This window comes from Mycena indigotica, assembly GCF_014461135.1.
Source record: "Mycena indigotica strain 171206Taipei chromosome Unknown Mind.scaff0008, whole genome shotgun sequence".
NCBI classification, from domain to species: Eukaryota; Fungi; Basidiomycota; class Agaricomycetes; order Agaricales; family Mycenaceae; genus Mycena; species Mycena indigotica.
This window is the reverse complement of record NW_023503007.1, coordinates 2094181-2157244: the sequence shown is the minus strand read 5'-3', so window position 1 is coordinate 2157244 and position 63064 is coordinate 2094181. Positions and strand designations below refer to the sequence as shown.

Below are 63064 nucleotides of genomic sequence, written 5' to 3'. Positions count from 1 at the left end.
AAACGCACCAAGAAATGCCAAATGAGAGCCACGATTGAGACTATAAATGACATGGAAACCTTCGAGAGTGGAGAAATCGCAGGTGTCGTCGCGATTCAGACCACAGGGGATGCAAGGAAGACCAGCCATGAGGTGGACACAGTCGCGATTGAGGACTTTGCAACAGTTACATGGGCCGATGAGCTGTTTCCCGTCAAGAAATTGCAAGATTTCGAGTGGGAAAAGTGACATACTTCAAGACTCGCACACATTTTGAAGATGGATCGATAGACTTCGTCCCACGAAGATGCCGCTATAGAGGATAGGGATCATGGGCTCGTTGACGTACTTCGGAATACCGTTGTCGGTCATGGTGGAGGGTCAAGACAGACTTTTCTTAGAGATGGAAAAGCTTTTATTCAACGAAACCATTACAAATTCGACCACACAACATCAAGGACGTTATCTAGGCGACCGATCGGAGTTGCTACTGGTGGATTGCTGAGAAGAAGACATGTGGGGAGTTGTGGATTGATGGGAAATCGGCAGATCTTGAACAAAGATTGTCGAGTTGATGAATTGGGAGGGAACTCAAGTCCAGGATCGAGCCAAAATACTCAGGATTTTGCATTGGGGACTTTTCTCAGATGAATTTTACTTAAGTTCGGACGAGAAAGGAAGTCAATGTAAAAATTCTGATTATTTTGCCGGTCGTAAAGTACAAGCAAAGTACTTTACGCCGGCCGCGCACTGTGAAATATACAAAAATTTTATAGTCTGTAGACTTTCGAACCGCCGACGAGCTCCCAACCATCGAGACGCAACCGGAAAACCAGACCAAGGGGATCTCACCCAGATGTGGATGGACCCGCCTCGTTGGAAACGGGTGGAGCGATGGGCATCTCCGTATCGCCCAGCAACTCGTCGTTCTCCTCCGTTTCCTCGTCCTTCTTGTCCTTCTCGTCCTTGGGACCGTTGGGATAATTGGGTCCTACAGGGAGAAAGAGCGTTAGTGGTGAAGGATCTAAGGGAAGAAAGGTGGAAGTACCTTTGCGAGCGTTGGCAAGGAGCAGCTGGTTGAGGACTGCGGTCGCGGACTCGTCGCCAGTCTCGAGAAGGAAGCGTCGCTCGAGGCCTTCGGAAGAATGGACCTCGACAACCGACTCCAGGTGCCCCTGGAAGGATTCGAGTGCCCGTTTGACCGAGGACATCGCCAGGCGATGGGCTTCACGAGTCTGCGCTGCCAGCTCGAAGACCTCCTTGAGGTGGATCAACTCCAGATGAGTCTCGCGGTTAGAAGACGCGATGAGAGGCGTGAGATGCTCGATGACCTTGAGCATCTCGTCCGAGGAGCATTGGTGGTCGCAGAGGTGACCCTTTTTGCTGTCGTGGTTGCAGTTGTCGCAAGGAACACCGTATCCCAAAGGGGTGCAGTCTCGGCGGAACATCATGCACATCAGGCATGGCCAAGCGGGAAGAGGAGGCTGGTCCGGAAACGCTCTCTTGAGGAAAGCAATTGGGACGGGTGCGGATTCGACGTAGTAGGGCTCGAAACCCTTCGACTGAATAGTCGATTTGCCTGGGTTAGTTGAGACGGGCGAGTCGAAGGTCTTCACGAGGGCCGTCCAAGAGAGAGGCAACGCTTGGGTAATGCGGGACAAGACCAGCCGGACGCGATTGTTGGGGGTGAAGGAAAGGATGTCGCGCATGAAGCCGCGCGCGGTTGGAAGAGACGAACCAAAAGCTGGTTGAGCTTATGGGTGTGTGCGGGGTCAGCTGCGTCGAAGGGGGCGTTCTCGTCTGCCGGACGATAGCGGAAATACCCATTGGTGCCTGGCACCAGCTCATCGTTTAGCTCCTCGGCATCGTCAAACTCCAGCACCGTGCCCTTCTCCTTGGCATATTTTGACTTTTTGGCGGGTGGCTTGCCTGAAGAACGAAGAGTTAGTGGAAGCAGAAAGGGAAGGAAGGCTTGAGAATGTACGGGTGGACTTGGAGACTTTCTCTGGAGAGACAGTCTCTTCTCCAGAAGAAGCTTCGCGAACACGCTTGCGGACGGGAGCCTTGCCCTTCTCTTTCTTGACAACAACAACGGACTCTGAAGAAAGAGAGTGTCAGTACAATCCAGTTTGGGGGAAAGGGAGATGAATAAGACGTACCATTGTCGTCATCTTCACCGTTCTCTTCCTCGGACTCGACTGGAATGACAATCGGGGAGGGTTGCTTGGCCTTGGGTTTGGGCCGAGGTTTTGGCTTCTTATCGTCGGCTTGGTGTTTGGCCAACGAAGCGTGGAGGCTGGGCAGCTCGAAGTCCTTGAGCTTCATGGTGGTCGGCATACTCTCAGGGAAGCCTTCGTCAGAGAGGTCCAAGTAATACGAACCCAGGTCCTGAAAACCAAGTCAGAATAACCGAAGGAAGATGAAGAAAAAGAAGGCACGCACGGTGAAAAGGGCAAACTTGCAAGTCAGGAACGCCCAGTCCTTGTCCAAATTTTCAGCAGGGAGGAGGTCTCGCAATTGGATGGTCAGGTTGACGAGAAGCACGATGTCAAGTGAGGCATGCGTGGTGGCGGCTTTCGAGAGGCACTCGGTATACTGGAAGATGTAGCGCTGGAGGGGATGAGTCAGCAAGGGAAACGTAGAAGAGAATGACGAAGAAGACTCACGAAGCACGGGAGTACCCCGTTGAGGTGCGATACGAGGAGGGGTACTTTCCAGTTGGGTTTGAGCACAGGGGTAGACGGGTCGTCGGCGGTGACACGGCGAAGGGTGCTGAAGAATGACTGGCCGGCCTTGTTGACGAAGCAAGACCAGCAGGAGTTGGAAATCAAAGGGGCGATAGGGGTAGGAGAGTCGTCCGACAGAGAGGGAGAAGCTGTGCGGGGTTGTTTCGACGAGGAGGACTTCTTGGGGGACATGGTGGCAGAAGGAAAGAAAGAATGAGACGAAAAGGAGAGGCGCCAGGCTTAAATATCGAGAGGAAGAAGCCGTGAAGAAGCGTGAAGAACAAAACGTGACAGCGATGAAGCTTCTGAAGCTTAAACTGTATACACCGGCTCAGGGAAATTAAACGTCTTTGTGCGCAGTCGCCGGAACCGCTCGAAATGGTTAGCAGCTCAAGGGTCTGGGTGATGTGGAAACCCGCGGTGGAATTAAGGAAGCTTGCGAGACGGAAAGGGCCGACCAGGCGCCTGAACGGAAGCATTTCTTTGTCCGAGGGCAAATCAGTGATCATGGCAACGCCTTTGCTTGGCAGAACCAAAGATCCGACAGAGAATGTCAAAAATTTGAGTCCGAAGTGTCGATCCATGATCTTCGCTGACGGCAAAAAGTGAAAGATGGAGAGAATTCATTGATGTTGTTGAATTCGAGTATTGCCAAAGACGACTGGGGACAGTCGGGATTTAAAAATGGGGGAGATGATAAGCCGCAGTCTGGGACAGACCAGGAAACGACTATTTTTGTCGATTTTGTTGCTTAGCGCACGTCTCAGAGTTGACATGAGTCCCGAATGGTCAACTAGGGAGTTACCTGCACAAGAACCTATCAAAATCCAGTCAAATCCTATCAAATCGCTCATGGTGATTCCAAAATCTTGACTAGGAAAAGTTCGCAGAGCCCGTTTCTCGCTAGAATCCATCCAATTCTATGCAAAATACCCAAAGGGAGTGTATTCTAAAAGGCATATTCGGTTTGGCGCTCAGTGGAGACTCGAGATCGACAACTCCTAGACTAGGGCCACCCCTATCTCTGTTGGTATCGATGACTGACATCATTGGAACGTGGTTTCGGATCATGCTGGAGGATCGGGAGTGCCAAGGGACGGTTGAACGGCGAAAACCTACTCAATTGATTGGGGCCTGGACCTGTGATCAACGGCGACTCTAAAACACTGTCGAGGAACTGATCATCTGAACATTGGAAATGCGCCAGGAGAGTTGGGACAACTACCGCTGAGGCCATACGCACAAGATACGAGTTATGGGTGTCAATCGAAAGCTGGGAAGCAGAGCTATCCACTTATCCTACTCAAGATCGAGGGATTCTTCACAAGCAAAACTAGATGGTCGCGAACACGGAAGATTTACACAGGTCATTGACTCCAATACACGCGATACCAGTCATCTGGACCTGGATTTTCGACTCTAGGCCGTATGGCGAAAACGATACCTATACAATTATGCACATGGACGACTTTTCTTACTCGAGATTTTCCTTGATTCTATCAATTTCGTTTTAGTATTTATATCACTGTCTTGTATTTGGGGGATTCACGGATTGCCCCGCTCTACTAGGTGCATCTGGGGATCTAGCTCGTCAAATCTATCTTGCTAGCTCTTTCAAAATAGTATTATCGCGTCGGAAGGATTATTGGTTGAGGGTTTCGGTTGCTGAATACAAGAGTTCCGGTTGCTGTTTATTGGGTTTCGGTTGCTGGTCGAGAGTTTAAGGCAGTTAGTTCCTGACTCGAGACAACTCAGAGGGTTTAAGGCAGTTAGTCCTGATCCAACGAGTATAAACTCTCCGGGCATCGTATTGGCGCTTCTCTATTGCTGAGTTTCGTCGATAGTACGCTTTGGGGCACAACAAATCAACGTTTTTCGCAAGAAACTCGTATCAACCCTACAACCTTACACATTTGTGCCAAGGCTCTGTTCACAGGGGTCTGTTCTCGCACAAGGAGTCGACGATATTTTGGGTTTTGTGACTTTTCCTACTCGACATTATACAACTTTCTCTCTATCTCAAGTGGAGTTTTGGTTGTTTTTGTTGGTTTGGTTAGTTAGAGGCTCATTTGCTTTGTCCCCACTCCGCACTCATCAGCGCGAGAATAGTGAAGGTGCGAGCGACGCGTGGAAGTGGGTCCGGACGAAGACACGCGAAAGGTCGACCCCATGCATGGGGAGGCGGGAGACCTGACGGGCGGGAAGGTCTGCCAAATCGACAAGGCCCGACTGTTGGACAGGGAACGAAGAATGTTGGGGATCGCTGGTCGGGGCAAACGACGGGAAGGCCAGAGCGTCAAGAAAGAGGAAGTGTTCTAGGAGAAGGCCAGGCGTTACCCGTAACGGTGGGACAGCACTAGAGTACGGTGGCAGCGTTTCGTCGACGAAAGAATAGTGGGGGGGGCCATGACGGGGAGACGACGAGGAACGAAGGGAAAAGGAGAATCGACGCAGCCTATATATGGCCTGAAACAGGGAATATTCCATATGGAAACCCTCGCGAAAAGGAGAGCCAAGTGAGACGGCCCGAGGGCGCCCGAAATAGCAAGGAAAGGACAAAGGACGCAAAATGAATTGGAAACACGAAACGCAGCACTGCACGTGACCGCGGTGAAACACTTGATGGACAGGAAGAATCGATCTGCGCATGCCACGAGGCGTTAGAAGCCGCGGGAGATTAAAACGCCGCAGCCGAAGCTTAGCTCAAGCTTATGGGCTGGATGGAAAGTGTGATTGGAAGGACGAGCTAAAGTCAAGATTAACCCGAGAAACCGGGGCGACCGAGCCACGCCGACTCGAGACGAGTCGTTCCTAGGGAGGGGGTGATGTCACGGATAAGACCCGGCCTGTCCGCTCCGGCGCTGGTATCAGGCCATCGCGGGCCCATAGCACGCAGCACGTGATGACGGGGAACATGCACCCCAGTAGAAGGAACGCACACGTGGGAAGCACGTGACCGAGAACGACGCGTCGAGCCATCGCCGAGCCCAACTCGACACAAGGGGACTGGGGAGGAGTGCTAGGAGGTTAGGAGTAGCGCCTGGCCCGCAAGGGATGTACGATCGTCCCCTCTGCGGCCAGGAATGGGAGCGAGGAGGAGGAGGAGAGGCCAGGGTGTCCGATCACCCCCTTACCCTAGTGTACCCTGTACTCTATCGCTTAGATCGTCTGAAGAACTACCTTACTCCGTGCAAGGAGACGTTATCGACTCATCGGGCCCGACACGACCTGATTCGAACCTTCGACCACCGACCACGGCAAGGGACTGAGTTCACGGGCCCTTTCGGTTTCGATCTACCCCGCCCGCCGTACCTGCGGGCCCGACTATCCGTCTGTTCTGTTCCGGGCGCGTGTTCTTAGGAGAGGTCCTTGCACGGCCTGACCCACAGTCTGACAACACCCGGGCTTCTCCTGCTCCTCCTTACCCCCCGTTCCTGGCCGCAGAGGGGACGATCATACATCCCTTGCGGGCCAGGCGCTACTCCTAACCTCCTAGCACTCCTCCCCAGTCCCCTGGTGTCGAGTTGGGCTCGGCAACGGCTCGACGCGACGTTCTCGGTCACGTGCTTCCCACGTGTGCGTTCCTCCTACTGGGGTGCATGTTCCCCGTCGTCACATGCTGCGTGCTACGGGCCCGTGATGGCCCGACACCAGCGCCGGAGTGGACGGGCCGGGTCTTATCCGTGACAGTGACAGTGACAGTCGCCTAAGTCACACAGTGTGACTTAGGCCAACGTCTACCTCCACACAGCCAGGCCGGGTCAGGCGGCAGTGCCAAGTGCCTGCCTGGAGTGCTGGGTGGCTTGAAAGACCAGCCAGGCTGTGTTTGACCACTAACAGCAGCTGGGCCCTAGCAATGGGTGTCCGATACCCAACAGATCAACAATCTCTGGATTAATCAGGGTTAAAAAGGGAGATTCCCCTGACACATTCCCAAACTGAAGCTGGGTTTTGGTTCTACTGAGTTTAGCTATTTTTATCCAGATAAGGACACTTCATAACTATTGACCTGGAGTTCAGTGTTTCAGGCTTACCAAATCTGGGTTTTGGACTGAACCACTGATTTAGTATTCAGCCAAAATGGGCCAGGAACTATACCTAAAATTTCTTTAACTATTGTAATGATATTGCTTACTATGTTACACATGTAACAGTTGGTTGATCTTAATTTTTTACTATTATATATATGTTTCTGATTTTCTTTTTGCCTCCCCCTTAAGTAGTATATAATTGCATTCTGCAGTGACTCAGTGGCATTATATAAAATTTGATACATAAGTGTAAGCTTATCTAATCTTTTAGTCTATATTTTTCTTTGTCATTAGTTTATATAAATATGTGGATTTGTTTGCCTTCAGGAACTTCAGGTGCTTGCCTTATATAGTAGGAGTAATCAAAGGCCTTGATATCTCTCAATTTTGGATGCTAAAACTTAAAAGGCTATCTTTTATATATACAATGAACATATTGTCCAATGTCAAGATACACCAAGAGTTGCTGTGTCTAGTGTCCTTCCCACAGAATTACAAATAAAACATTGTTTCCATACCCAATTTGCTATAAGTACATACCTATTTAAGAGCCATTTGCAGACTTAGACACCACACCTTCAAACATATTTGTGGGGGCTCATTTTTGAGTAAGGCTCAATGGCCCAAGTCTTGAGGCTCCCACTTGAAACCATTACACACTCTAGAGTTAGTCCGATATAATAGTGTTTAACTCATTACTAGTAGTAGGTACACCACTAGGTACACTACAAGGACAATAATGGAGATACAGAAATACATAATTGGATGCAAATGATGATGGCTAGTAGTACAACAAATGGTATTGTCAATGCGATGCAGATAGAGGATAAGAGCAAGACAGCGACGGATAAGTGTCAATCATGTCATCTCGATAAACCGATAAGAGAGAAGCAACGAAGTGTCGCTGGGAATATGCCATGGTATCGTGGAAGGGCGATGAATGCGAGGAGTACGGAGTTCGGAACGGGAATTCCGGTAGGTGTGTGATCGGAATATGCTAAGAGCTCAGAGATTATACTGCTGGATATGGCGCATGATGATGAATGACACAAGAAGCTCTACAGCACTTATCAGAAAGAGCCAAAAAGAGACTGCAATGGAACATACCCAGCGTAAGGTGTGTGAAGCCATCATAGATCGTGAATGAGTTGCCCGAAACATCGTATGTCCGTACATCGGCAGGCTTCAGGTCGTATTGGGCGACAACGAAGTTGTCTGTGGTTGTGCACTGTGGTAACAACAGAGTGAGCTCAGTCACTAAGAAAAACGCGAAACCCACGCACACTCCACTCGGGTCCAGTTGTTCCTTGCGTCCACTTGTACTCTCGTCCATCTGAGCAGACGAACTTTCTCGTTAAGGACCGGCCAAACAATCCGGTCTTGCGTAAGTATTGCACCATAGGGAGTACTCTCGGTCGAGCTCCAGGCACAGTAGCAAAGCTAATGTTGCCAAGCCCGCCATCGGCCGCGAACTCAAGAACGGCGGCGGGAAGATGGAGGTGGGCTTGCCAGTGGGCGTCTCGATGGCGAGAGGTCCGTCGAGTCATAGGATATACCATGACAGAGCGTTGGGCGGAGCAGACAACATGAAAGAACGCGCGATCGTAGATGTCGTCAAAGTCCGTGGTGGTGTAGGCACCAGTGCGGTCTTCCAGAATGAGAGGGAGGGAACGGGTTGGGGACTGCATGGGTGAAGAGTGGGGGCAGTAGTACAGTGCTCGGTCTACACTTATATATAAATGGGTCACTTGTAAGCCGAAGCTTCTTTCTTTCATGGAATCACATACCCACGACGTGATTCGCAGCCACGCTAAGTCATTTTCGGCACGGATTACCACTGCTCAGGCCCGATTTGAGATGGCGATTGGATGCGTTTGGGACCAGTCCCGATTAAGAGGTCGTGATAGTTGTGTCTCGACAAAGAGAGCGAAGCTTCTCGTGGGTGCGCTCCCTTCTCTTTGTAGGTAGGCATATGCTAGTATGCAACGTGAGTCAACCCATACGAAATGAGACCCGGAGAACTCACCTCGACAGCTGGCGGATACCTGGTGTTGCCCCTAACCCGTACTGGAGGTCTACACTGGACACGTCAGCGCACAAGTGAAAGTCCAAAGATAGCGGAATCCGGGCGGTTACGTCACGCCGCCGCTTTGATAGCTGATCGGTTATTCGCTGCCGGATGCCGAATTGCTTCGCCTCCGAAGCTAAGCTAAAGATCAATGCACTGGCACGGAACGAGAAGAGAGACCTTCAAAGGTGTGGTTTCCAGTGTGAACAAACTCCTGCACTAAGAGCTGCGCCTCATGGAGTAGAGATAGGCAAGTAAGCTGTAAGTAGTAACCGACAAGGTGCCTGATTCCTGTGATGCACTGGCAAAGGGACCAACATGTTTATTAAGTAAATGTGTCGCTTGGCAACGTTAACCTCTTGAGTTGCCGTTTTCCAAACAATTTGACATCGTACTTTCCGTAGTTTCCGGTCGCGCGCTTGGACGACATCATCATCCTTGCATCATTTAAGCCTGAGCATCCACGGAACCAAATCACTGCCAGTGTAACAGCAACTACGCTAGTGTAGTCTGTGAACTCTTTCGAGGTGATAAGTATTGTTTGGGCCGTTTCTACCAAAAATCAGTCCATCACTGCATGCACAAGCAAGTTTCAAGCAGTCGGCGTTGGCCAGCTGCAGGCGTCAAGTGAGAGAAAGTCGTACAAACTCTGGATCGGAGTTCAGCTGACGACTCAATCTGCCAGTGTCTAGAAATTCCGAGCCTGAGTAATAATTCCTCGCCTGTGAGAAATACTACGGTAATGGGTTTGATAGCAACGTTCTAAAATTGTCAGCTGAGCCAGTCAAGTGATCAGTACTCGATCATTGCCTTCCCGCCCTTGAAAAGTTTGTGAAAAGTTGTCAGTCAAATCGGACTCGCATGTTGAAGACGTTGGGCAACGAGCAAAATCCTCTACGTACAGAAGAACCCCCAGTATTATTCATAATATGTCTGACAGTTAATTCTCGAGACAAGAATTCAAGTTGAAATTAGGTGCCAGCCTGAGAGTCACGGTGAAGATAAAACTTGAAAAGGTCCACGGAAATCTTGAGTTTGTCGTACGACTCGCGGGTAACCACTTGAACACTTTCCCGTCCATAGAAGTCGACAGGCACTGACATGATAGGCAACGTGCCAGTTGGTCGGCACAAAGAACGCCACCGTGGGGTTTTATTGGCAGGCTGCAGAAAGCCAAATCCAATATTAGAGCAAGGGCACGCGGAGGCCACCTCTAACTAGGAACGGTCAATGCGGGCCCAGAGGAGCCTGGTGTTCTGAACAACGCACTGTAAACATGAACCGCCAACTGGTCCGGTTCAGCACAGCAAGACGCACTCAGCGATCTCCGATTCCGAGTCCGAGCTGCCAGACTCGGAGACCGGAGTTGAGCCTGTTCTCAGGCCCCCTTAGCTGCGGCGAGAATAGACTGCCGTTTCCGAACCGATAAGCTAGGCTGCGTCTTACTCGTAGAGTTGCGCCGGCCCGACGGAGGAGAGAAGCAGCCGCAGAAGTCAAGCTATTCGTGGCGTCGCGCTCTGACCTTGTGAACAGCTCCAAAATTTGATAAATAGTGGTCCGATGGAGAAATTCTGCCACTGCCAAACTAGTCCGGTGAGAGGGAGCAGTGGGTTGACAAACTGAACGGTCTTGAGCGCGGGTACTAATTCGTGTCGTTGGCCTGAGAGCCTTCCTGGAGGAGTAACGAAAATAGTAGGAGTGGGGCTCCCAAAGTAGGACTGAGTCCCACTTTGATGTCCCCGAGTCCTACATTTCATCGCTAACCATGTGAAGTGAGTGCAACGGCGTCGTGAAGGTGTCAGCTGACACGACAGCGGAATTTGCCGTGCAACGACTCGGACGATGCATATTGGTGGATGACGGGGCCGAGTCTGAGGTATCCCTGCGGCTGAAAGGAACGAATGACTTTCGAAGGGTCGAACGAATTATGCACCATGGAGGCAACACTATTGGAAAGCTGAGATCCGAGAGTGGATTTGCTTTCGTCTGGAGGGAGTACTTTGAGATTTGGGCAAAGCTCCCTCTCGTTGTGTTGGAGGAAGAGAAGAATGGAACGCGTATCGTCACAACCACATGATATCGCATCAAGCCATCAGTCGCATCGATCCATGAAGAAAAATGTTCCTTTGGGTTCATACATAGCGGAGACATAAGAGATTGGCTTCTTCTTCGAGTTGTCCTAAGCGAGGGTCCACCAATGATCCACGCAAACATTTTCGTTAATATACATATCGGAAGTCCCGATTTTGCTTATCGGTCAGGTCAAGGTATTCCTGTTGTCCATATGTTGCATTAGATTCAACTGCAAGACTGAGAGGGAGTATTTGACCTTATCCAACTTGACCCGTTCCACCTTTCCATCCGTCCCAACCCGTTCCACGTAAACATTATCGTACGGATCGTCTGCAGGCGGCTCGGCGTCCCGGCGTCTGTTCTCTGCAATAAGGAGCTGGCGGATGCCGAGGACAAGCAGCATGCAGCAGCCATAGCAGACTCCGATGACCGTCCATGGAACGTGATTACGCGGCTTGTATTTCTGCTGCCACATGAACGGCCCCGCAGAGTTGCCAATGCACTTTAACCAACAGTCAGTAAGGGATGTGATGAAGCAACAAAACAAACATAGGCGCTGAGCATGATCGCGTTCGTAGTCACACGCTTCGTGTGGCCGGCCGTTACAGAAGATAGCCAAGATAGAGAAAGAACTGCGATGGAAAGGTTTTTGTAAGTTCGCATATTCGATGCATAGAAGCCGACACACCGAATCCTGTTGTCCCGACGCCTGTCAACCACACACCAAACAGCAGCCCGACCTTGTTACTCCACGGAAGCGTGTTTATCAGGATGACGCCCAATACGTTCGGCAGGAAATACACAAATGCGACCCACGCGCGGCTATCCAATCTCGCTGAAATCCGCACGCCCGTGAAGATGGTGACAATTTCGACAATACCATCGACACAGCCCAACAAAGTTGTCTGCAGAACCGTGAATCCAAAGGACGAGACTATGATCTGGCGCTGGTTTGTCAGCGAGTTCGGGATGTTGTCTAACGCGGAGAAGAGCGCGAAGAGCCACGTTTTGGGGTCCAACAGGGCCTCGATCATTCTACATACATAGCTGTTAGGGAAGGTAGAAAAGAGAGCAAATACGTACTGTTCCTTCTTGAAGCGTTTGTTCTCGACGCCAGTTTGATTGACTTTGATTCGCAAGACAGCCACCGCCCGCTCTTGAGGGGTTAAAAACCACGCAGAGGTGGGAGAGTCCGGGAAGAAGAACCTGTTTTGCATCAGTGATATCCACATAACTGCACGCAACCCATACCAGAACAAAAGACTTGTTATAAATGTCAATATGCCGGTTATGATCATTAACCACTGCCATGGCTTGAAATTGGCCGTATGGATGTGAAGCGAGCCGAAGGAGATGAAACCGGAGATAATTTGGGCCGTCCCGTTCATAAGAACTAAGAGTTAATTTTGTCAATCAGCGAATGGTACAATTGCTGTCGGGAATGGACCTACACCAGTAACCAACTCGTAGCGTCTGCTCCTTTCTCGTGTAGAACATGGACGAAACCAGCATGAAGCCCGCGGTGATACTGCCCTCGCACATTCCAAGAACGAGCCGAGCAGCAAAGAGACCGCCGAAGCTTTTACAAGCTGCGTGTGAGCACAACGCGACAGCCCATACGAAGATGTTGATGCTGTCGAAGCCGTCAGCAAAGAAGAGATGCCAATGGAAGCGAAAAAGCGGGAACCTCATCCACTTGGCAACAGGAAAGCGCTGGAGAGCAAGGTTCTGCGGGAATTCGAATACGAGGTAGGAAAGGTAGAAAATCGTGCCGAGCCAGTTGTATCTGAGCTGTGTTAGATGAGGGAGATTGTGCGACGAGAAGAGCGCACTGGTTGGTCGTGAGATGGGTTGATTTCCTGGGACAAAATCAGACGGGGCTTTCGGCCAAGAATCATGAACCACGCACTGAATACCCAGAATCGCAGAGCTTCCGAGTGTCGTCTTGTCTGTGAGAATGTTAGGCTGGGAAGGATTGCAGTGTTTGGGACAGACCCATGAACTGTATCCAATACAAAACTAGGTGCTTCGGTTGAGAGTTGGACGAAACAGACAACTAGGTGGTGGTACTCACTGCACATTAACGGGAGAATGTGCCAATCGATTTTGCGACTGGTAAACGGTTAGAAGCGGTGCCAGGGAGGAAGAAGAACTACGGACAGGACACGATCCGCCTCCACGGGGTCGAGCTCCCCGTGGTCACCCGCAACAAGGGCCGCACCTGTATCAACCTCTTCCGCTGTAACCGCGACAAGATGTCCCTGCTTCTCCCCGCCCTCATCGCTGCTGCCCTTTTCAACACTCGACCGGACGTGTTTCTCGTCGTCGCCCATCGAATTCGTGACCGGTGTCGGGGTGGAGGCGGGAAGGAAGGGGGCGATAAGGCACTCTCCACGTCACGTAACCCGCGTGCGAGAATGCGAGAGCTTTATAAAACCACCAGCTTCGATTCATTCAGCTTTGGTGCATCTAGTCCCACGTCTACCGCCCGTCTAGCGCAAGAGTGGCGAGATAAGAGCCAGGGCAGGAAAGATCGAAGTCACGAAGAAACTTCAAGAGTGAAAGGGTGATGCCGGTGGAAAGATACTGGCTTTGTGTCAGCGAGTGAGTCTATGAGTAGCAGTGCAACCCACATGGAGCTGAAAAGATGCACATCGTTGCTTGAAGAGCAATGTCTGTTGGTCTGGTGGGTTTTCATAATTGAGAGGTTGTGACCTCTGGTCACAGGCGCCGATTTCATTGAAACTGTTTCCTTGTTCTTCCCAACCTCAACAGCCCTCAACCCAGAAACTAGTGAATCCCGCTCTTGCCACTCGAGTCTCAGTGGGCAGTGCGCTCATGATGCACCTTCCCACAAAAGCTGTCGAATAAGTACTCCAAATGCTGTGCGTCAACCCATTCAAATCTCCACTCCGTAAATCATATAAATGGCTCAGCGCTCAGGTCGCATTCATCAGCCACATCTTATGTGACCTTCCAACATGGCCCTTGAAGCGACTCCTCCTTCATATGCCCCGCTCGAAACCTTCCGTGTTGGCGGCAAAGAGACTCCAAAGAACCGCCCGTTCGTCACTGTCGAACAGCTGAAGGACCACCTGGCCCTGCTGCACGCGTTTGCAGAACTGCGTCAGCGCGTCGAAAACACATCTCAAGAAGACCTCGGCATTGAATATTTTCCCCCACCGGAGGAGAAGGAGAGGAGATGGTCGGTCTTCGTCGGATTTGCCGTCGAAAGGTGCGTTTTCAAGTTCATAGTCCGTTTCGGACAAACTAATGACTGTATATCTCTCCTAGGTTCGAGCGCTGGTGCCAAGCCCTTCAACCGGCTCATTCCGATCGAGGAATAGCTGTAATTATGCCGCCGTTGGATGTAATGATGGTTTGGCACACCTATCTTCTGAATCCTGGATGGGCAACGGAGGATGCTCTGCGCGTTTCGGCTCTAAAAGGACTGTGGAAGGCTGGAAAGGCGTTCGCGGCGGCTCTGGTGCGTATCTCCAATTCTGCACTCAACACCGTCACCAACTCTCCTGTCAGGGCATGGGCCTCGGTCAACTCCTGGATATTATTCCCACGAACGAAGACAATCGAGTACAAGACTGGGTCTCGATGACAGCAACACCATTCGACCCCTTCGAATCCATGACGAAATTGCTCGAGAAAACAGTGATCTGTCCAAAATGTGATAGTGTGAACTCTACTCGTCGGTTTTCCTGTTCTGGCTCATGATTCCGACCATTAAATATTATATTTCGCAGCCTTTCTTTGCGCCGATGGAACGGGTTTTCTGCAGCTCAAATTCACCCGCGTCTGCAACAACCCAACGGACGATTGCTTCTTCAATATTACGCACGATGCGCTCATCAGGAAACACGGATTTGGCTACATCTCTGTATGCCATGACTATAAGTGGCAATGTAGCAGCTGTTGCACTACCGTAGCTGTTTTATATAAGCCTGTAGTGCTCTGTAGAGCTATACATACTACAGCTAATGATACATATGCACAAATATATTATACTAGTAGCTCCAAGAACTACTCGACTCACATGTAGCCCTGAAGCCATGTGGAGTAGGTATTGCTGGCAACTCTGAGAATATTGTCTTTATTATCACAATTATACTATGTATGGTGACAGAAAAATCAAGGCAGCTAGAACCGAATATGATTAGCACCACGGGCAAGTGTTGCCGCCAGCTGTGCCTCCCGCCGCTGGTGATACTCGACTATAAGGTACATACTGTAACGGAAAAGATAAAAATCTCTGTAACGTAAGTAAGGATTAAAATAAAAGGCAACAGCTTGGTTCAGTATGCTGTTTGTATCCCAGTTGGAAGGTGTGCTGGAGGGGAATTTGGGTGTCAAGTGACAGGTTTGGAGGATGTCGGACAATGGAATGATGGATGCTCGTCGCTGTCCTGCCGTTGTTGAGTGGGAAATACGTGATAAACCAGCAGCAGAGGTGAAGTCGTCAATGGTGTTGCGGAATGGAGTGAACCAGTGGACGTAAACAAGGGGTTCCGTGTAGGTCGTTATGCCGAGTGGGAGGCGAAATATGAGCTTCACATGCGCAACCTGAAGGCCTAAAAATCATCAGTGAGTCAAGGCAGAGGGTATTAGGCATGAGATCACCACTGAGAGGACCCTCTTTCCAGTCCCTTGGGCCAACACGGACCAGAACTGTACTAAACTTGGCTGGACTGCTCCGTCGAATGCCTTGGTTGGATATGGACCCAGCTGTGGGGAGAATGGCATGGATGATGTCGGAACGCTCGGACTCGGTTTCAGCAGCACGAACAGCAGGCAGATGAAGAGTGGATGCGGAAGCTTGCCGATGATCTGGTACGACCAGATACAAATGAGGCCTCAGACTTTCTTGCGTAAGTCTATGCCGAATACAACCCAACTATTTTCACAGCTTATAAACTGTCATTTGCAGCGGTACAGTGGCGGCGGCTATTGATGCAACACCCAAATCGGGAAGAAATTGTCACACATGTGTTACATCGAGTGAAAACGCACCATTTTGGTATTTACAGCTATGCTACAGGCTAGAAAATATACAGCAAGGGTACAGTAGGGTACAATAGGTGTATTGGTAGTCAATCCAAGCAAAATTATTGGCTTTTAGCTGCACTAGACGACGAGGAAGGGAGTTGTAGGTATGAATAGCGTACTGCTTGAAGGATTCCGAGTGCCAGATTTCGCGGCACATTTCCAGCAGCCTCTCGTTGGTTGCAACTGTTGGGTAATCCGGGTGTTGACGAAGCCGACGCTTGAGCTCGGCCCACACGTTCTCGATCTGCGAGATGTCTGGTGATGCGGGTGGCCATGGCATCGTGTTGATGCCCTCGTCCTTGAGGAATGCCTTGGCCAAGCGTGATGTGTGCTTCGGGTCATTGTCCTGCTGGAAGATGAGGAAGGAGCAGCGGGTGGGGGAGCTGTCATAGTGGTCGATGATGGGGAGGAGACCGCGTTTGAGAATGTCGACATATTGATGCGCGTTCATGAGACCTTTGACTTCGATGAGCTCGCTGACGCCCTCGGGGTGAATGGCGCCCCAAAGCATCAGCTTCATTTTGCCTCGACCATGCCGGTGCTCTTGCTGCACATTGCGGGGCACCAGCAGATCCTGGCCACGACGCCGCCGGCAGTAACGACGCCCATCCGAGCCGCCAACCATTATCTTTGTCTCGTCTGAATTAATCATGACACCGCGAGCAAAGATAGCAGGGTCGGTCCAGGACTCGAACTGCTCGTACCACTGCTTGCGGAGGTTGTAGTGGCGGGGTGTGAAGGGGAGTTTTTGACGCTGGACGTGGCCAACAAGACCATGACGATGGAGAGAATCCCGGACCTAAAGAAAAAAGTCAGTGAAAAGTGATTGGAGTGATGCATTGTCGCGCACCGTACGGGCTGGAATGTGCGGGAACATAACCCTCTGCACATCTGCCCCATCCGTAACGTCCCCTGCCTCCAACGCCGCCTCCACCCGCTCGATATCCTGCTCTGTGATTGATGTCTTCCTCCCGGCCTTGCCCTTCTGCTTGTCAAGGTGCACATTGTCACCGTTCTTTTTGACACTCTTGTAGTTCCGAAAGAGTGCCGACTTGTCGCACATGGACAGGCGCGGGTGCTCAGCGATCCTCTGCCACGACCACTCAAAGTCGTCCCGCAGCAGGAGGACCTGCGCGCTCTTTCCAGGAGTAACCAGCGAGTACTTGCGGCGCTGCCGAGGCGTACCCGGCTGTGTGAGGTGCACAGGCATGGCCAGGAGGAGGGAGGGAAGATGTAAGGGCAACCCCGGAGGCCTGAGATCAAGGTCCTAGCAGGGGAGGATCCAAAGGCGTGAACATTGGTAAGCGAATACAAATGAAGCTGACCTAGCAGGGGAGGATCCAAAGAGAAGAAACTCTAAGGGTCCGCCTGCTAGGTAGCTGACTATATACTGCTTGTCCGTAGCTGCCGCTGTCGGGCACAGAAGGCTTGGGCGGCCGTCGCAGGCGAGGTCCCAGGGCGACCGTCGGGAGGGCGTTGACGGATCGGTGATTGTGCGGGCGAGATGGAGGGCCGGACCGGAGACGGAACCGAGTCGGACCGGAATCGGAGGCGTCTCCGAGGGGCCGAAAGGGAGGTTCCCCTGACATCACCCCCCTTTGAATGCGGCGTCCCGGCGCATAGACCGGAACGGAATCGAGTCGAAGGTCGCGGAGGCGATGTGTCGTGGCTTGCCAGGGTACTTACGATAGAACTCCGCAACTTTCTCCGGGCGAAGACGCGGTCGAAGCGGACCCATTGGTCGTGGCGATGCGTCGTAGCCTTTCCATCTGACGAAGTAGTTCAGCCGTTTATACCTCACCCTTGCGTCCAGGATTTCCTCTACTTCCCACTCCGGGACTCCGTCCTCGAGGTCCGGAGGGGCTGGTCGTAGCCGGGGCGTCCGTCGAAGGGGGTCGTCCTGGGCGAGCTCGAGCTTGACGACGGGGAAGACCGGGTGGAGCTTCGAGTAGCGCGGAGGGAGGTCGAGCTTGTAGGCACCTTTGCTGATCTCCGCGACTATCTTGAACGGTCCAAGGCGGCGATGGGAGAACTTTTCCAGGAGGGGCGAGTCGTCCTGATGTCAGAGGCATCCAGCCAAACACGGTCGCCAACCTTAAACTCCGGAGACGGAGTCCGTCTCCGGTCGTAGTAGCGCTTGTACTCCTCTTTGGCCTTAGTGAGCGCGGCCCTGGCTTCAGCAACACCAGTGGCGATCCGGTCGCGGAACTCGTTCACTGACTCCATGGCGGAACGGACTCCGGGTTCGAAGCCCATGCGCGGGAGCCGTCCCTGTCCGTCATGAAGGGGACCTGCTGCGTGGAGGAGTGAACGTGGTTGTTGTAGGCGAACTCCGGGCCGGAATCAGCTCATCCCAGTCGTCCTGCTGGTAGTTGGTGAAGATCCGCAAGTACTGCTCCAGCTCCTGGTTGACGCGCTCTGTCTGACCGTCTGTCTGCGGGTGGTACGCGGTAGACGTGGCGGGCTTGATGCCGATTAGACGCCAAAGTTCTCGGGTGAAGTCCGCGATGAACTGCGAGCCGCGGTCGGAGACGTACTTCTCCGGAGTCCCATGGTGCCGCCAGACATTCCGGTAGTAGAGGCGGGCTGCCCCTACTGCATCGACCGTCGTATGACACTCTGAGAAGTGGGCGCGCTTTCCGAGGGTGTCGACGACGCCATGATCGGCGTCGTACCCATGGGCTTCGGGAAGCTCTACGATGAAGTCGACGGAGACGGTATGCCAGCGTTCGGGGCGTTTCCGTGGGGTGCAGTTCTCCGTGGGGCAGTCTCCGGAGTGCCTTGGTGCGACAGCACAAGTCACAGGTCGCAACATACCGGCCGATATGGCGAGACATCTGAGGCCACCAGTAGTTCCGGGAGACCAACTCCAGGGTCTTGAAACGACCTGCGTGTCCGGCGACTCGGGTGTCATGGCAGAGCTCGATGATGCGTCTCCGGAGGTCCTTGTCCTTTGGTACGACGATCTTTCCTCGGAAATGGAGAAGACCGCCGGAGACGGCCCACTCGTCAGAACGTGAGGAGCGGGGGCCTCGAGCTTGACCTTGAACCTTAAGAAGTTGCCGGGCCGCTAGTGCGACGGGCTCCTCCAGGTCAGGCTCACCGGAGAGGGCATCACGGATGTCGCGGAGGAGTTCAGAGCCGGGACCAGAAACGGAAACGCCCTCGAGTGCGCGGGACGTGGAAGAGTTCAGGCCGCAGAAGGACGACATCGGAGTTGTCGGAATCGACTCCGTGGTCGGGTCTCCGGGAGAGGGCGTCAGGCCGACCCATATCGCGGCCAGGCTTGTGGTGCAGCGTGAAGTCGAACCGGGAGAGGTACAGAGACCACCGGGCCTGTCTCCGGTTGAGGTGCTGCGTCTTCCTGAAGTACTCCAAATTCTTATGGTCAGTCCAAATCTCGACAGGGTGCGCGGCGCCCTCGAGGAAGCGTCTATACTCCTCGAGTGCGCGGATGATCGCGAGCATCTCCTTGTCGTGGATTTCGTAGTTGCGCTGGACATCATTTAAGCTTTTGGAATAGAATGCTACAGGGTGCCACTTCCCGTCCGGGGCGGATTGTGAAAGAACCGCCCCCGTCCGCATAATCAGAGCTGTCCGCCTCGAGTCGGAAAGGCCGTGCGTCGTCCGGAATCGCCAGGACCGGTTCCGAGGTGACCGCGTCCTTGATCGCTTGGAACGCGGAGGCCTCCGCGTTGCCCCAAGTCCATTGCTGGTCCTTCTTGGTGAGCACGAAAAGAGGGCGCGCAAGGGTCGAGAAGTCCCGAATGAACCTGCGGTAGAAGTTAGCGAACCCAAGGAACTGCTGAATGTCCTTCTTGTTTTCCGGAGTCGGCCAAGCGGAGACGCCTGCGACCTTGACGGGTCCATTTCGACGTGGTTGTGGGAGATGATGACTCCGAGGTACTCGATTGACGATTTTTCAAAGTCGCACTTCTCCGCTCGAAGGTACAACTTGTGCTCCCGGAGTCGCCGTAAGACCTCCTGGACAATCTGCCGGTGTTTCCGGAGGTCGGAATGGGCGATCAGGATGTCGTCAAGGTAGATCATGACGTCTCCGGAGAGGATGAGATCCTGGAAAATGTCATTCATCATCGTTTGGAACGTCGCGGGAGAGTTTGTCAGGCCGAAATACATCACCAAGGGCTCGAACAGGCCTCGGTTAGTCCGGAAAGCCGCTTTCCACTCGTCACCTTCCTTGATCCGGACGTTGTTGAAGCCCCAACGGACGTCGAGTTTGGTGAAGTAACGAGCGCCTTTGAGCCGGTTGATGAGGTCGTTGATCAGCGGAAGGGGGTACCGGTTTTTGACAGTCATCGCATTGAGAGCACGGTAGTCCTGGACGGCGGAGTCCGCCGTCCTTCTTCTTGACGAAGAAGACCGGAGACGCCATCGGAGACTTGGAGGGGCGAATCCGGCCCGTCGAAAGCCCTTCCTCGATGAACGCGTCGAGCTCGCGTTGCTCGAGGGGCGAGATGGGGTACACCTTGCAGTTGGTGGGCTTAGCGTCGGGGACGAGTTCAATGGCGTGGTCCCAGGCTCTCCGCTCCGGTAGCGTGTCGAAGGACTCCTTGTTGAAGACGTCCTGGAACTCCTTAGCCCAGTCCGGGATCTCGGAGGGCGGAGGGGCGGAGTTCCTGGCGAAGGCTTCGGCCAGGCGTTGCGAGACAGTACTGCCAGCGCGTATCTCCTCCGAGGGGCGGAACGAGGTGTAGAAGATGCGGTCACCATCTTCAAGCTGACCATCGTCATCGTCGTCGTCCGGAGTCCGGCGTCAGATCAGGCAGGCTGGAGTCGTCACCGGAGACGGAATCGTCCCCGTCATCAGACCCAGAAAGGTCCATGGCGCAGACCGAGGGGAACGGGCCGGAGCGGAGACGCTTCTGAAGCGACCGGAGTCGCCGCAACTCGGTCCGTTCGACGCGCTCTTCCTCACGGCAGGTCGAGCAATTGCGGGGGCACCGTGTCATCTTGACCTCCTTGGTTTCCCAATTGATCTCTGGGTTATGTTTCCGCAACCAGGAATACCCCAGGATGAGGTCTTGCTTGCCAAGATGGGTGACGGCCAGCTGAACTCGTTCGGCATGGCCCTTGTAGCGCAGGACCAAGTCCGCGATCTGTTTGATGGAGCCAGCGTCATTGGGGGTGCCATCGACATTGAAAACCGGAATCGGCTGATCGAGGGTGCGGACCGGAATGCCATTCCGAGCAACATAGTTCGTGTCAATGAAGTCGGAGGTGGCACCACAGTCGACAAGCCCAGAGAGTGAGAGCTTCAGCGCGCTGGTGGTGGACTTGAGCTCTAACGGGAGGTGGAGGGAGTTCGCCCCAGGGGCAGCGGCAACGGTGTACTGCTTGGGCAGTTTCTTTTCCCAGGCAGTGAGGCGGCGGAGGACGATGACCGGAGTCGCGGGCGGAGTCGGAGACGGAGTCGAAGCGGGGGCAGGAGAGGGTGTGTCTTTCGTTTCGGGCTCATTGTAGGGCAAAGAACTGCATTCATCATACAAAGAGGCAAAACGATTTATAGACGCGAACGAGGGCACACCAGTCACTCGTCGCGGGGGGACAAAATCCTCTCCGGCCATCGACTCCGCTGCCGTCTCCGGCAGGGCAGTTGTGTCCGTGTAGCGGGCGATCAACTCCGCTAACATCTCGTCACCAAGTTGTTGGATCACCTCGTCGAGGATGTCCATTGAGCGGACATCGGCGGGGAGGGGGCAATCCCGGGCGAGATGGTTTGGGTCGCCGCACCTGAAGCAGGCACGACGAGGGGCACCCCGAGCCCTGGTGCGATCCAACTCCATAGGGACGGGAGCTGGAGGCGCCGGAGCGGGGGCGCGGGCCGCGGGTGGCACGACCGGAGCCACCGGGCGGAAAGGGGCCGGAGCCGGGATGCGGTTGACCGGAAACGGAGTCCGAATCAAACCGCCAGGCGTCTTGGGGGCGGCTGACTTGATCAGCTTGGCCCGGACCAGGGCCTCGTATTGACGGAAGGCCCGGGTGCGCCAGCTAAGGTAATCCCGGAGGTCCGGGGGGTCGTTCGAGGACGTGATTCCGTTATTGATCAGGGGGTCAAGTCCGTGGCGGAACTTGGTCACCTTGACCAGCGCGTCTTCGAATCCGGCGAGGTCCATCAGGTCCTCGAAGTCGTCGGTGTACTGGTAGACATCCTTTGTGCCCATGTGATAGGCGGAAGTCTCCAGCTTGGAGAGAGCGTGATCTTGCTCGTTCTCCTCAACGAACCGGAGTCGAAACTCGGAAACGAACGAGCCCCAGGACGGAAACGGAAACGGGGCTTTGCTTCCGTGGCGCTCCGCCCATTGCTGAGCGGGTCCTTCTGCCATAAACGACATGGCATAGCGGACGGCCTTTTCCTCGCTCGCCTCTCCGTTGACCACGAAGGCCTCAGGGGCAAGGCGGGCGTAGGTGCGGACCGCGTAAAGGAACGCGCGGCCGCGTTTCCGGTCGCCGTTGAAGGTGAACGGGGGGTTTGGTCGCAAGACCAATTTTGAGGCGAGGTTGATGTTGCCAAAGAGGGCCTCGGAATCGCCCTGGACCGGAGTCGGAGTCGGAATCGACGTCTCCGGCGAAGGTGTTTGGGGTCCGCCAGCATTATTAGCGGCGGCAGCGGCAGCGGAAGCCTGGTTGGTGAGTAAAGCAAGGGCCTCAGTTAGGCTATCGATTTTCGCCTCGAGTGAGTCCAGCCGGGCGTCTGCGGTAGGAGTGACTCCGGACGGCATGACGGGTGCGGGGACCACAGGAGTAGAGGAGGAGGGGACAAGTGGCAGGGGCGGTGACGAGGGCAGAACGGACTCGTACTCCGAGCCTGAGTCAGCGCCGAACCTGGCAATCTTGTCCGGTTGATCCCGTAGAGAGTTTCTTCTGCTGTAAGGGCAACCCCGGAGGCCTGAGATCAAGGTCCTAGCAGGGGAGGATCCAAAGGCGTGAACATTGGTAAGCGAATACAAATGAAGCTGACCTAGCAGGGGAGGATCCAAAGAGAAGAAACTCTAAGGGTCCGCCTGCTAGGTAGCTGACTATATACTGCTTGTCCGTAGCTGCCGCTGTCGGGCACAGAAGGCTTGGGCGGCGTCGCAGGCGAGGTCCCAGGGCGACCGTCGGGAGGGCGTTGACGGATCGGTGATTGTGCGGGCGAGATGGAGGGCCGGACCGGAGACGGAACCGGAGTCGGACCGGAATCGGAGGCGTCTCCGAGGGGCCGAAAGGGAGGTTCCCCTGACAGAAGAGGGGTGGCGGAAACCGGGTGCTGCTGGCTTTTATACGACCGGTGGCGCTGGTTGTTGAGGCCAGTGGCGCTTGTTGACTGCCTCATGCAGTCAACAAACACGCCGTGACCCAACAGACGCGTCTGTGGGCCAACGACGCGTCGAGGAAATCAGCCGACAAGGTCGGAGGCAAGTGGGTCACACGAAATAACGCTTTTGATCTACTCTACCAAAATGGGACATTGCATCAATAGCCGCCGCCACTGTACATTGTACACACCCGGGAATACCAAGAATATTGCACATGCTCGTCGAGTCAAGACAGCGATCCTGCAAGCGAGAACCTTCAAAGCACGCAACAACGATGCTCTGACGGCAAGGGAGGTTATGCGTAAAGCTAGCTATAGCTTTTCGATTCTCAAGGGGATTATGTATGGTATACTCAGACCAGATGAAAGACTGTAAGTCCATCCGCATACTCGCTTCATCTGTAGCCTGACTTGAGATTGTAGGTTCCGGCGTTTAACAAATGCGTACACCGATGGACGGATATTCTCCGTCGAACTTGTCGCTGCGGTCAGCTTTCCTAAATCTCTTCACACATAATTGACTCAAATGACGCAGGTCACCCGCCAGAACTCTTTTGTGGGCAAGATGTACGACCTGAAATGGACACAGCCTGGTGCATTTGAGACAATTGACGAGGAGGTCGTTCTCTGGCATGCAATCGCCCGTTACCATGCGTAAGCACGCTCACAGTATCTTTCTTCAACTTACACACACTATGTAGCTTCCTAGACCTCATGTCTGGCTTGCCCATACATTTCCTAGTACCGACCTTGGACATCGACCTAGCCTGGCACACACACCAGTTACGCTCTTATGATTACTACTACGATACGAAGAAATACGTCGGCTCCTTCATCGATCAGTAGGCAAACCCTTCTTACCGTCTTCCGTGTTCAATACCTATCCAGTGATGATAAAGTTGAAGAAACCCATCTTTCCAACTCTTTTGACACCACCGCCTCGGCCTGGCGCTCCCGCTTCTTCGGTGTCCAATACACATACTGTTAGAGCAGGCGCGGCTGGCCATATAGCCGGCGCGTCTCTATAGAGACGCGTACTTTCACATCCCCCTATGATACCGATTGCCCAGTTGATCTCTTACTTATATCGTACTGATACAGGAGCGCACCTCAGTCGTTCACTCTAAAGTGCCCCGACTGAGGTGCGCATCCCTACTTACCATTTCTCACTTTACTCATTCTGTAATAGTTCTATTCTTACAGGTACATACAATACACTAGTCGTTCACTCTAAAGTGCCCCGACTGAGTTCTATTCTTACAGGTTATGGGCCCCGTCGCATAATCTTGGACTGAAAGAACTCGAGGCACAACTACCAGCAGACACCGCTCGTCTGAACTATTGACTCACCCAGACCAACATCGACCAGCTTGACGCTATTACTACCCCTGACTTGCTCAAGATGAGCACGAATTCGAACTCGCTGACTATTCTCCCAGACGGGGAGAAGTTTGATGGAAATGGCTTCGTAGGATTCGAAACCAAGTTTACTGCCATCGCAGACGCGCGCGGATTGCGCGGATATATCCTGGGCGATATCGCTCGACCCGCTCCTACTCCTACCCCTAATCCATCAACGACTGCGACTACCACCCCCCGCATCCGTTCCGCTTCCCCCCGAGCCCACTAGTATCTACTCCACCAAGCCCAGCCTTGACGAATGGGTCCACCGCGATGCAATGGCCAAGGCATTGATCATTCTCAATGTCAAGGACCCTATCGGCCTTGGGATGAAAACAGACGGCACTGCTGCTGAGGCGTGGAAATCCTTGACCGACAATCACAAGCGAGTAAACGCAATGGCATTGATCCAGGCCAATCGCGAACTTGTGTCGAATTTCCTCCAGCCCGGCGTCCCAATGCAAGAGCACATCGCCAAGATGCGTACCCTTTGGCGGAGCGCAAACGACCAAGGCGCAAATGTCGGTGATGACGCATTCCGCATCATCTTCATCGGCTCGCTGGGAGAAGAATGGGACAGTATCGTGCCTCAGCTGTACCCTCTCAAAACGTCAGCAGAAGTTATCAGCTTAATCACGATGCATTCCGAACGCATCGCAAGTCGCGCACTCACCACCTCAACCACTCAACCTGCCCAAGTGCTCGCTACCAACGCAGTATCCCCTGGCGCAGCGAGACGAGCTGCTCGGAAGGCGCTCGTATGTGTTAACCCCAAATGCGGCGCCGACCAGCGAAAAGGTCATCTGATTGAAGACTGCTTCTGGCCTGGCGGTGGAAAGGAAGGCCAGTGGCCAACTTGGTGGAAGGGAAAACGCTCAGCTGGTGGAGCAAGCGTCAACGCGGTCGACACATATGCTTTTGCCGTCGTAACTTGGGAGACCCCGGATTGGTCCATTCCCGCCGCAACAGTCAATGTTTACGACCCTGATGGGACACAGTTGGTCGGGTTTCAAGGCGAAGAGGTACTCGCCTCGCCCGAGATGCTCATGAACTGGCCCGAGGTAACGGAGGCGATTGTCCACGTGACCGTGCCCCGAACAGCCGACGAAATTGCCCAGTCGGAAGAGCCAGTCTCGGGAACATCGTTCAGTTTGGTTGAGGGCTTGTCTGACTCATTTCGGTTGTCCGATTGCGACCTGAGCTCGGATGAATCTGACACTGAGTCCATCCACGACGACGACACACGTACCAAGCGTTGACTGAACGTGAACGCGACGCGACCAGGATTCTTCAGCAAGGACAACCTTACCCTGGGGACACGTCTATCCCAACCGAAGACCGGTTCCTAATCTACCGCACGTCAGACACCGAACACGTCCTGATGGATAATCTAACCGACAAGGACACTCAATTCCCCTCGAGTTTCATTGACAATCCTGAGCCTAATTTCGACTTGTCAGCCTGGTACAGAGCGCACTGCCAAAGCGAACTTGCCTGCGCCAACACGACTGTGCTGGCGGTTGAGACCCAACGATCGTACATTGTTGTGGCAGACTCGGCCGCCACCGACCACTGCTTTTGGCGCCGCGAGGATTTTACGGAGTACCATCCGGCAGAGAGCGAAGGCAACGCAGCTGAAGGATCCAAGTTCAGAATCCTTGGCAGTGGGACCGTGAAGAAGACCTACACATTCAATGGCCGACGCAAAGAGATCCTCCTCCATGCCCTCCACACCCCTGACATCATATACAACCTTATCTCGATTTCGCGGTTAGACGAGAAGGACTTCGGAGTCGAATTCCGAAAGGGGAAGGCGTCGTTTAAAACGCCAGGAGGCGAAGTCTTTATGGAGGGAAAGCTCGAGAATGGGATGTATCGGCTGGATTTTGACCAGGCCGATGTGACTGCTGCCGCAACGAACTCGCGAGACATGCCGGCAAGCAGGGAGACGTGGCATCGACGTCTTGGACACATCGGCAACAGCGGGATGGACATGTTGCTGGCTGGGAAGCATGTCGAAGGATTGAGCGTAACAGCAGGGGTAGACCACGGCCTATGCGAGGATTGTTTGGCGGGGAAGCAAACACGGAGGCCATTTGATGGAGTACACGAGCCAGAGAAGGCGATTGGCGAGCGAGTTTACATGGATCTGTGGGGTCCCGCACAGCTGGTCGGGCTTGGGGGAGCTCGATGGGTCCTGCACGCAGTCGACGGCTTTTGTGGGGGGCCATGGGTCTTCTTTCTGAAGGACAAGTCGGCAGCAACGTCACTCGAGGCCTTTAAACGGCTGAAAGCCCAAATCGAGACGCAGAGCGGCCAGAAGATTCGAAAGCTTCGAGTGGATGGTGGGCGGGAGTGGATAAACGAGAGCTGGGATGCATACCTTGGAGCGGAAGGTATCATACTTGAAGTAACCACTCCTCACTCATCAGCACAGAACGGCGTCGCGGAACGCGGTATACGCACGACGATTTCATTTGCGCGCTCGCTGCTGGCTGACTCATCACTCCCAAAGTCCTTGTGGCCGAAGGCAGTAGAGGCAGCGGCCTACTTGCAGTGGTTCCACCCGAAAAGTCGTGCTGGTGGGAAGACACCATGGGAGGTCTACCATGGGAGCAAGCCAAACGTCGCTCACCTGCGGCGTATTCGGATCAGTCGCTTACGCGAAAATCGTCCCTATCACCGACGCCGGAGGCAAATTGAATCCCCGATCAATCAAAGTCGTCTTGATCGGATATAACGGCACTGCGGGTTACCAAATGTGGGACGCTGAAAAGCGTCGCTTGTTCTCTGCCCGCGACGTGGTCTTCGACGAAGGAGCGGGTCACTGGTCGCGTCCGCCAGCTGGGGGAGCGTTGGAGGTCGCTGGGGACGCTGATGATGGCGTGGATGAACCGCATGTTTCTGTTGACTCTAGTCTTGACGTCGCTAACAAGTTTGGTTCCGCAGACGCAGATCTTGGTGCCCCAACGCAAGAAGATCCTAAAGCGCCTCTCGCTTCTGCTGTACCGGAGACCTCCCGCCGGTCTGGACGCACTCCTGCAATGACAAGAGCCATGCAAGAATCGCTTGACTACCGGTCCGATGAAGCAGCGGCGAAAGCTGCAGGCGAGGATTGGACTAACCAGCGCAAGCGCCCCAGACGGACGCGGGCGGCTGCCGCCTTCAATATTTCGACCCTGGTGGTACCAAAGGACTACAAGGAGGCAATGTTGCATCCTGAAATCTGGGTACCGCCGATGGGGAAGGAGTACGCGTCTCTTGTGGGGCGTGAGGTGTGGACGCTTGTCGATCTACCCCCGGGGGCGAATGTAATTGACAGCAAATGGGTGTTTGCTGTCAAGTACGATGCCAACGGCGCGATAATCAAGTGGAAAGCCCGACTTGTAGCCAAAGGATTCCAGCAGATTGCCGGAGTGGACTTCTTCGAGACGTATGCTGGTGTTGTCAGATACGAATCACTTAGAATGCTCTGGGCAATCTGCGTGGACGAGCCTGGCTGGGTCATGTGGGCCATGGACGTCGTCAGCGCGTATCTGAATGCGGAAATGACAGAGACCGTCTACATGCGTCAACCCGAGGGATTCGTAGTCCCGGGGCAGGAGAGCAAGGTCTGCCTCATGTTGCGCTCACTGTACGGCATGATGCAGTCGGGTCGCAACTGGGCGCATGAACTCAATGCTACTCTAAGTGCTCTCGACTGGGTTCGGTCGCGCGCAGACCCAGCGGTCAGAATTCGTCAATCTGCAAACGGAACGTCTATTATGGGAGTGTATACAGACGACATGGATGGGATATCTTCGTCGAGCGCAGCTGCGGAGGAGGCGATAGATGGAATCAAGAAGGCGTATGAGGTCACCGAGGTTCCGCGTACTGCATCCTCTCTTGGGATGAGCGTCACGTACGACGAGGAGGCAGGAATCATCACGGTGTCGTCCCGTCCTTATCTCGAGCGAGTACTGACACGCTACAACATGGCAGACTGTAACCCAAAGGCGACTCCACTTCCCCTCGGCATCATCTTATCCAAGTCGCAAGCGCCCTCGACTCCAGCTGACATCAAGTACATGGCCGACAAGCCCTATCGCGAGGCCATTGGGTCGATTTTGCATGCCGCAAACCACAACGCGACCCGACATCGCTTACGCAATTAATCGCCTGGCGGCGGTTCGTCCAGAATCCCGGCCCAGCACACTGGAAGGCCGTGCAGCACCTCCTGGCCTATATCAAAGGCACTCTGGACTATCGACTTCGTTATCAGCGCGGGTCGGCGGGTGGGGTTAAACCCATTGGATGGGTAGACGCGGACTACGCGTCAGACATCGACACGCCGCAGGTCGACTTCTGGAGAAGTCTTCATGATGTCGGGTGGGCCGGTATCTTGGTCATCGAAGAAACAAGCAACAGTGGCAACATCTACGACAGAAGCGGAGTACGTTGCGCTTGCTCGCGGTGCGAAACAAGCTATGTGGATGAACTCATTCCTCGACGAGTTGCGAATGCCGCAAGAGCGACCGGCTACCATTTTTACCGACAACATGGGCGCTGCAGCCTTAGCTCGCGATCCAAAAGGCCACGCGCGCGTCAAACATATAGATGTGCGCGAACACTATATCCGCGAACGAGTTGAGGCCGGCGATATTGAGGTTACTCATGTACCCTCGGGGGACAACATCGCCGATATATTCACAAAGATCTTGCCGCGAGATGCGCATCGCGGACATGTCCGCGCGTTGGGACTGGTGGCTTAAGAGGAGTTGAGGTATGGGAGCGGGGCGAAGAAGCCCGTACGTACATTCTTTTCTTTCATTTTCTCTTTCTACTTATATGGACATCCTCGCCTGGGGGAGTGTTAGAGTAGGCGCGGCTGGCCATATAGCCGGCGCGTCTCTATAGAGACGCGTACTTTCACATCCCCCTATGATACCGATTGCCCAGTTGATCTCTTACTTATATCGTACTGATACAGGAGCGCACCTCAGTCGTTCACTCTAAAGTGCCCCGACTGAGGTGCGCATCCCTACTTACCATTTCTCACTTTACTCATTCTGTAATAGTTCTATTCTTACAGGTACATACAATACACTAGTCGTTCACTCTAAAGTGCCCCGACTGAGTTCTATTCTTACACATACTGTGGCTGCCCACTACCGGGAAAGACCGTCGGCCAACGACTCTCGCGACTTGTTGGTACCAAGGGTAACCCCTCCTACCTTGAGCCGCCGCACGTCGAGAAAAGTCTCTCCGCAACACATCCCAGCGACCACAACGCAGTCTTCCCTACCGTCGGTGGAGATAAAGCCCGTGATAAGGCTTTAAAGGCGGCAAAGTCAAAACTAAATCTGAAGGACCGAAATGATGCCGTCCCGAAATGTGTTCAGGACCCTGCATTCCTTGTTCCGGTCCCGCTATTCCTGAACCCCACAAGAAGCGCCAACTGCGCTGCCACCTCTGCAACCGTGATTAGCGGTGAGCGGGGCGGCTGCATTGCGGTGAGTAACCAAGCTCCGCCGATACCGTTCTGTCTGTAATTTTCGCTGGTTAGGGGGCCGGGGCGTGTCGCTCGACGAATCCTTACACACAGCCCACTCTACCTATCACGGTAGGTGTACGACCCTCGGCGGGTCAAGCTTTCCCAGCAGGACGGCCGGTCAACTCGGGGACGACCCGCGGGTATGGCGCGTCAAACGCAGGGTTGATGTATGGTACAGTTGCTGGGGCGGGCATCAATGGCGCGAGCTATTGCGGGGCCTCTGGAAACGTGACTTGTGGTGGAAGCGCCGGTACAGCTGGCGGAGTCACATGTGGTGGTGGAGGAACTACAGGTGGCGGGTCAGCTTGTGGTGGAGGCGGAGGCGGGGGTGGAGGTGGGGGCTGTGGTGGAGGCGGCGGCGGTTGTTAATAATCATAACTGGATATGTATTATCTGCCGTGGTATCATCTGTCGTGGTCTGTGGACTCTTCTCTTGCTCATGGCAACCATTCAGAATCTATTTCAGATGATTCATACACAGATTCATTCGCCGCAGTCGTAGGGACTTGCAGGCCGCTGTCAGAGCAACAAATTAGGCGTCAATCACTACAGTGACTTAGCTGAACAATTTAAAAGGCAGCGGCACAATCGGGGGTCGCACTTCAATACCTTTGCATGCGCGAAGGACGCCAATGAATCAGTCCCAAAATTTGAATCCTCCAAAGGCCTTTCTTGTTGGGGGCAAACAAACACCACCCTTCGTCATCCCCTCCCAAGTCCAGGATCACCTTACTGTGTTGCGCTTGTTTTCGGAGCTGCGGCAACGCGTGGAGAACACATCCGCGGAGGATCTCGGCCTCGAGTATTTCCCTCCAGCCGACGAAAAAGAGCGGAGATGGTCGGTCTTTGTAGGATATGCGGTCGAGCGGTCAGTATATTCGTTTTTTCACTAGTGGTGCTTTACTCCTCATAATCGCTCATGGCCACTATAGATTCGAAAGATGGTGCAAGGCTCTTCGGCCAGAACATTGTGAGCAAGGCATTGCCCTGATAATGCCTCCACTGGATGTATTCATGGTCTGGCACACCTATCTGCTCAATCCTGGCTGGTTTATTGAAGATGTGGTTCGAATTCCAACACTGAAGGGGCTATGGGAAGCGGGGAAAGCACTGGCTGCTGCATTGGTGTGTGTTTTTGGACAATGAGTGCTAATATTAGCTGAAAATAACCATGTGCATTGAAGGGCATGGGCTTAGGTGAACTCTTGCAGACTATTCCTGCAGATGAGGATCATCACATTCATAACTGGGAGAAGATGACAGCCACTCCATTTGACCCATTCAAGTCTCTCTCCACGGTCATTGACAAGACTATCATTTGTCCTAAATGTGGAATGGCCAATCGGGCGCGTGAGTGTTCAGTCAGTAGATTGATCACTTATTAGACTGGGCTATCACCAGCATTCCTTCATGCAGATGGAACAGGATTTCACCAAGTGAACTTCACCATTGTGTGCCAGAATACAGATCATTATTGTGGCTTCAAAATCACTCATGATGTGCTGGCTATGAGAAAGTTATTGGATGATTTGTTGGCTCCGGAGACTCGGACAAATGAACCACTGGCACAGAGCTTTCTAGCGTGTGTTGTTTGCTATAGCTTCTTGATTCTCATCTTTTTAGAGGTACCTTATACACTCCTGGTAACACAAAGAATATTGCCTATGCAAGGCGTGTCAAGACTGCAATCCTTCAAGCTGAATTCTTCACTCCGCGAACTGAGATTGATGTGCCTACAACAAGAACCATTATGCAAAAGGCAAAATACTCCTTTGCAATCATCAAGAGTGCTATCTACACACAACTCAAGACAGATGAGCGTTTGTGAGCCTATCTCAGAATCCATTTATCCAGCAAGTATACTAACAGCCCTTTATATTTCGACGCTTAGAAAATGCCTATACAGATGGACGGATATTCTCTATTGAGCTTGTCTCTGCAGTTTGCAACATACATATACTCATGTGCACCTGAAATACTTAGAAAGTTGCAGGTTATTCGGCAAGGGACCTTTATCCAGAAGATGTGTGACTTGAAATGGACACAGCCAAACACATTTCAGAGACCTGAGGACCAGGTTGTTCTCTCATATGCAATCACCCGCTACCACGCGTAGGTTTTTTTTTTCTAAATATTATTTTTTTGTTTAGAATATCTGATGCTAAAATTAAAGATTCCTGGATCTCATATCTGAATCAACTACCTCCCGCCAGCTTTTTGTTCCTACATTGGATATTGATTTAGCCTGGCATACCCACCAATTGTGTGCTGAAAACTATTATCATGACACCAAAAAATATATAGGACATTTTGTTGACCAGTAACTTACCTTCACTTTTTATTTCTCAATTCTTTGACTAATAACATGTATAGTGATGATAAAATTGAGGAAACCCACCTCTCAACCTCCTTTGATAATACAGCATCAGCTTGGCATTCACGCTTTGGCTCACAGTATACTCATTGTGGATGTCCATACCCAGCAAAGCCAGTTGGCCAGCACTTCTTCCGGTTTACAGTTCGAAGTGCAAGTGATAGTCACTCTCATAGACATTACTTAAAGCCATCACAAAATGCAAGGAGCAAGATGGCCACTCATCCAAGTGGACATAATGTAGTATTCCCAGCTATTGGAGGAGAGGTAGCTAGGGAGAAAGTTTTAAAGGTCCAAACAAGGCCCCACAATAACATCCACAAAATCATCAAGCCTAAATTCAGCTTAAAAAACTTAGTGAAGACCAGCAATAACTATGATGTTACTTTAGCAGGCACCAGAAATAATGAACAGCAACAATGTGCCCAAGACCCAGCTTTCCTTGTGCCTATCTCTTTTGAGTGGCTTTTGCACTCAAGTACAAACTTGAAGGCAAATTGCTCTGCCTTATCTGTAAATATTATGAATGGAGAACGTGGAGGATGCCTAACTGTGAGTGCATGATAGTAACAGATCAATATGAAGACACTAATAATGGTTTTTCCTGTTTTATTAAGGGTGCAGCTTCTTGCCAATCATTCAGTCCTGATACACAACCCAAATTACCAGCAACAGTTGGTGTACACCCATCTCTCACTGAACATAATCACAATACTACAAGTTTGACTGGAGGGATGGAGAATGCTTTTGATGGTTTGGCTAATGGCGGAAGTGGGGGCTGTGGAGGAGGAGGCTGTGGTGGCTGTGGTGGTGGCTGTGGGGGCTAAGCAGATATGAGAGATAAAGTGTACATTATGGTACTATTTCATTACATTTATCACCTGCTTTTGCATGGGAAATTGATAACAAACTCAAGAGATATGATTCTGTAATAACATACAAATAAAATGCTTAACATATTCCTAGAACAGAGGAATGAATTTGTTGGATCATGTCAGGTAATATATTTACTTTCTAAAGGAAATTTAAATTAACAGTGTTTGGATTAAATTTCCTGTTTAGGTAGTTGCCTGCTGTGATATTTGTCAGGCTTTGGGTGGGCTGTGCAAGGCTCCTCCTAAGAATCACGCACCTGGAACAGGACAGACAAATTGTTGGGCCTGCAAGCAGGGCTGAGTCAAACCAAAAGGGCCTATTAAAGCAGTCCCTTGTTGAAGTTGGTGTCAGGGTTGAATCATGTCATAACTGTTGTTCAGGGCCCGATGAGTTGGTGATACCTCCTTGATCCAAGTCTTGAGAGGATTATATAATAGCTTCTTTATATCATCACATACCAGTGTCACATCTTATTGTCCAAGTCCTACAGTATACAAATTATTCATATTATCAAATGGACAAATTTTCCTTTTTAGGAATTCTGTTACACCTGTCATACTATGTGACATTGCGACCAAGACAATAGCATCTGTTACATGCATGCAGATGTGTGTACCAGCTATATATAGTGGAAGTGCATATGACCAGCATCTGGTCATAGTGGTCTTTTGGCCCAGTTGGATTCTGTGTTAGCGCTTCTGCATGAATTTAACAGCATCTGACTTAGGGTGCTGTGAGCTGAAGGTGTTTCGAAACATCTGTGAGTTTTGAAATCTGCTGGAGGTCAGACCTGTTCCGAAACAGGCACGTGATATCCCCGCAATGGCCGAGCGGGCCGAGCTTGCTGACAGCCAATGACAGCTGTCAAAAAACTGTTGAAGTATATAGCTCACGCGCGTCATTCTATACACGTGTATGCTTACATAGATCATTGATTCTTGCTTTTGCCCTCTACCGAGACCTCGCCGCTCTTCGCGTTTGCCTCACCGCGCCCTTTTCCTTTCGCGCCGACGCCGCCTCGCTTGCTGCGCTCAACAGGTTATGGGCCCCGGCCCCTTTTTGTCGGCGCCCGACCCGTAGCCGAGTCACGTCACCACCACGTTCCTTTTTTCCTCTCGCTCCCTACCTTCTCGACATGGGTCTTGCCCCATACCTCGTCACCACTATCGACCACATACAGGACCTCCAGCCAGACAACTTCAAGAAGCATTACCCGCTTCTCAAGCAGTTCTTCCTCGCCGTCGGAGCCGGATGGATCACCCAGGACGAAGAACCGGAGCCGCTCTCAGCCGCCAACGAGAGAATTGACAGTGAGGTCTCCTACCTCATTCTGGCGAAAACACATGAGGACTACCGCACGAAGCTCACCGAGCTTTCAACGGCTTGTGCCCGCTGGAAGGCACTCAAGGACAACTTCATCACCCGTACCCACTCCGACAGGCTCATTGCCTTCCAACAACTCATCACCATTGACCACAACATCAAAGATCCCATCGTGCTGTATACAACACAGGTCTCTAACCTCTGCATGAAACTAGCGCGCATGGACCTCACCATCCCGGACGACATCAAGACGTGCATTCTTCTTGCACGCCTGAACCCCGGCATGTACTCTACGCGCAAGGATCTGGTCAAAAATGAGAAGTTCCCTTCCTATGAAGATGCTGCGGCCTGTCTGCGTTCGGACGCTCACGACAACTCTAAATCCGACCACATGATCAAGGTCGAAGATGTACCAGTGGCCTTTGGTCTTGCAGCTCGCATTCCATCTCCCCCTTCCGAACCACCACCACAGGAAGCATTCGCGAAGGGCTTCCGTTGGTGCTCCCCGCGCTCTGACAAGGATTGTTTCCGCTGCGGACGTGAAGGTCATCGGGCTCAGTTCTGCCTTGCGGACATGCCGCAAGCAGTTCGTGACTGGATCCTCAACTCCATCTCACGTCGTGAACAGGCACTAGCCCCTGCGCCTTCGAGCTATTCCACATCGCTCTCTGGGCCCAAGACAGCCCGGAAAAGTGAGGAAGGTCTCGCTGCCCAAGGCCCCCATGTTTCCGACGATGACAGTTCCTCCGACGATGAACCACAAATACCTTGGGAGATCCTAGACAAGAAACAAAGGAAGACGTTCAAACGCCTTGGCTTCATGCCTCCGGCAAGTGCTTCGACTGCAGCTGCTTTCGCCAGCACCAGTCGTTATGTGATCTGAATCACGAGAGCCATTCGGGTCTCCTCCACCCCGCACAAGACACGAGGTGTATCGGATTCGGTGGGAGCTCATTTTCCATCTTGTTTCTTTCACCCACTGCTCTGCGTTTTTTCTTGCACAAGACACAAGACGACATGGATTCGGTGGGAGCCTTTTGTACCCTACATACATTCTTTCGTATCCGCGCTGCTCGCTAGGTGGGAGTGTTGAAGTATATAGCTCACGCGCGCGTCATTCTATACACGTGTATGCTTACATAGATCATCGATTCTTGCTTTTGCCCTCTACCGAGACCTCGCTGCTCTTCGCGTTTGCCTCACCGCGCCCTTTTCCTTTTGCGCCGACGCCGCCTCGCTTGCTGCGCTCAACAAAAACTTCTTTCTCATCTTCCCATGGCGCCAAAAGTCCCAGCCCTGCCAAAACTCGGGAGCCGTAGGTGGAGTTTTTTGACAAGTGTAGCTAGCTATTGCTAGTTAACAACTTGTCAAATCTGGTAGCTTTGCTCATAGGCTGAAAGTGTCACTTTTGTAACTATATTTTCAATACTCTATTTAATTACTGTTGACCTTATTAGGTAGCTTATTATGATGTAATTGATGGTAGTGAGGCAAAGTCATCCATGTGGAACGATTTTTGATTGGCATCAATGATTTCAATCACTACATCAAGTTACATCATTTTAGTCCTAATTGGGTTTTAGCCTTATTCACTATATACCGGGTCATCGGCCTGAAGAAAAGGAGTTAAAAGTACCATATATGGTGCCTATTAGTCATATTATTAATATAAATATTCAATTAAGTCATTATTTCAAAATTAAGTGCCAGCATTTGTCAAATGTCACTAACTATTGCTAGCCTGCTTATAGCTGGCCTTTTTGACAAGTTTTCTGCTAGCTTTAGCTAGACATTTGTCAAATTGCCCCCTCTACGGGTGAACTCGGAGCCCTCCACTATTCCGAGCCAATACATTGGCTCGAGAAGCTGCTCAGATCACTTCCCGCATCTATCCCACTTGGGTCCGACCACGACTTTGCTGACTTCGAGCTCTGTACCGAGGCTGTGTGAGAGCTCGGCTGCACTCAGAGTGTCGTGAATCAGGACCTCGAGCGCTCCTTCGGTACATGTGCTGGCGGCAAGGTCATCGAGTTTAAGAGCCAAGGGCCGGGCTTGGAAGCGGTTGTGGTGGTCCTCTGGGAGTATATTACGGGGCCAGCTGGGCAGAATCTCCTTCTCATGACGTGGGTGGACGATTTGATTGCAGCGGCGGAAGCAGCCATTGAGAAGGATGGTAAAGCAGTGTGTAACAGTCTTTTTTCTCTTCTTCATCTCATAACTCTGTCCAGCAACACGGACGTAAGAAAACCAGCAAAAAGCGCCAGTAACAGGCTGAGAAGGATGTCGAAGACGCTGAAAAACGTCAAAAGCTGGATGTGGCGATGCAGAAGAAATTGAAGGGGGCAATTGCGACAGCGGCAGCAGAGGTAACACATCAAGGGACAGTGCGTGAAGTGCGCTCGATAGCCTATAGACCACTGAATTATAACAGATAAGCTGGGCCTTCGATGATCTCAAAGACACCGCCGTCAAGGAGAAGGGTGGGCGCGGCCGCAACTCAGACCCGCTGCTAGACTCCCTCACCATTCGCTGCCAAACGGTTTCGCTCAATCCCAAGAACGGCAAACCATGGCAACGGCACCGTTGTGCAGGTCAAGGCTGCAAGGAGAGCTGGGCTCATCCACGCAATGCTCCGCGTATCTACAAACACGCTTCAGCCTGTCCCAAACTCACCGATGAGCAATGCGCCCGGGCAACTGATGCAAGCAGCATCGCAAGCATCGACAGTGCACTCTCCACTCAGCTTGAAGAGGCGGAGATAGAGCAGGGTGACAAAGCAAAGATTCAGGAGGAGACCAACGACCCGTACCAGCCATTTCGTATCGCCCGAGGACAAGACAAGAAGAAGGCACTGAAGCGCTTCCAGAAACATAACAATTTACTTCTCCTCAAATATCTTTGCGTTTTGGGGGCGTGCTGTCCGACACGTTGACCTCCCCATCTTTCGGAAACTTGCACAACACCTCAATCCCCTCCACGGCTTCCATTCTTCGACCACTATGGCAGCCAATATCCACCGCGAAGCCCTGAAACGCACACACGCTGACATCAAACGACTTCGCAAGATCGATAACCTGACCCTGTCCTATGATGGAGCAACACTGTTCGGCCAGTCGGTCTATACAGGCCATGTCACAACTCCGAAGAGTCGCGAGTCCAGCCTTGTACTTGCGAATGAGGCTTCCGGCCTTTCGCATATGGGAGCACACATTGAGGGTGTACTTACGAAGGTATGACGATGATTTTCAGCTCGTTTATGACTCATGTTGGCCAGCTTATTGAAAACATCGGCTCACTTAAATTCACCGCTATCGTATCCGACAATGTGGGTAATACTCGGGTCGCGCGCGAGAACATTGCGGTCAAGTATCCAACAATTGTCGCGCTTGCAGATGCTCCTCACCATCTCTCCAATCTCGTCAAGGATATATGCCGTCTTTCACACTTTGAGCAGGTCAGTTGCAGGGTCTAGATATTTAATCTCGGCTCACAGCATCGAAGGCTATTTTGCGAATGCGGGTTATCATTACCTTCTTCTCTTCTTTGACTTATGCGGGGACTCATCTGAAGGCTCTGCGGGTGATCTTCAGAGTGCGGAAGGGCTTGGAGGTCGTTGGGAAGACACGCTTTGGAACTATTTACTGGTCCGCATATGCCTTGTTGCGAAACCTGTTGGGGATTCACAAGCTCATTCGCCTGGGTATTGTCAAGACTGATGGCAGTGAAGTACGCCCTCGAATTATTATAACAATGCTCGAGAGCTGACGTGTTTGCTCAGGAGCAGTCGAGTCTCGCCTTCCTGCGAAGCATACCACAGTATAACGCCTTCAAGATCGTCCTCGAACAGCTTGTTATGGTTCTTGAGCCGATTGCGCGCACAATTCAATGCTTGGAAAGCTTGACAACTACGGTGGGAGATGTGTTCAAATTCTATGTCGCTATCATGGCAGTCCAGAGTGATGTTTTCCGCGATAATAGCCATGACATCCCAGAGGCGGTAATTGCGGAGATTCGAGCCATCGTCAATACGCGATATGAGCAGCTTATTGGTGGCAATGACATCTATATTTCAGGGTTTTTCCTCGATCCAGGTAAGTGCAACTGCTTTATATGTGGATTCTCGACTGAATTCTCCAAGAATATATATCCAGCACCTTTCTTCGCCGAGTTACGGTTACCACACCATTGGCAACAACTTCCAGCCCCACAGCTGCCACGACCGCTCCAGCGACACCCGTGCTGGGCTCTGTAGCAGCGGCTGCAGGGAGCGGAACCGATCAGGACCTTCGGGACACAATACCTACTTACGTAACCGTTGGCAAGTACCTGTTTGATCTCCTCAAAAAGCATCTAAAGGCCGACCCGAATCTCCGTAAAACTCGACCATTTGAACGATATATGACGCGCACAGCTATCCTCGATGCGCTTCGCTCACAACTTGAGGCATATACTCGTCAGTATGCACCTTTCAATACCCGCAATCCAATGTGGACACGGGCTTATCTTTTCTGGCGGGCCATGCTTAACAACGTAAATGCATCAGTTTTGGCAGTATGTCTTTTTTCTCCGAATCCCACAAACAATCTTAATGTTTCCAGTTTGTTGTTGTGAAGATTTTCGCTATCATGCCCACGTCAATGCCCAAGGAACGCACTGTCTTGGTCTTCACAAAACTTACAACAAAGGACCGGAACTGTCAAGATGCATCATCTACCGTGGCAATGGCCAAGGTTCGCGAATACGTGTTGCGCCGCGATTCGGAGAAGAAGGAACCGGTTACCCCCAAGTTAAACTGGCGGTTGGTGAAGACCTTATTCACTGTTGGTGACACGCCTCCCCCCCTGATATCGGCGAACCAGCGGTTATCGAGTTAGACTTGGATGATAGCGAGCTGGAGGACAAGTCGGACACGGAGGTACTTGATGGGGAGGATGGTCAGTCGGTCTTTGCCTTCAAGAAGGCGTCGATGGCAGCAGATGCGGCAGCGGCGGCAAAAGCTGGGCTGGAAGCTCTCAACCAAGATCACGTAGCTCCAGATGCAGCGGAACTGACACAGAGTCTATTAGACTCGTCTTTCGAGGCCGAATCCCTGGCCGACATCTCCCACACCTTCTTCCGAGACCTGTTGAGCGATGAACCGATTGTTGGGGCAGTTGACACTGTGATGGCTGGGGATGAGGGAGGTGTAATCACGCCGGAGCCGATAGTGGTAGATGAGTGTGTCGACGACTTAGAGTTTTAAGATAGATAGTAATTTCCTAATATAGAAATATGGTTTCGAAACAGTTTCAAACATCCCTGTTTCGAAACCGGTTTCGAAACAGGTGTGAGTAATTCTTTTGGCATTACTCACAGCACCCTAATCTGACTTTCTCATAGAGTATACTTTTAAAGTTTTGCTTATATGTGACTATGTAACTATTATTAACCTGGAGCATGATAGGCAGTGTTGCGGCAAGCACCAGAGTCAGTGGGCCCATTCTCGACGATCATTAGTCGTTTTGGAACTGGAAGAAGCTGATCGGTTTCCGTGGGTCTTTCTTGTTATTCATGCTCCTTTGACTAATGTGATTGCTGACAGCAACACTTCTCTGCAAGCAACTGGACAGTGCCATTCATGAGTTGGCGCTTCAACAGGAGGCCTTCCAGTCATTCTCGTCCCAGCAAGCGGATAATAGGTGTGCTCAATTCTTAGAGCGCACTTCTACTTCACTTGTAGATGTGTCGTAGAAGTACTAAGCGAGCGTAACCGATCGTTAGCGGCCGGAGAAATCAGACGGCGTGAGAGGCCCACCAATTTCTTCCTTCGTTGTCCTCTTCTCTTCGTCGAGCGCAGGGCTGGTGTTTGCAGGCTCCCAAGGTGTGTCGTTGTCAAGATGGGTGATGCTGTGATATCTGACTGCTTGGGCAGATGGATGATTTGCTCTCTGAGTTGGCCAACGCTGCAGCCTCTGCAGAACCGCTTTCCTCAAACTCTGCGCTCCCACCACTTGATCCTGCTCACCATCCTGCTCTTCGCAACACTTATGACCCCACCCTGTACTATTCTGGAGGTCCCGACTCCCCGCAATCACAACACCCTGGGGTAAACAACGGATTCATCCAACAGCCACTTCGACAGCCTCTCACACCGATTGACCACTCAAATTTCCCTGGTGCCAACGGACTCCAAGTTGAGGGAATTGATGGAGCTCAGTGGAACTATGGCGAGAGTCTCTACCCGCATGATTGGGACCACCGCTCTGTCCCACAAACCTGGGGCCTCACAAACACGACAACGCGCTTTTCGACACCATTCAAGCGATCTGCTAGCCCTACCCCACTTCCCGGACAGCCACAGAAACGGCTCTTCATCGACACCGCTGATGGGGCTGTGCCCGTCTCTCCACCGTCTTTGTCTCCTGTTCAGACAGCACTAAAGCCCTCGCGACCTGTCAAAAAGCCATCGAAGACTATCAAAAAGGAAGCGGGTTTGGACAACGAGATGGAGGAGAAGAAGCGATGGACAAATGAGGAGCTGGGGAAATTCTTTGCGTCTGTCCTTGATGACGATGCAAACTTCAAGAAAGTTTCGTTGGCTTCAAAGACATGTTGGGCCGATGTAAGTCATCCTTCTCCCTCTGTTTATGGCCTTGCTTATTCTATCCAAGTTTTCGGTGAAGTTTGGTATTAAACGGAGCGCAAAACAGATGAAGGACCAGTGGGAGGCGTTCTGTGGGCACGTACAAGACGATGGTTGCGCTAAAAAAATTTACGGGCAATGGCTGTGATCCTGATGAGTGTGACTGGGAGTCGGAGGCCTCAATAACGAAGCATCTCAGTAACTGTAAGGAGGGGGGGTGCAGATATCGACAAAATTACCGCAAAAAAATTCAAGCTATGGCTCAAGGAGGGATGGTATGACCTCTTTGAATCACGGTTTGTTCTTCTTATGTTCTATTCTATTCTATGCTAAGTTGCGACAGATATCGTCAAGCACCTGCGATAAACCGTCCAGAGATGTCATCTGCAACTCTGTCAGACGAAGAAGAGCTTAACGACCCTTGTGCAAATGACCCCGATGACCCCGATGACCCCCCTGCTGAAATTATCATTATATCGAGTCCGCCGAAGCCTAGCAAGCCTGCTACTTCAACCAAATCAATCACACTACCACCAGCTTCGCAATCGAAACCCAAAATCAATGCTGACCCCCGTCCACCTGTCGTTACATCCACGCCAACCAGCAAACCAGGTTCAAGTCGTGGTTCCGCATCCAAGCGGGAGGATCGTCTTGCTCCAATCACACAGTTCCTCGAGAACAAGACCAGGAACGAAGACCGGATGCTCCAGCTGAAGGAGAAGGAGGCCAAGTTCAATCGTCTGCAGAGTTTGTCAGAAACGGCAAAGGTGGTTCTTGCAGATGTGGATAGTGTTTATGATCCTTCGGTCAAAGAAAAGGCTAATCTTATCCTTGGTAAGCTTTTTGATGCGGGTCTCGAAGACTTGTAGATATGAAATTATCTCCCGAATTCCTTTTACTTTACATCCTTTTATTGTTTCCTGTTTACCGTTTGTTCGCTATTACTTTATATTATATAGGGCATACAATATTTAATAAATCAAGGCGAAATTGCTGTCCAGCCTCTTTTAACCAATTTGCTGTTTCATGGTCGGGAATTTGACCATTCTCACCAAGTCCATCCTCTACTTCAGGCATCTCCTCAGCTCCTAGCCCTTCATCCCAGAGATTCGGCTGATATTCCGCAAGCTCTTTAGGGTGGTCATCATGCCATAAGCACATGTTGTGCATTACGAGCATAGCATCAATTGCGCGCCACACATCATGAACGTCTTTGTGCCCTCCCATCATTCGCAAGCTTTGGAAACGTAACTTTAAGCAGCCAAAAGCATGCTCCACTGAGATCCTCTGACTTGATAGGATGTAATTGAAATTCTTCATACGGCGGGCCAATTCTGGATCTGCAGCGGCAATTTCGGTCTTCGTAAATGGTCGCACGCTATAGGGTGTAGATGGATAGCCTTTGTCAACCAGAATATACCGTCCGTTGATCAAATACCGTCGTCGGTTTCTCCAAAAGTGTGAGCTCTTGAATACACGAGCATCAGATACACTTCCAGGCCATCCAAGATCCCAAGCAGCAAAGTAAATGCCACTGTCGACAACAGCAAAGAATGTATACTGATTTTATAAATCAGTCAAAGAGGAGCAAGAAATCATAGAATTCTACCGCCATATATCCTTTCCGACACTGATATGTCGAGCCCATCCAAATCGGCTGCTCCGAACTTTGCACTATTGATCCATCACCACTTCCAACACAGTTTGGAAACCCAGTATGTGCCTTGATCTTGTTTATAGAGGCTTCTTGTTGGTCTTCATTCATCCAAGATGCATAGTGAGATTTGAGTTCACGAATTGCACGGATGACACGTCGGCAGTATAAGACTACTGTCCCATAACCTAGACCCAGTTTTGAGGCTGTGTCTTGAACAGAGGAGCCCATGTGGCCATAGCGAATAAGAAATGCTGCCAATTGCCATGATATATGTCGTTGCGGTTTTGCGACCACGCGATTTGAAGATCCTCTCATTTTTTGCAAGAATATCACAAAATGTGTCGAATGTCTTTCGACTTATCCTATTCAACTCAGTTATTAACTTCTGAAAGTATTCTTAAACACACCGAAAGTTGGCCCGGAATTGACGGTCAGGCTGTGCAAGAGCAGTCGTGAACCAGTCTTGGGTGCGTGGCATCTGGAAGTACGATCCACGACTACCATCCCCAACCAGGTCCTCTCCCTCTACCATAAACACCAAGGCTTGCAGCCTCACTATATCTGCGGCAGTGGTATCTGTAATATCATTGTTATCAGTTGTGTCATCATCATCATCAGGATGAAATGCCGGGCTGAGATCATCTTCCAGCAACTCCGAAAGCAAAAGAGCGACCAGGGCATCATCCTGAAGGGCATCGCGCAGCCCAGTCAGCGTCTCTTTCACCATCGACGCAGCGGACACAAGCAAGCGCCAAGTAGTAGGTCACTCTCACGCCGTCTGATTTCTCCGGCCGCTAACGATCGGTTACGCTCGCTTAGTACTTCTACGACACATCTACAAGTGAAGTAGAAGTGCGCTCTAAGAATTGAGCACACCTAATATATCTCGATGGAAGGCCTTTGTGGAGGACTTTGAAGCAGATGGTAGCAAGCCAAACCCATATCAAGCTACAGTCAAAGGTCAGACGCTTCCTTGGCACGTGTTCCTTTTGAGACTGACTGTCAGGGGAACCTCCCTTTCGGCCCCTCGGAGACGCCTCCGATTCCGGTCCGACTCCGGTTCCGTCTCCGGTCCGGCCCTCCATCTCGCCCGCACAATCACCGATCCGTCAACGCCCTCCCGACGGTCGCCCTGGGACCTCGCCTGCGACGCCGCCCAAGCCTTCTGTGCCCGACAGCGGCAGCTACGGACAAGCAGTATATAGTCAGCTACCTAGCAGGCGGACCCTTAGAGTTTCTTCTCTTTGGATCCTCCCCTGCTAGGTCAGCTTCATTTGTATTCGCTTACCAATGTTCACGCTTTGGATCCTCCCCTGCTAGGACCTTGATCTCAGGCCTCCGGGGTTGCCCTTACAGCAGAAGAAACTCTCTACGGGATCAACCGGACAAGATTGCCAGGTTCGGGCGCTGACTCAGGCTCGGAGTACGAGTCCGTTCCGCCCTCGTCACCGCCCTTGCCACTTGTCCCCTCTTCCTCTACTCCTGTGGTCCCCGTACCCGTCATGCCGTCCGGAGTCACTCCTACCGCAGACGCCCGGCTGGACTCACTCGAGGCGAAAATTGATAGCCTAACTGAGGCCCTTGCTTTACTCACCAACCAGGCTTCCACTGCCGCTGCCGCCGCTAATAATGCTGGCGGACCCCAAACACCTTCGCCGGAGACGTCGATTCCGACTCCGACTCCGGTCCAGGGCGACTCGAAGCCCTTTTTGGCGACATCAACCTCGCCTCAAAATTGGTCTTGCGACCAAACCCCCCTTCACCTTCAACGGCGACCGGAAACGCGGCCGCGTTGCCTTTACGCGGTCCGCACCTCGCCCGCCTTGCCCCTGAGGCCTTCGTGGTCAACGGAGAGGCGAGCGAGGAAAAGGCCGTCCGCTATGCCATGTCGTTTATGGCAGAAGGACCCGCTCAGCAATGGGCAGAGCGCCACGGAAGCAAAGCCCCGTTTCCGTTTCCGTCCTGGGGCTCGTTCGTTTCCGAGTTTCGACTCCGGTTCGTTGAGGAGAACGAGCAAGATCACGCTCTCTCCAAGCTGGAGACTTCCGCCTATCACATGGGCACAAAGGATGTCTACCAGTACACCGACGACTTCGAGGACCTGATGGACCTCACCGGATTCGAAGACGCGCTGGTCAAGGTGACCAAGTTCCGCCACGGACTTGACCCCTTGATCAACAACGGAATCACGTCCTCGAACGACCCCCGGACCTCCGGGATTACCTTAGCTGGCGCACCCGGGCCTTCCGTCAATACGAGGCCCTGGTCCGGGCCAAGCTGATCAAGTCAGCCGCCCCCAAGACGCCTGGCGGTTTGATTCGGACTCCGTTTCCGGTCAACCGCATCCCGGCTCCGGCCCCTTTCCGCCCGGTGGCTCCGGTCGTGCCACCCGCGGCCCGCGCCCCCGCTCCGGCGCCTCCAGCTCCCGTCCCAATGGAGTTGGATCGCACCAGGGCTCGGGGTGCCCCCCCGCCGCACCTGCTTCAGGTGCGGCGACCCAAACCATCTCGCCTGGGATTGCCCCCTCCCCGCCGATGTCCGCTCGATGGACATCCTCGACGAGGTGATCCAACAACTCGGTGACCAGATGTTAGCGGAGTTGATCGCCCGCTACACGGACACAGCTGCCCTGGCGGAGACGGCAGCGGAGTCGATGGCCGGAGAGGATTTTGTCCCCCGCGACGAGTGACTGGTGTGCCCTCGTTCGCGTCTATAAATCGTTTTGCCTCTTTGTATGATGAATGCAGTTCCTTGCCCTACAATGAGCCCGAAACGAAAGACACACCCTCTCCTGCCCCCGCCTCGACTCCGTCTCCGACTCCGCCCGCGACTCCGGTCATCGTCCTTCGCCGCCTCACTGCCTGGGAAAAGAAACTGCCCAAGCAGTACACCGTTGCCGCTGCCCCCGGGGCGAACTCCCTCCACCTCCCGTTGGAGCTTGAGTCCACCACCAGCACGCTGAAGCTCTCACTCTCTGGGCTTGTCGACTGTGGTGCCACCTCCGACTTCATTGACACGAACTATGTTGCTCGGAATGGCATTCCGGTCCGCACCCTCGATCAGCCGATTCCGGTTTTCAATGTCGATGGCACCCCCAATGACGCTGGCTCCATCAAACAGATCGCGGACTTGGTCCTGCGCTACAAGGGCCATGCCAAACGAGTTCAACTGGCCGTCACCCATCTTGGCAAGCAAGACCTCATCCTGGGGTATTCCTGGTTGCGGAAACATAACCCAGAGATCAATTGGGAAACCAAGGAGGTCAAGATGACACGGTGCCCCCACAATTGCTCGACCTGCCGTGAGGAAGAGCGCGTCGAACGGACCGAGCTGCGGCGACTCCGGTCGCTTCAGAAGCGTCTCCGCTCCGGCCCGTTCCCCTCGGTTTGCACTATGGACCTCTCTGGCCCTGAGGACGGAGACGATTCCGATTCCGGTCTCGATTCCGACCTGCCTGATCTGACGCCGGACTCGGACTCGGATGACGAAGATGACCAGCTCGAAGATGGTGACCGCATCTTCTATACCTCGTTCCGTCCCTCAGAGGAGATACGCGCAGGTAGCACCGTCTCACAGCGTCTGGCCGAAGCCTTCGCCAAGAACTCCGCCCCACCGCCCTCCGAGATCCCGGACTGGGCTAAGGAGTTCCAGGACGTCTTCAACAAGGAGTCCTTCGACACGCTACCGGAGCGGAGAGCCTGGGACCACGCCATTGAGCTTGTCCCCGACGCTAAGCCCACCAACTGCAAGGTGTACCCCATCTCGCCCCTCGAGCAACGCGAGCTCGGCGCGTTCATCGAGGAAGGGCTTTCGACGGGCCGGATTCGCCCCCCAAGTCTCCGATGGTGTCTCCGGTCTTCTTCGTCAAGAAGAAGGACGGCGGACTCCGCTTCGTCCAGGACTACCGTGCTCTCAACGCGATGACTGTCAAAAACCGGTACCCCCTTCCGCTGATCAACGACCTCATCAACCGGCTCAAAGGCGCTCGTTACTTCACCAAACTCGGCGTCCGTTGGGGCTTCAACAACGTCCGGATCAAGGAAGGTGACGAGTGGAAAGCGGCTTTCCGGACTAACCGAGGCCTGTTTGAGCCCTTGGTGATGTATTTCGGCCTGACAAACTCTCCCGCGACATTCCAAACGATGATGAATGACATTTTCCAGGATCTCATCCTCTCCGGAGACGTCATGATCTACCTTGACGACATCCTGATCGCCCATTCCGACCTCCGGAAACACCGGCAGATTGTCCAGGAGGTCTTACAGCGACTCCGGGAGCACAAGTTGTACCTTCGAGCGGAGAAGTGCGACTTTGAAAAATCGTCAATCGAGTACCTCGGAGTCATCATCTCCCACAACCACGTCGAAATGGACCCGTCAAGGTCGCAGGCGTCTCCGCTTGGCCGACTCCGGACAACAAGAAGGATGTTCAGCAGTTCCTTGGGTTCGCTAATTTCTACCGCAGGTTCATTCGGGACTTCTCGGCCCTCGCGCCCTCTCTTTGCGCTCACCAAGAAGGACCAGCAATGGACTTGGGGCGATGCGGAGGCCTCCGCGTTCCAAGCGATCAAGGACGCGGTCACCTCGGAACCAGTCCTGGCGATTCCGGACGACGCCACGGCCTTTCCGACTCGAGGCGGACAGCTCTGATTATGCGACGGGGGCGGTTCTTTCACAATCCGCCCCGGACGGGAAGTGGCACCCTGTAGCATTCTATTCCAAAAGCTTAAATGATATCCAGCGCAACTCACGAAATCCACGACAAGGAGATGCTCGCGATCATCCGCGCACTCGAGGAGTATAGACACTTCCTCGAGGGCGCCGCACACCCTGTCGAGATTTGGACTGACCATAAGAATTTGGAGTACTTCAGGAAGACGCAGCACCTCAACCGGAGACAGGCCTGGTGGTCCCTGTACCTCTCCCGGTTCGACTTCACGCTGCACCACAAGCCTGGCCGCGATATGGGTCGGCCTGACGCCCTCTCCCGGAGACCCGACCACGGAGTCGATTCCGACAACTCCGATGTCGTCCTTCTGCGGCCTGAACTCTTCCACGTCCGCGCACTCGAGGGCGTTTCCGTTTCCGGTCCCGGCTCTGAACTCCTCCGCGACATCCGTGATGCCCTCTCCGGTGAGCCTGACCTGGAGGAGCCCGTCGCACTAGCAGCCCGGCAACTTCTTAAGGTTCAAGGTCAAGCTCGAGGCCCCCGCTCCTCACGTTCTGACGAGTGGGCCGTCTCCGGCGGTCTTCTCCATTTCCGAGGAAAGATCGTCGTACCAAAGGACAAGGACCTCCGGAGACGCATCATTGAGCTCTGCCATGACACCCGAGTCGCCGGACACGCAGGTCGTTTCAAGACCCTGGAGTTGGTCTCCCGGAACTACTGGTGGCCTCAGATGTCTCGCCATATCGGCCGGTATGTTGCGACCTGTGACTTGTGCTGTCGCACCAAGGCACTCCGGAGACTGCCCCACGGAGAACTGCACCCCACGGAAACGCCCCGAACGCTGGCATACCGTCTCCGTCGACTTCATCGTAGAGCTTCCCGAAGCCCATGGGTACGACGCGATCATGGTCGTCGTCGACACCCTCGGAAAGCGCGCCCACTTCTCAGAGTGTCATACGACGGTCGATGCAGTAGGGGCAGCCCGCCTCTACTACCGGAATGTCTGGCGGCACCATGGGACTCCGGAGAAGTACGTCTCCGACCGCGGCTCGCAGTTCATCGCGGACTTCACCCGAGAACTTTGGCGTCTAATTGGCATCAAGCCCGCCACGTCCACCGCATACCACCCGCAGACAGACGGTCAGACAGAGCGCGTCAACCAGGAGCTGGAGCAGTACTTGCGGATCTTCACCAACTACCAGCAGGACGACTGGGATGAGCTGATTCCGGCCGCGGGAGTTCGCCTACAACAACCATGTTCACTCCTCCACGCAGCAGGTCCCCTTCATGACGGACACGGGATGGCTCCCGCATGGGCTTCGAACCCGGAGTCCGTTCCGCCATGGAGTCAGTGAACGAGTTCCGTGACCGGATCGCCACCGGTGTTGCTGAAGCCAAGGCCGCTCACTAAGGCCAAAGAGGAGTACAAGCGCTACTACGACCGGAGACGGACTCCGTCTCCGGAGTTTAAGGTTGGCGACCGTGTTTGGCTGGATGCCTCTGACATCAGGACGACGCGCCCCTCGGAAAAGTTCTCCCATCGCCGCCTCGGACCGTTCAAGATAGTCGCGGAGATCAGCAAAGGTGCCTACAAGCTCGACCTCCCTCTGCGCTACTCGAAGCTCTACCCGGTCTTCCCCGTCGTCAAGCTCGAGCTCGCCCAGGACGACCCCTTCGACGGACGCCCCGGCTACGACCAGCCCCCTCCGGACCTCGAGGACGGAGTTCCGGAGTGGGAAGTAGAGGAAATCCTGGACGCAAGGGTGAGGTATAAACGGCTGAACTACTTCGTCAGATGGAAAGGCTATGACGCATCGCACGACCAATGGGTCCGCTTCGACCGCGTCTTCGCCCGGAGAAAATTGCGGAGTTCTATCGTAAGTACCCTGGCAAGCCACGACACATCGCCTCTGCGACCTTCGACTCGATTCCGTTCCGGTCTATGCGTCGGGACGCCGCATTCAAAGGGGGGTGATGTCAGGGGAACCTCCCTTTCGGCCCCTCGGAGACGCCTCCGATTCCGGTCCGACTCGGTTCCGTCTCCGGTCCGGCCCTCCATCTCGCCCGCACAATCACCGATCCGTCAACGCCCTCCCGACGGTCGCCCTGGGACCTCGCCTGCGACGCCGCCCAAGCCTTCTGTGCCCGACAGCGGCAGCTACGGACAAGCAGTATATAGTCAGCTACCTAGCAGGCGGACCCTTAGAGTTTCTTCTCTTTGGATCCTCCCCTGCTAGGTCAGCTTCATTTGTATTCGCTTACCAATGTTCACGCTTTGGATCCTCCCCTGCTAGGACCTTGATCTCAGGCCTCCGGGGTTGCCCTTACACTGACATCCTCATTTCATAGGCGCTACAGAGGCTCAGGTCTGCGCAGACCTGGATCGTCAAGACGAAGAACAGTGTCAGGGGAACCTCCCTTTCGGCCCCTCAGAGACGACTCCAATTCTGGTCTGATTTCGATGGCATCTCCGGTCCGCCCTACATCTCGCCCGCACAATCACTGATCCATCAACACCCTCCTGACAGTCGCCCTGGGACCTCACCTGTGACACCGCCCAGGCCTTCTGTGCCCGACAGCAGCAGCTACAGATAAGCAGTAGATAGTCAGCTACCTAGCAGGCAGACCCTTAGAGTTTCTTCTCTTTGATTCTTCCCTGCTAGGTCATTTGTATTCACTTACCAATGTTCATGCTTTGGATCCTCCCCTGCTAGACCCTGATCTCAGGCCTCCGGGGTTGCCCTTGCAATTTGTCACAGAAGAGTCCTGCTCTAAGATATCTTCCCCCAGTGTGTTTTGTATGCTGTTTGCCTTATATATCCAACTCAATATCAGCATCAACATCTGATAATATAACCAACCATCTTATGTCTTTCTTATCCTATCTTCAAGTTGGACCAAAATCAAGGGTTTCAAGAAGAAATTTATTTTGATAATCTAGGTTCGATGTAAATTGCTGTCCTATTTTTATCAGGCTGAAGAAGTATTCTCTGCTAACTTGGACTTGGCAATCCACCTCTACCTGTACTGCCTCAATGATTTGATTGCATGTAATAAAAGATTATTGAGTGTTAGTAAGTTACTTTCAGTTCAAGTTATGATCTAAGCATGGCACAAATTGTTTGTCTTTAAACCATGGTGCTCACTGCTCCGAAGCCAGAGTCAGGGCAAGGCCCCAGTTGTACCAAGTTATTCCTTTTATATATTTCCCGTGTTACTTTACTGATTCTTCCTCTAAAACATTGTTTTATTCTCTGAATCACAAATAGTAGCCTACATCAGTAGCAAGGTTACTTTTCTTTTCTTTCTCCGGGCAGCTAAAGTATATATAGCCACCCATATAAAGCATCCACGAAGTCGAAAACGATGCAGTTAGTGTAATAGATTAATGCTGATTACTTGCTATGTACTTCTCTTGCTGCCAAATCAAAAGTCTATACACTTAACACTTCTTTACAGCCTCGCCTGCACCTGTCCCTTTATCCTCTCCTCATAAGCCGCCTGCAGCTCCCTCCTCAGCGTCTTCCCCGTGGGCGTCTTCGGAATCCGCTGCACCACCTCGATGCCCCCGCGGAGCCACTTATACCGGCTCAGCTGGCCCTCGTGCCACGTGACGAGCGCCCTGATAGCCTCGCGCTCGCCCATTGCGCGGCCCGTGGCGCTCAGAACCACCCACGCATGCGGCACCTTCTCGTCGGCCGTGCGCCCGCCCGAGACGCCCGCGACGGACACGTCGGTTACGAGCTTGTCCGGATGCGCAAGCAGCACATCCTCGATCTCCTTCGGCGACACCTGGATGCCCGACACCTTGAGTGTGTCCTTCCCGCGGTCCGCAAAGCTGCCGCCACGATCAGGGCCAAGAAGACAACAAAAAGGAAGCCACGCACAAGAAGAACCCCTCCTCGTCCATCCTGAATTGGTCGCCCGTCCTGAGCCAGCCGTCGACGAAGGTGGAGGCATTGGCGCTGGGGTTGTTCCAGTACCCGAGACAAATGCTCGGGCCACGCAGCCAGAGCTCGCCGACCTCGTTGACTGCGGCGTCGCTCTTGCCATCCTCAAGCACGAGCCGGGCGTCGATGCCCGGTAAAAGCATGCCCTGGCTGCCGACGGGTGTGCCTTTGTTACCGAATAACCCCGGCGGCACGCGGCATGTCGCGGCGAGCGTCTGTGCTTACATCAGTCGAGATTTAAAGGTTATAGAATATACTGACGCCCTCAGAAAGGCCGTAGCCCTGATGCAGGTCGGCGCCTTTCTGCATGTGTGCAAGCAGCTTGTCGCTGAGCGCAGGCGGGAGGTAGGCCGCGCCACTGTTGACGAACACGACCGAGGACATGTCCGTCTTGAGGAAGTCTGGGTGGTTGACAAGTTGGTGGATCAGCGATGGCACGAGTGTCAGATGTGTCGCTTTGTATCTTAAACCACATCTATCAGCAGTGTTAATTTCAGGCGGAAAGGCAGACATACTTGACGACACAGTTGAGATACTTCACCGGGTCCCACTTCTCGAGGAAAATGACGGTTGCGGGCATCAGCGTCGAGCGGAGGACGTAGACGTGCAGGCCATATGAGTGGAACATCGGCAGCGTCCCGATACCTATCACGTGCGTCGCGCCACCAGGCGTTGGCGGGTTAAACGGCGTCGTCGTCTGGCTGACCACGATCGCCTGAAACGCGGACGCGTATAGGTTACCGTGCGAGATCATCACCGCTATACCACCCTTAGCAGCAGCTCTGCGTAAGGAGAAGAAGGGGACGCACCCTTGGGCAGCCCGCTCGTGCCACTTGACATAATGAGGTACGCCAGTGTGTCCTTCGTGGCCGGCCGCACACTCTCCATCTTCGCCCCGCTCTTCTTTACCTTATCGACCATCCCCGCGAAGCTCTGCATGCCATGCGGCGCGGCACCCGCCAAGATGTAGACTTTGTCGGGAGTGAGCTTGACTTGTGGGTCATCGAGCGCGGCGAGGACGTTCTTGAGAAGTTTTGCGTCGACAAAGAGGCGCGTGGCCTTGGTCAGCTTGAGGGCATGGACGAGCTCGCGCTGGGTGGAGTAGGATGAGATGAGCGCAAATGGGACGGTCAGGGAAAGCAAGCCAAGGGTCATGTCGTAGTATTCCTAGATTCTCACTTTTCAGCAGTTGCATCGCGGTACAGCGGATGGGGGGGACACACGAAGCTGTTATTCCCGACCAAACCAATAACCTCCCCCGCGCCAGGCTGCAGTCCCAAGCCGGCGGGACCCAGCGCCGTCGCTGCGAGGGCGAGTGCGTGGGGCGCCTCGCTGAACATCCGCTTCTTCCCGCTCTTGTCGTCGACCTGGAAGACGTAGTCGGGCCATGCCGCCTGTCGATGATGTGAGCGGAAGAAAGAAAGAACGACGTGTGACAGACCTGGTCTGGGCGGCCGAACATCAGCGAGAAGATGTTGACGTCGGGCGTCGGCGGGAGCGGCGGGAAGCGCGACTTGATCACAGACATGTTTTGCGTGCTTGTCGTTTCAATTTGTGTGTGTGTGGTGTTGGTGGGGGGAGGGGAAGGGGGAAAGAAGGAGAAACGGGGAAGCGAGCAGGGGAAAAGTGGAAATAGGACGCGTCTATCTTAGGCTTTCAGGTTCTTTGGCCTATCGGTGGCCGATCCCACCCCGAGCCCCCAATTTTATGCCATCCTAATGGCCGTTTCCTGGCGGCGCCACTGCGGGGTCAGGGTCGGGCATGCCCGAGTTTCTGCAGCTGTGGCCGGGCTGGCCTCGGAGTGCGCTTATCATCGCAATCTATAGCTGCTCCATCCGCTATCTGCGCAGATCTTGTGCGGGGGAGCGGCATTGACAGGGCCTCCGCTCGCATGCTACTGTTCTGGGTAAGTAGACCGAGCACCTTGAACGTCCCTCCTCGCCGCGGCCAAAAGGCTCCACACAACACATTTGGGATCTGTCGCTTCCCGCAGGCACACCCCGCTCCCAGCGCCCGCAAATCAGTAATACACGTCCCGTCGTAAGTACGTACACACAACATCCCGCCATCCAATCACCAACGCTATCAACCCACTCCTCGAGCTCGGGGATATCAATCGCGGCCCGACCCCGAGTGCTGCCCCTGCCCGGGGCCGACCCCGGGCCCGTGATGGGGCGCCCTACTTGCTTCAATACAGCGTGTGCGGTATGGCTATCACTGACTTCGCGAGGGTCACCGCATTTGACTTGGCAACCCGGAAAGCGCAAACCACTCCCGCAAAAGGCGACACCCCGCGTGCCGACCCAACGCCGCGTTCAAAAAAAATCTACGACCTGATCCTGATCGTTGTTGACACAGTTGTGACGTCAGCCATCGCGTCGCGCTGCTGCATCGATATCACCAACAAAAGAAGTTCACGTATATGAATTCCGATTGAAGAAGGCGACCAGAAGTGTGTCCCGTGCATATGTACTTAGTGAGATCTTATCATTTGAAACAGTCACTGGGACTACTAGTAGGTGACTTAGTGGGACTAGGTGACTTAGTGTCGTGGAGCTGCCCGGTGCTCAAATTTGGGACCAGATGGTTTAATACTAATCATAGCATTGAGGAAAAAGAGAATAAAAGACTCCGATGAGGTCAGGAAATTCACCTAACCACAGTGTACTAAGTTATTACTGACCCATTTCGATCAATTCAGCGGGACTGTGACCCGTGACCATTTGGCCGAAATGTCCAATTCGGCCGCAGGCCGAATTTCGCGTGACCTACTACCCGATTAGGAAGTTCGGCGCGCCGCAGGCGCCGAAAATTTGAAAATCTTCCCGATTGGGACAGTTTGGGACCAAAAGATTTGGCTGTGACCTGTGACCCGCCGAAATATTTCGGCCAAAAAATCCGATGTGACCGTGACCCGCCTAATTGAATGAAATAGGTCAGTACTCTTATATTAAGCAGATGTCGTGTGAATGTATGCACATGTTTGACATTGGCTTTAACAATTGATTTACTCCATATTTCCACTTTTGGGTTCACTGCTGTTGAAACCCTAATTTGGTAAGAAAAGTTGTAAAGAGTCTAATTGGGTGTCAGGGAATGAGGGTCCAGGTGCCTAGTTGAGACCAAAGCCAGGGGAACAGCCCCACGGCCAACTACTTAAGTACAGGGCTATCTGCGCACGGACCAGTCATGTGATCGGTCACAGCCGTCACATCACATGCTCCCCTTACACCAACCCCTTCTCAAGATCCGTCGCCTCGATGGATAGGCGGAGTGTAGGGTTCTGCGAACTCGTATTCGGGGTCGCCAGGGAAATAGAGGTTGTCGCCTATAACACGCGATGATTGCGCAGGTACGCCCCCCTCGTTGGGCCGTCTGTCAATTGCGCTGCCGACCGTGCGCTACCACGTCAATCTGCATGGGAGTGGAAGCCACACTGGTATCCATCTGCATGGGAGAGGCGCCTTGGGTATGCGAGACTCGGGTAAACGTCGACGGAGTTCCCATAGCCACCGAGGGTGCGAAGGGAGTAGGATTAGGCTGGGGGGGTAGGGAGAGTGGAAGCCGCGGCCCGTATAGGTTGGGTAGTGGCGGCGGCGGGCTGACGGGGTAGGGTAGACGGGAAGAGGGGAGAAGACAGTTGCGAATGCCCAGCTGGCCCGCCGGCGGCAGTCGAAGCCCTCGGGTGAGTGGCAGGACGTGCGGCAGTGGGGGCGCGGGCACCTGAGACTGGCCACGGGGCACAGTGGACATTCCTAGGGTATACCCTAGGGTAGGAAATAAATATATTATTTCCCTGTAAGGGGAGCATGTGATGTGACGGCTGTGACCGATCACGTGACTGGTCCGTGCGCAGATAGCCCTGTACTTAAGTAGTTGGCCGTGGGGCTGTTCCCCTGGCTTTGGTATCAACTAGGCACCTGGACCCTCATCCCCTGACAGCATACCAAAGCCTCTACATCGACTCTGGCACTCTTCTAGCCCCAGTTGATCCTCTCTATCTCCTATATTCGTCCTCACCCTACTGTGCTTGCCTGCTCTTTCCCAATGACGACTCCCGGCGTCCCTGTTGACTTGTATTCGTACTGCCTGCTCCTGCAGAGCGAAATTGCGTCCTGGCCTGCTTCCTGATGGGACGACATATCAGTCTTTTTACTACCCCGATGATCACCCTATGATGGCTGGGTGGTTTAAGGGAATGGAGACAATAATCCGGGAGCGAGGACAGTGGCCAGCCAGTGGGCTGCGTGCTGAATGTCCTGGCTTCAAATGTGTGGCTGGGGCAACAAACTGTTGTTGCCGTCGTCTTCTATTCAACGCGCCAGACTTCGTCTCACAAAAATCAGCACTTCAAGAACTTGTTGAATCCCGTGGTCACATCTGCGACTTCTACCCTAAGTATCATTGCAAGCTAAACTTCATAGAAATGTATTGGGGAGCCGCCAAATTACTCTATCGAAAAACAGCACGCACACACGGGATTGACAAGATGGAAGCCAATGTCATCAAATGCCTCGATGAAGTCCCCCCGCCTCAGTATTCTATGGTATGAGTTGTTTATCTGGGTCTTATTTGTGTTCTTAACACTCTTTAGATTTGCAAACCGTGCTACTCGCTTCATCTCTGTGTATGCGGGCGGTCTGACTGGTGCCGACATCGGCTATCTCAAGAACAAATATCGTGGTCGTCGTGTTTTACCCCAAGGGACCCTCCAGGAGATAAAAAATGCGTTGGGAATCAGCTAGATAGCTTCCGTGTACTTAAAGAACATATATTTTGCGAAAATTACGCCTACAAGTACTTCGTAGAATTTTAGAATCTAAGATTTGAAACGTGACATTACGATCAGTCACGTCTTAGTAAGGGTGCGGGTTCCCACGCCCTCTATCTTATGGGTATGGGTTTTACTGATGGGTACTATCAATTCTAAACCCTAAAAGACTTATATATTGGCTACGTTAACTCAATTTTATCCTATCTGTCCTCTAACTCAGGCTTATCCTTACATCCTCTTTATATAAATGACTTATTACTAGTAGATGATATATGATCAATTTATATGATATATCTTATCTGATCTACCCATGGGTCATGTACCCATGGGTTGGTGGGTGGGGAATTCGCAATCTATACCCATACCCATGCGAGTAAAACCCATGTACCCATGCAGGTATGCCTTACCCATGCTATTGCCTAGATCCAATCAGCTGGCCACATTTGGCGCTGCTTTTCCTACAAAAAAGTCCTGCTTTGGGCCCCCCGTTTCTACGCAAATCCACGGTGTGTCGATCAATCACCTCTTGCAAAGTGCTTAGCTGGTTTAAACTATAAGGAGATCCGTCAATCACCCATCACCGTATGTCATTGCATGTGACCGTGACACCACGCGTTTTTCTTCTCTCTCTCATGACCCACCCCGCGTTACAACGCTCTGCGCTCGCCAACCTTCCACTGCTTTGGAAGGTGAGTCATGTGCGCATAGCCAGTCTCGCACTCATTGATTGTAGCACATTTGTTATGGCCTGGTCGATGGTACACGCGGCGACCCTGCGAGCGACATTGCTCGCGTGTCGGCTGCCATCAGCAGCGGCGGGCCCCTTGGACGCCCAGCATGGCGCGTGTACCTCCTCCCCGCTTTCTACGCAGTGCTCGACCCAGCAGACATCGACACACTTTCCGTCTCGCGGCTCGAGAAAAACGAACGCGAGGCGATTCTGCGCATCACGGGACGCGTCGGGCTCGCGCTGAGCACGCTCGGGCTACTCTCTGACGCCATCCCCCCGGGCGCACTGCCGCCGCTCCTCGCCCGGGTGTGGGCGTGGATTTCGTTCCTCAGCGCGCACGCCGCGCAGCTCCCAATGGCCGAGCGGGTACGCGCGACAGGCACCGCGGGGCACGTGACGCTTTTGGTAGCGCTCTATCAGGCTGCGGACGACCGCGGGCGAGCGGCGATGCTGCGCCTGCCGGGGCTGTATGAGGTCGTCGGGCGGGCGTGGCGAGAGGTAGTGGCCCGTAACGATGGGGAGGCCCTGGAAGCAACAAGTTTGCTTATCGACGACCTCTTCAAGGCCGGTCCGGATGGATGCATCCCCGACACAAACGGCGATTGGGCCTCTTTCATCTCTGCGGCAGGCGGAAGCGAGCAGGGGCTCGCACAACTCACTGCCCGGCACCTGCGGATGGTATTCCCGCCCGGCACGGAGGGTGTGCGACGCGCACCGGGCGAATCGGCCTCCGATGCGTTAATGAACGCAATTCGTAAGACTGTCTGCGCCCGCGATGTACTTGGCCGCGTCTTCGGCTTCCTCCGGCCCGCCAACATCCCGAAGGACGATACCCACCGGGCCGCACGCCCGTTCTCTGCTGAGTTCGCCGCGCACGGCGGGGTGACGGCGCTCACCCGCGCGTGTCTTGCGTTGGCGCTGGCCCCACAGACCCCGGAGGGCGACAGTGTGCTCAACGGCCTGTTCAGTGTCCTTAACCGGTGTCTCTTCACCGTACCACACCTGAAATACGTCGTCAAGGCCATCAACGCTGGCTTACTCCGTGTTGTCGTGCTCGCTGGACGTCTGGGAAAGCGCGACGAGGTTCTCCTAGACCAGGCCCGCAGCTATTTACGCGACTACCTCCCGCCATACTGCGTATTCTACTCGGTCTTATGCGCCCTTGTCGACGCGCTGCGTACACTGGGTCCACTTAACGCCGTTCAGGCCTCCCTCCCGCGCGAGCTCCATCAGCACTGGAACGGTTTCATGGGCATGCTCCAGCCCCGCATTCGACTCGCATTGGACTTCAAGTTTGGGAAAGACGCACCTCTGCTTGTGTGCCACAACATTGGGGAAAGCGCATCCCTGAAATCTGCTGCGTTGGCTGATGTATTTGTAGTGTCGCAAAATAGCAGCTAAGAGCGAATTCAAGGCGTGCGCCGCATGCCGAAGCGTCTACTGCTCGTACGCCTGTCAAAAGGAGGATTACCGCGAATACGGCCACCGGGAGCTGTGTGCCGAGGTAGCCGTCAACAAAGAGGGTGGGTGTTTTCCCCTCACCCTGCTTCCGTTTTCTCATGAGTAGAGGGTCGCCGCCGCTACTCCACCAAAAACCTCTCCTTCCTGCGACTGCTGCTCAACAAGGAATACGCCCAGGCCCAAGAGCGTCTGTCGTTGCGGACCGTCGCGTGTCTCCACGATGATGCGATGATCCCGTCCCTCGTCTTCGACTTCACGACGGACGACTGGGGCGCCGACACGTACGGCGCATGTCATATCACGCTGCAGCCCACGGACGTTTGGGCCGGCGCGTGGCAGGCCGGCCCACCGGCGGCAAGGGACAACCGCGGGGAGTTTATGGCTGGGCGGACGCAGTTGCACGTGGCGCGGGTCGGCGCAGGCACGACGTTTGCGCAGCTCAGCATGCCGTGCATCGGCCCGGGCGAGGGGTTCCTTCGCGCGCTCTGGCGCCTCGTCGAGTCGGGCCGTGTTCCCCGTATCCCGTCCAGCCCGGCACATATCGCGCTTGTGCAGAAGGCTATTGAGGAGCAGGGTGCCCTGGTTCATTTCTAAATCCATCATAGAATACGCTTGGTTCCAATTTTTTACCTTTCATGGGAGACTTCAAATTGGTCAAACTTGAATGTCAGTACGTGAATGCTGAACTCTGGTTAACAATCTTTGCCAGCAAAAACTTGAAACATTTGCTAACACACTGTAAAATGGTATCTTTCAGTATAACCGAAAATGATCCTTTTTATTGTGGTTTCAGATAGTCCTGAAATTGGAACTAAAAACAATATTGACAGTTTGTCTAAAATTTGCACGAAAAGCAGTGATTTCAGTTGGATTTCAGCAACAGTTTTACTGGCTACTTAAAACACAGTTTTCAGTATACAGTGAAAGTTATGCTGAATGCACTCAGGCTATTTTCAGTTCATTTTTTGTGTCTTCTGAAATTAGTCCTTTTGGTGATGCTAATTCTCATGCTGAAATCACTGATTTCAGCATAATTTTCAGTTCAAGCTGAAAACAAGGTTTCAGGTACAGCTGAAAACAAGGTTTCAGGTACATAACTGAACATTGTGTTGAAGTCCATGCATCAGAACATCAAGTCCCCCCACAGGGTTCTGATATTGGAATTATTGATACAATTTTCAGTTGCTGTCAGGGGAAACCCTGATGCTGTCACTTGATCCCATCAAGCGCCGCGTCTCCGCTCGCGTCTCCGCGTCTCCGCACCCTGACGCTCTCCCTCCACTGCCTGCACCACATCCCACATCCAGTGATCCCGAGTCTTCGACTTCCCTGGCCACTCCCCTCTGGAAGTCCATCTGGAATCACCATCATGGATCACTAACGCCATCGGAGACCTCTCCGGATGTGGATGCACCACTTCCCTCCGAGACCTTGAGCCTATGGCCTTCTAGCCTCTCCGGGCTGTTACTTATCAAGGTCTCCCTACCATCTCTATCTGCTGGACCTCTTGGGTGTCCCTAACCTATGTTAGCGTTCGGGCTTACGTTCAGATGGCTGAGCTTTGCCATGGCTCCGCTCTCTACTCCGCCACCACGGCCCCCGTCATCGGGTCTTCCCCTGGGTGAGGCCTACTGCCGTTAAGGCTCGTGCCTACTGCAGCGCCCCAGGCTGCACGCCCTCACACCTCCACCTCTCCGGAGACGTCCGGGGACGTCTCCGAGTGTGACGCTGTGGTTCGAGGGGCTTACGCTGGGCGGAAGGGAAGAGAAGAGATGATGATGATAGTCAGACAACCATTGGAATCCAATGTTTGTCCGCGAGCTGACCCGTAACCTACGGCGGGAGGGAGCAGTGGTGCGTACTCAGGCAGTCGGGACGGGGCCGCGAGAAGGGAAAGAGGCGAGACGAAGACGAGACACAAGAAGAATGAGGACTTTGGTTAAGATTGCTGCTGCGTGACTGTGGTCACGTTTACTGTTACAAACTGATGGCTGATGTAATTACTGAAGATCAGGTGATTCTCGATATCTGATAGAGCGATTCTGAGTCGTTAGCCGTAGGTACCGCAGGTATACCCGTCACAGAGCCCCCCACGACGAAGAGTCGTTCATATGCTTCCGCTGTTGTCTTGTGTCCTCCCCAGCACGGATGCTGCCCAAGGAGCCGAGGCTGCTATGCCCTCCAATGTCGTTCTCGATTCCGGGTCATCCACTTCCATTGCCACGTTGTCGACAGAAGAATCCGTCGGTGCCGACCTATCGCGTGACTCCTCCGTAGCAATCGAAGGGGTGCCGAAAGCCGTTAAACCACGGATGGGCTGGAAGCTGCGTCACCACTCCGTCCACGATTATTTGATTCGCCGCGGCCGTCACTGATACGGAAGGGATCGCAGGTTGGAGCATGGGCACAGATTCGCGGTTAGGCTCGTGGGCAGGTCCCCCTATGCTATCCAGGAAAGCCGCCACTTCCTCAGCACTGGGCGCCAACGACGTTGCCGGCAGAGGAGAAGCGAGGTTCAACGGAATCCGCTGTGAATCCTCTACATTCTCATGACCCGGTAGCGTTAGAGTGTGGGCCCCTAGCATGAAGGAAGTTTGGTCGGGCGATAACAGAGAGGGCTCCTCCTCGTTGGTCGCAGAGGATTGCTCAACCATCGTAGGCGCCGTTACATTCACGGAGATTTCGTAAGATCCCAACGCGAAAGGGCCCAGATTCGCGGCGCGCCCCAGCCTGATCTCCCGCTCTATACGACGCCTTTCATCCCTTCTTAGCTTGCCCGGATTATGCTTGGACCGCTTGCGGATCCTCTCCTCCAGGCGTACTCCCAGTCTCGCCGCGAGCGCTGTATCGGGCACCGGAGCGCTATCAACATCCATGGGCGTCTCGGCTGATCCTTGTGACGAGGGTACTGCGGCAGATTGCGGAGGTGGCTGATTTGCAGAGCGTGAATCCGGCCCGGCGTTCGCCGCGGAAGTAGGTCCTGAGGGGCTTGCTGACGCAAAAGGAAGGGTAGTCGTTGTACTGGTGCTGGAAACCTCAAGAGGGAGCGGCGCCTTAGGAGAACTTGACGCCTTTTCTTCCACTCTCGCGGCAGCTGTGGCAGGAATCGATAGCGCCAGGGCAGTTCTTCTGGCCGCCTCACGTTGCAGTCTTCGTTCTCTAACCTGGCGGGATTCCAGCCGGTTAAACGAATCCGTGACAAGACTAGCTAGGGCGTCGAATTGAGTTCGGTCGAGGTAGTTGATCGAGACCCATTGCATCTCCCTTTCCAAGAAACCCATCGCTCTCCTAGCATCGTTTATCGACCCCATTTCCAGTATGACGCTGTTGCCTGCTAGCAAGACCAGCACAATATCGGCGACATTACGAACTCGCTGAATTTCTGCCATGTCGTAGAATTCCTCGGCCGACAGAGCGTCGCTTCCTTTAACCTCCAAACGGAAGGTAGCTGGCTCGGGTTCGGGGAGGTCCGTCCCATGAGGTCTCCGTAGTCCGACTCTTCGTCCCAACCTCCCATATCAGCAGCTATCAGGAGTTTCCCCTTCCCTTTATCCTTTGGAGGACCCTTGTCGTCGTCCTCGTTGCTCTCGTCCCCATCATCTGGTTTCTTTCGCGGTTCCGGCTCGGGTTTCGGACTCCCCTTTCTTGGCAGATATTCAGGGCGAGGGTTCGGGGCCAAGAGTGGCAGGCTGGCTTGCGTTCTCGTGAAGGAGGCTGAGGAGAACATCCAGTAGGAGGGACGGGTTGGCATCCAGTTCCCGTGCTTGTCTCGCACCACATAGTCGCATCTAGGGGCGGGCATTCCGTAGAGGTCCGGACGGACAACGCCAGGAGGGACCTTGTACCCCAGAATGATTAGAGTTTGGCGATGGTCTCGATCGAAGAAGGTACTGGTGGGACCACCGTCTGTCCGAGAACTGCGACCCACCAGCTCCATTCTTTTCCTGTCCCCCTCGCCTATGCCCATGATGAACTTTTGCAGGCTGCCGGAACCCTTCCGCAAATTGATAAGCTCGGGGGGCCGAATCCAGGGCAGTCGGTCCGAGTATAGGTCCACGTAGTCCAATTCAGGTTGTTTGTAGTCGTCCCTCAGAGGATTGCTCGTAACGATTGGTCTCCGACCGTTACTGGGCGTATGCGCGTTGATAAGTTTACTACGACCTATGACATCTCGGTCCCTTCGATTCTCAGGCGAGGGTGACCGGCGGATGGGCTGCGGGTCTCTTGGCTGGTTCCAATCTTCAGCGGAAGGCACGGGATCGCTCCAAGACACGGCACTATCAGGCCAAGGAGACCCCCAACCTCCGGTATCCGTTGGTACGGGGGCCTGGCTAGGAGTCGAGTAGGACGAAGTCCAATTCATTGTTGGATTAGCTGGCCAATCGCTTTTAGGTCGCCTCTGGCTCCAGAAAGGTCGCTGGCCCTCTTCCATGAAGAGGGGATTG

General features: G+C 53.3%; 8 protein-coding genes across 8 annotated transcripts; 5 read left to right on the top strand and 3 right to left on the bottom strand.

Annotated features, from left to right (window-relative positions):
- Positions 1-7741: 7741 nt before the first annotated feature.
- On the bottom strand, positions 7742-8424 carry MIND_00931800 (uncharacterized protein; the record flags this gene model as incomplete). Its single annotated transcript, XM_037365942.1, has 3 exons — positions 7742-7794; positions 7844-7964; positions 8020-8424. 3 exons carry the CDS (start codon positions 8422-8424, stop codon positions 7742-7744), a joined length of 579 nt encoding a protein of 192 aa, XP_037217354.1.
- A 2637-nt stretch (positions 8425-11061) lies between these two features.
- Positions 11062-13210, bottom strand: MIND_00931700 (MFS general substrate transporter; the record flags this gene model as incomplete). Its single annotated transcript, XM_037365941.1, has 11 exons — positions 11062-11379; positions 11427-11509; positions 11566-11912; positions 11961-12083; positions 12129-12270; positions 12329-12663; positions 12710-12736; positions 12787-12826; positions 12873-12896; positions 12952-12989; positions 13038-13210. The coding sequence occupies 11 exons, from the start codon at positions 13208-13210 to the stop codon at positions 11062-11064; spliced, it is 1650 nt and encodes a 549-aa protein (XP_037217353.1).
- Positions 13211-13757: 547 nt separating this feature from the next.
- Positions 13758-14839, top strand: MIND_00931600 (uncharacterized protein; the record flags this gene model as incomplete). Its single annotated transcript, XM_037365940.1, has 7 exons — positions 13758-13762; positions 13814-13941; positions 13998-14112; positions 14172-14364; positions 14415-14580; positions 14636-14769; positions 14819-14839. 7 exons carry the CDS (start codon positions 13758-13760, stop codon positions 14837-14839), a joined length of 762 nt encoding a protein of 253 aa, XP_037217352.1.
- An 8556-nt stretch (positions 14840-23395) lies between these two features.
- On the top strand, positions 23396-24238 carry MIND_00931500 (uncharacterized protein; the record flags this gene model as incomplete). The annotated part of the gene is made up of 5 exons (XM_037365939.1): positions 23396-23622; positions 23674-23737; positions 23786-23904; positions 23952-24092; positions 24139-24238. 5 exons carry the CDS (start codon positions 23396-23398, stop codon positions 24236-24238), a joined length of 651 nt encoding a protein of 216 aa, XP_037217351.1.
- Positions 24239-30816: 6578 nt separating this feature from the next.
- On the top strand, positions 30817-32012 carry MIND_00931400 (uncharacterized protein; the record flags this gene model as incomplete). The annotated part of the gene is made up of 5 exons (XM_037365938.1): positions 30817-31052; positions 31117-31309; positions 31369-31534; positions 31586-31766; positions 31808-32012. 5 exons carry the CDS (start codon positions 30817-30819, stop codon positions 32010-32012), a joined length of 981 nt encoding a protein of 326 aa, XP_037217350.1.
- A 2557-nt stretch (positions 32013-34569) lies between these two features.
- On the top strand, positions 34570-35640 carry MIND_00931300 (CCHC-type domain-containing protein; the record flags this gene model as incomplete). The annotated part of the gene is made up of 1 exon (XM_037365937.1): positions 34570-35640. One exon carries the CDS (start codon positions 34570-34572, stop codon positions 35638-35640), a length of 1071 nt encoding a protein of 356 aa, XP_037217349.1.
- A 15517-nt stretch (positions 35641-51157) lies between these two features.
- On the bottom strand, positions 51158-53182 carry MIND_00931200 (uncharacterized protein; the record flags this gene model as incomplete). Its single annotated transcript, XM_037365936.1, has 7 exons — positions 51158-51542; positions 51592-51869; positions 51916-52117; positions 52170-52413; positions 52464-52821; positions 52878-53048; positions 53096-53182. The coding sequence occupies 7 exons, from the start codon at positions 53180-53182 to the stop codon at positions 51158-51160; spliced, it is 1725 nt and encodes a 574-aa protein (XP_037217348.1).
- Positions 53183-57048: 3866 nt separating this feature from the next.
- On the top strand, positions 57049-59213 carry MIND_00931100 (MYND-type domain-containing protein; the record flags this gene model as incomplete). The annotated part of the gene is made up of 4 exons (XM_037365935.1): positions 57049-57117; positions 57162-58475; positions 58540-58681; positions 58726-59213. Exons 1-4 carry the CDS (start codon positions 57061-57063, stop codon positions 59211-59213), a joined length of 2001 nt encoding a protein of 666 aa, XP_037217347.1. The 5' UTR covers positions 57049-57060.
- Between the last annotated feature and the right edge of the window lie 3851 nt (positions 59214-63064).